The sequence below is a fragment of the Diplotaxodon limnothrissa genome, linkage group LG7 (assembly GCF_057381915.1).
Source record: "Diplotaxodon limnothrissa isolate DT_005_m linkage group LG7, D_limnothrissa_male_GT1.1, whole genome shotgun sequence".
Taxonomy (NCBI): Eukaryota; Metazoa; Chordata; class Actinopteri; order Cichliformes; family Cichlidae; genus Diplotaxodon; species Diplotaxodon limnothrissa.
This window is the reverse complement of record NC_140602.1, coordinates 27,569,472-27,641,560: the sequence shown is the minus strand read 5'-3', so window position 1 is coordinate 27,641,560 and position 72,089 is coordinate 27,569,472. Positions and strand designations below refer to the sequence as shown.

Genomic DNA, 72,089 nt, shown 5'->3' with positions numbered 1-72,089 from the left:
TCACCATCAGTAACACACTACAACGGCAGGGAATCAAATCCCGCAGTGCCAGACGTGTTCCGCTGCTGAAGCCAGTGCATGTCCAGGCCCGTCTGAAGTTTGCCAGAGAGCACATGGATGATACAGCAGAGGATTGGGAGAATGTCATGTGGTCAGATGAAACCAAAGTAGAACTTTTTGGTATAAACTCAACTCGTCGTGTTTGGAGGAAGAAGAATACTGAGTTGCATCCCAAGAACACCATACCTACTGTGAAGCATGGGGGTGGAAACATCATGCTATGGGGCTGTTTTTCTGCCAAGGGGACAGGACGACTGATCCGTGTTAAGGACAGAATGAATGGGGCCATGTATCGTGAGATTTTGAGCCAAAACCTCCTTCCATCAGTGAGAACTTTGAAGATGAAACGAGGCTGGGTCTTCCAACATGACAATGATCCAAAACACACCGCCCGGGCAACAAAGGAGTGGCTCCGTAAGAAGCATTTGAAAGTCCTGGAGTGGCCTAGCCAGTCTCCAGACCTCAACCCCATAGAAAATCTGTGGCGGGAGTTGAAAGTCCGTGTTGCTCGGCGACAGCCCCAAAACATCACTGCTCTCGAGAAGATCTGCATGGAGGAATGGGCCAAAATACCAGCTACTGTGTGTGCAAACCTGGTAAAGACCTATAGTAAACGTTTGACCTCTGTTATTGCCAACAAAGGTTATGTTACAAAGTATTGAGTTGTATTTTTGTTATTGACCAAATACTTATTTTCCACCCTGATTTACGAATAAATTCTTTACAAATCCTACCATGTGAATTCATGGATTTTTTTTCACATTCTGTCTCTCACAGTTGAAGTGTACCTCTGGTGCAAATTACTGACCTCTGTCATCATTTTAGGTGGGGGAACTTGCACAATCGGTGGCTGACTAAATACTTTTTTGCCCCACTGTATGTATGGAGGAAAGCGAATAAAGTGTGTCTTGCGATATATGCCAAATAATGAACCTGACCTAACAATACAAACAAAGAAATACTGATAACATGACATATCAGATGGTATATAGCCTATGTTCCACAGAGGTGAATACAGGTTAACTTGTTCTATGATGTGCCACCACTTTGACAGATAATGATGGATACAATTGGAAAAAATGGCAAAAATCAAAAACATCGGGGAATACTGTTTTCATGAAGTGGTGTATATATATATGGTCTGCAAAAGTGCTTAGGTCAAAGTAACATCTTTGTGGATGGCACGACCCAAAGTTGCCCAACAGAACATTGCCCAAAACATGCCTCTGCCAACTTGCCTGCCTAGGGAACACCTGGCACCAGGATGCAGGTGTTCCCTAGGTAAGAGAAAATGTAGCTTACACCAGTTGAGGTATGTAACATGTGACATTATTGTGATAATAAAATAATACCGTTATTGATCCCAAGGGTAAATTTGTGTCTGACATGGCCCATCTGCTATTTGTATGAAAATTAAAAAGCCTAATCGCTGTGGGAGCAAATGTTTTTCTGTATTGCTCTGTTGTACAACAGACAGAGAGGAGTCTTCTATTACTCATCTTCCATGAAAATGTTGTACAGTGGGTGATCAGAGTTATTCACCTCCCCCAGCATGTACAGTCTGGCTCCAGCGCCAGCTTTCTTCACTAGTTTGTCTAATCTCTTTGCATCCTTGTATCTGATGCTGCACTGCAGCATAGAACGGAACACTTGCCACCATAGACTGATAGAACACCTGCAGCAGCTTACTGCAGATGTCAAGAGATCTTAGTTACCTTAACAAAAATAGGCAATTTTGCCCCTTTTTTATAGTTCATCTTTATTTGGGGACTAGTCTCCTTGACCAATATCTCAATTTCATTTGTAGATGACACCTAAATGGCACAGTAAAGGTTTAGTCTGCTAGGTGGGTGTTATTTTTAAATAAAAGGTCACAAAGTTTCATGTATGATGGTATAAAACAATCTCAAGAGATAAGATAAGATAAGATAACCCATATGGAAAAGAAATAGTAAAAACATATATGATTTACTCATGAAAGTGGCCACTTTCATGAGTAAATCATATATGTTTTTAGTAAGTATACAAAACATACAGGTTTCATTATATAATTTTTCAAGGGATCTTATATGTGTTTTCACTCTTGTATGCTTTTCATACAAGTTTCATACAAGACAGATAAAAACTTTATAAGATTTATATATATCTTTTCCATATGGGAAGATAAGATAAGATAAGATTGTTGGACAACTCATGAAACATCTGCTCACATCTGGTTGAATTCAGTTGTGTAAATCCAAAAAGTGCAGTAAACCTCAAACCAGCAGCACAGGTCAGCTGATCACAGCTTGTACACTAAGAAAATCTACTGGAGTGCTCAGTAGAAATTATTGTGAGTTGTGATTATTTTCCCCACACTGAGTCGCTCCATGTGATTTTTGGGTTCCCCCAAACGCTGAGTCCCACTTTTAAAGTCTTCCCCACTCATTTTCCTCACATCACCCTCTCCATTAATATAACAATAAGGTTTTGTTAGCGCTGCATGAAAGCGTTGCACCTGGGCTTTGCCCTCACCTCAGAAAATCTGGAAAGAGAAATGAGTGATGTGTGTCTTTGTGCCTCTGATAGTGTATTATGATGTGTATTTCAGGTTAGCACACTTTTAGAGAAGCCCATAAAGAGCCTGGGACGGTGCTACAATGCAGAACTCAATGATACGTGACAACTAGAACAACCAAGGCAGAACTTGGCTAATGACCTCAAGCGGATTAACAACACTGCACTCCCAGGGAAACTGAAGCGCTGGTGCTTCCAGTTTGGGTTATTACCCAGACTACAGTGGCCGTTGACCATGTATGAGGTCTCACTCAATCATCCCAATCGACTAGAGAAGCTAGTGAGCTCCTACGTTAAGAAGTGGCTCGGACTTCCCAAATGATTCAGCAGCGTTGGACTCTATAGCGACGGGATACTGTCATTGCCTATCCCATGTCTGGTGGAGGAGTTTAAATGTGCAAAAGTGAGGCTTAAGATGTCACTCACGGACTCCCAAGACCCCATAGTGAGAGGGACTGCTCCCACCCAAGCAACGGGGAGGAAGTGGACCCCAGCCACATCTGTGCTACAGGCCAAATCTGCTCTTCGGCATCGTGATGTGGTGGGTCCCGTCCAACAGGGTAGAGGAGGATTTGGTCTTGGAGCAGTTACACCTCGGTGGCAACAGGCATCTGTAACCGAACGTCGAAAAATGGTGGTGGAGGAGGTGCGTCGACAGTAGTAAACAGCCAGACATGTCCAAAGCCGTAGTGCTGGCAAGGCAGGGTCACTGGATGAATTGGGAGAAGCTCTCATGGAATGAAATCTGGAGGATGGAGTCTAATAGACTGTTTCGTAATCCGAGCGACATACGATGTGCTACCTTCCCAAATAAATCCACAGCTGTGGTTTGGAAAGGACCCATCCCACCCGATGAATTTAAGGTCCACCAGTGACAATGTGTTCCAAATCTTAATATCTAATCAGATCTCTAATCCCCCAAAAATGGCAGATTAGGTTGGGTAAAAGTTTCTGGGCTGCCTTTCCTCATAACAGCCATCCCTCAAGATTCTCTCCATTTAAAGCAATGCAATTTCAGGGACTATAACATCTAGTCCTTTTACTGAATCAGGTTAGCACACTGTGAAATCACACAAAAAACTACCTCTGTAAGCTAAATGCACAAGGCCTTTTATGGACATGGTTACTTGTTTTTGTGTAGTTTGCCACCAGTAAAAAGGCAGGAGTAATGAACATGTAATGAACTGTGTTATGAATTAATTTTTATTAATTTTTAAAGCTTTGTATTGTACCAATAATATGATTGTGGATATTTATTTTGAATGCTGGACCCCTGAATCCTTGGACCACGTGTTGTAAGTTGATATTTTTGTTGATACTGTGCTAAAACCAATGTTAAAAAGGTTAATCATAGAAAAGGAATGATTAAGGGTTTAAAATGCGGTTCATTTGATTAGTTTTATAGTTTATTTAGTGTCCTAAACTTATAAACCTTTGCTTGATTGACATATTGAATATTCACCGGTCTGAAAACCTCTAGTGAAAGACTGATTTTTGCTGTTAAGTGAGCTAACTGGGATTTCTAATTGATTGAATTATACTGTGTGATTGAGACCATAAGAGTAAGAGGTTCAATATTGCTTCAATGTTTATTTGGTTTATACCATTTGAAACTGAGTATGTTTAATATCTAATGCCAGTGTTCCGTCGTCGCAGCCCACAAATCAGTTGCATACATTGCGTTGAGTCGCATGTGCGCGCATGCGCGTTTTAGAATAATTCCACTATGTCAATAGGAGCCGTCAGTTCACAGACGACAAACGGTAAGTAAATTATCTTTCTTTTTACTTAAGCAAAGTTTTCTATTTAGTGATATACGGTTAGGGTGACTGCTGGTCTCACGGCTAATGGCTGTCTAACAGATATAGCTGTCAGTTTGTGCTAAGCCGATCTGACAATGTATGTTTAACTCCGACATACAACAAAAGGATAGACATTTATACAAAGAGACACAGTTGAACAAGGGAAGATTTGCACATTTATTTTGTGTTTGTTATTTGTAATAACAGAGAAAATCTGGCAAGATAAATGAATAGTTCGTGTCTTCATTTTTCTGACAATTTCAAGTGAACATTTCAGGGATTCGTATATGTGGCATACATATTTGGCAATACTGTTTGTTAAGAATTACACAATTCATATTTTGATTATTTAAAAAAATCAAATTATAGTTTGTTTCATTTAATAAAGATTTATGTTGGTAGATGCTGCCGATGTCATTTTGTTTGCACTTCATTTCCCATGCGGCATTCTTCTCTCACGTGACTTGTCACAGTCACATGTCAACATGGCTGCCACTGTATGCAACGAAGATTTCACCAACTTACAGCTTCTTCTGAAGGTATGTCAAACATTAACATTTTGTAAAACAGTCAGCTTTCAGAGAGTCTGTTAGTCTGCTAGCTCTTTGTATTTCTCATTCTGTAGACATAAAGACACGATTTTTATCTAAATACTGCAATTTTATATACAAACGTCAGTGAAGTGGAACTGACCTTAAAAACCTCCAGTGACAGTAAATTGAACCGCATTAGCAGATTTGAGGACATCTTAGGGCTTCACGTACCGACTCCATGTTCAGATCTGAGAAATTGTTACACACGTTAGTTTTAAGTCACTGAGAGTGGATTGTTTTTTCTCTGGAGGCTCCTTCTAAAGATGCAGTGAGAGAGGTTTGTGTGCAGAGTCAAAGAGGTCTGAGTCAGCGGCTAACTGAGAGCACTGCAGCAACACTCGGCATTTCGGAAGGCCAGGCTGCACAGGTAACACAAAAACATCAGTGTGTGTTGGTCCTTGCAGTGTGTGTGGACATACAGTAGTTTACTGACCCATGCTGCAAGCACTTGACTGTGTTTTGGGGGATATAAAGAAAGTTCTACTAAGTTCAGTCGTTGTAGTTTAACTTGAGGACTTGGTTGAAATCGATTAATATAATTTTTTTTCCTACCAATTCACAACTGTTGACTGTTCTACATGCACTCACTAGTTTTATTATTATGATATGTGTCAACACTAAAAAACAAACAAAACAAAAAAACCTCCATATCAAAACTGAAAAATAATCTACATTTCAGAATTATACAAAAAGGCTTTTTTCAACGAACACAAAATGGGTCAACAATGTAAAGCTGTTCTGCAGCTATGAAGGTTTATCAAGTCTTGAAAGCTGGTGCTACTAATTCCTACAGGTGTTCCAACTTTTCTGGATTACTTACAAAGCCCCCTCTGTCTGCATAAAACCAGTATTGGAACAAACTGTGGTACCATACCCTCGTGAGCATCAGTTGAACAGTAAAGTACTGCAGAAAGTAGTGTGTTGCTACAAAAATGGCAAGAAGAAGGCAATTAACAATGAAAGGGAGACAGACCATCATAACACTTATAAATGCAGGTCTTTCCTACAGAGAAATTGCAAAGAAAGTCAGTGTCGGGAGTCCAGTTTCCTTCACCATCAAAAGTAACTCAGAAACTGGGGCAAACTCTAATAGGAAGAGGGCTGGCAGACCCAAAGCCACAACTGAACCAGGCGAGTTGCAGCAATAAAGGCATTGCTAAGACATCGGAATAAGAAAAAGAGGCTTTCCTGGGCCATGAAACACCATCATTGGACTACTGAAGTCTTGAAGAAGGTATTACGGACTGATGAATCAAAATCTGAAATCTTTGGTTCATCACGCAGGATCTTTGTACGTCGTAGAGTAGACGAAAGGATGGTTCCACAGTGTGTGGCATCAACTGTCCAACATGGAGGAGGAAGTGTGACGGTCTGGAGCTGTTTTGCTGGATTTGACAGGTGGTTCACTTGTAGAGCTGGCTTTGGGTGGCCAGTAGAGGAACTACAGTTTTTGATATTTCCTAACTGGGTTAATTTTCTTGATCCTCAAATTTGAGAACACGGAATCATTAAAATCTTGACATTCTTACTTTGAAAATTACTTAAAGTTCAGTGAGCATCAAAATAGTTAACTATTGCTGGCTTTGATCGAGGACTTTAAATAGCTGTAAAACATGTATTTCCAATGTGAATCTGAGTTATTTTCTGTCCTTTAGCTGGTCCAGTCCCTCCATGCACTCTCCCATTACGTCCTTTTCTACAACCTCAGCTCTCCAGAGCAGATCCTCGCTATCTTCCCCGAGTCCTTCCATTCCAGTCTGAAAAACCTGATCACCAAGATTCTGTTAGAGAACAGGTCAGTCCCAGAAAAACCTTGAATGCTGCACGCTATTCATTTCTTTTAAATTAGCAGTAAACTGTTTTTGTTATTCCCTTCAAAAACCTAAATAAAAATGTTGATTAGAGAAAAAAATGTTATAGATGAAGAAAGTAATGTGGGCTCGAGAGGGAGATAAAGGTATTAAATGTGTTTAACAGGATGAGAAATGTTCTTTCTTTCTGTTTTCCCCATCTTACTCTTTGCTGATGATGTAACCATAAGCTGTAATTATGTCTGATGTCTCTGCTGTTTTGCAGTGCAACATGGAGGACAGAAGCCCTCAGTAATCAGAGTGAGTAGACTCGGCGTTTATAGCTATGCACATATGTGTGTGTTTACGTGTGTTTGTATGCATGTAATGTAGGTCTCTCCTTCTATAAACCATACCATGATGGCAAAAGCTGAATTATATGAGACATATATTGTACCTCCGCCTGTAACAGCCAACCCAACAAAATCAGACATGTTTTTGCCTTGTTCATTGCAATAATGTAATTTATGTTGCTTTGTAAAAGCAATTTAGCTGGACCACCATTATATGTGGAAAACAATGGGGATGATGTCAACATCTGTCCATATATTTTGCAGTTTTTACCATTATACTGCAAGAAGATTTGACTGGGAGTTTATCTTGCCATTTCAACCGCCTGTGTTAAAAGACTGTGTCTGTAGGAGATTATTATATCTCAATGTAATGTCCCCTGAAATCATTGAGGTGTGTGTGTGCGCGTGTGTGTGCGCGTGTGCGTGTGTGTGCGCATGTGTGTGCACGTGTGTGTGTGCGCGTGTGTGTGCGCGCGTATGCATGGATGCACCCAGTCTCTCTCCCTCAGCTGAAGGACTTGGATTGGAGAGTTGACATGGTGACCAGCTCAGACTCAGTCAGTCGGATGTCGGTGCCAACCTGCCTGGTTCAACTCAAGGTCAGTGTGAGACCACCTGCTTCAGAATATTTGTTTTGCATAAATATGAGCTAAAGCATTATCAGCTACAAAAGTTATGAAAGTAGTGTCACGAACGTTCATTTACATTTTCCCCCCATATCCCATCCCTGCCCAGCCACTTAGCTACCTGAGCCATGGTCCGAGTAACCCTCATCACTCACACACGAACTCTAGTCAGACCAAGTCCTTTGCACTACTTCTGAGCACTTTTCATGCACAGTTGGTGCAGAGCACCTATAATTTCGTTGTACATGTACAATGACATTAAAAAGCTATTCTGTTTAATTCTAGTGGACCCAATAATGTTTATTTATTTTTTCCTGGAAAAAGTGACCAAATATTAATTATCTGCGACTATCTGGGATCAACAATCCAAGACAGGTCGCTCTGTTATTTAGCAAAAAAGGTCCACCAAGGCCACTTCTTCTGTAAATTTCTGCTTCTTGGTCTACTCAGGCAGTGTTTGAAAAATCCATTATGTTCCAGTGGTGATGTCATTTACTACTCTCAAGAGATCACTCTGACCTGCAGATCTGACCCTGCATCACCCTGCAGCTGGTCTGAGTGACATATACCATTGACACATCAACCACCATCAGCCCAGATACCAGCCAGTTATTTATCTCTCTTGCATCAGATCCAGGAGCCATCAGTCTCCCACGATGTGCAAAGAAAAAATTTTGGACATAACAATAAAGTGCACATCATGCGCACATATTCATGTATCATATAATCATATATCCGATGTGTTATAACATACAATGCAATACTACTATATTATATGAGGCATTATATAAGGATTGAAATAAAGTATCTTACATCAATCAATCAACGGGATATTCCAGTGTTTTAGCTTTAGTATAACTGAGATTTTAACACAGTTTAACAAACACACTCATTCCTAAATAATTGTTGAGTAAACAGTGATACTATTCACGTTTCATACTGAAGGTATGGTCAGAGTGGGTATATTCATATAATTCTCGACATTCACAAACATCCAAACAACATGGTGCATTGACTCATTTGTGTTTGGAGGCAGAGTAAACAGAGGCGGCAAAAGTACAGACTTTCTGTACTAAAGTAGAAGTACAGATACTAGTGTTAAAAATACTCCAGTAAAAGTTGAAGTACTGATTCAGCTTTTTTACTCAAGTCAAAGTGAAAAAACACAGGCTCTGAAATGTACTTGAAGTTAAAAAGAGTAGCTCCTTGAAGAACAATTCTACTAACCATTTTTGTACAAAGGTAACTGAACCTTGTGCTAAATGAATATAAACAATATCAGTACACGAGAGTGCAAATATTTTTCCAATCTAAATTCTCATAAAAGATTCAATCTGTTATGTAGAAGAGAATGTAAAAAAAACCAAAACTATTTTCTGTTGCCTGCAGGGTGACTTTGTCTCCACACCTAAACAGTAAAATGAGTACAGTCAGGGGTTACAGTCGGATTTAGCAGGTGGGGGAACCCTAAGATCTGTGTAGTGGCTCAGCAAAAGGAAATAATCACAACTCACAATTATTTATAGCATGAGCTTCAGTAGACTTTCTAAGTGTACATAATGTGACCATGTACACAAACACTTGAGTGACATTAGCTCTCTTTCTTTTCTCTCCCTGTGAAATACAGCACCTGGAGCAACACACTGTGCGACAAATTGCACACAAACAGTTTGTGTTTGCTAATGTTTGCAGAGCTGATAGCAACGTTGAATTTTTGAAATAACCCCTCACTTAAAAAAACATCACTCCCTTCATGCGTTCTCCTCTTCTGTAGCGCTAGCTACATGCAGAAGTACTACAACCACAACATACCTGCATTCCTTCCAGCCCACTTTAATCCCCCCAAGTATAAACACTATAAATGAACCTAAAGTAACAAGTCTGTTTTGAAAATGTAAGGAGAAGAAAGTACAGATATTTGTTTTAAAAATGTAGGGAATAAATGTAAAAAGTTGTCAGAAAATTAAATACTCAAGGACAGACACCTGAAAATTCAGTACAGTAACAAAGCATTTGTTACCCATGCTGCAGATTGCTGCGTTGAAAGTGAAATCTTTATCTAATCTTGTGAAAAATGTCATGCACTTCTTATTTTTCAGATGGTGGATCCATGTTCATCAGCAGACAGTGAGTCTGTTTCCTCTGTGACTGTGGAGCTGAGTAGGGAGTCTCTGGACACTATACTGGATGGACTTGGACGCATCAGAGACCAACTGTCAGTAGTTGCTGGGAAGTGATCACTGAAAGCTCAGAGACAGTGCTTTGATTTTTACAGTGTGATGCTGATGTGTTTGGACTATCATCTGTGTCTAACAACTGCCTGTGTCCCCACTTTGCCCCAGTACAAAAGTCAAGATGAAATATGCTGGAACTATTTCCATCCATGTTGAGTTAGTGCTTTAAGAATTTCTCCAGTAATGAAGGTAAATTGAGACATACGGTCTCACGTCCTGTCTCGTCCTGTTGGTAAACTTGTATACCTGGAACTTGATATAACCCATCAGATTTAGTCCTCACAGTTTTCAAGATAAAATTTATTGCCATACGTCTGCTCTTTACTTTGTATAGAGGTCCCAGTAGTGGGTGGAACCATGATAATATGTGTCTACTTCCAGTCAACAGTGAAAAAACTTTGGTTGCAAATGATTTAACCAGCTGAAATTGTCACAGGTTTCATGTCCTATATATCTGTGTATTAATTTGGTGATTTAGAACATATCTGAATGTTGTTTACCTAATGGATTAGAATGAAATATGTCTTTCATTCTAACTGTTCAATCAATAAAAATAAATTTTAATTGGATCTGCCACAAGTTGAAGCAATTTCCACGTCTTTTTTATCAAGCAGTTTTAAATTGAAGACAGTAGCTTTTGCAGAAGCACTCAATTTATTCCCATTTCTTTCACTAGCTCTATAAAACATAAAACATACCAAAATTGTATTTTTGCACCAACAAGGTGATTCCCATAGCACTTTTAGCTGAAATCTTGGCATATCTTGGCACTGTTGGGCAAACCAGATAAGTTCAGGACAAAAGAAATAGCAAGGTCTAAAAAAACAAAACGATGTACAGCAGATAAAATGTCTTTAATAGGGAAAATGCCAATTCTGTTCGCTCCAGTCTGAATGCCAAATGTCTTTGGGCAAGATACTAATCACAAGTTGCTCTCTGGTGCATCCATCGCAGCATGAATGTGAGTTAATGTTAGATGGAAGCAATTATATAGAAAGAGCATAGAAAAAAGCGTTTGTGTGAATGAGGCAAGTTGTGTAAAGTGTTTGAGTGCTCACTTCGAGTCGAAAAGCTATCTAAGAACCACTCAATTTACCAATTAGTCTAATACAGCTAACAGGAACCACGTTGCAAAGGTGCCCCACAGACTATCAAACACATACTAGGAGGATGTAAGATGGGACAGTGTACACTGAGAGACACAACGAAGTTGCTGGAATAGTGTACAAAAACATCTGTGCTGCATATGGACTAGAAGTCTCCAGTTTCCAATGGCAGACGCCACCAAAGGTAGTTGAAAACTACACGGTTAAGGTCCTGTGGGTCTTCAAATTCCAGACAGATAAGCAGCTGGCTAAACATTCAGATATAATGGTGGATCAGAAGGCTCATAAGACTGCAGCTTGTGATTTGATTTGGGTTGAAACTTAAGAATTTGGGGGTATTCCAAATTCTTAAGTTTCAACCCATTCACTGCATACATTGTATCAGTACCACTGTTGCTAGCTAGCTCCAGAGGATTATGTTACTACCACCACCATCCTTAAAATGGTCAGTGTTCTTAGGTTTTAAAGTCTCCTCTTTAAACCTCCGAACATATATCTTGTTAGTGTAGGCAAATAGCTCAGTCTTTGTGCTGATGTGGCCCACAAGTTCTCTACAAGAACTGGTTCTCGAGATGACCAAGGACCCAATGGTCACTAACAGAGTTCCACTTTTCCTCTATGGAGAGAGAAACTTGCAGAAGGATGATAATTTCTACAGCACTCCACCCAAAGGTCTGTATTGTAGAGTGGCCAAATGGAAGCCACTTCTCAGTAAAAGGCACATGACAGCCCACCTGGAGTTTACCAAAAGGCACCTGAAGGCAAAAAGCTTTTTCTTCCAACAGGACAATGACCCTAAGCACATGGCCAGTATAAAAAAAAAAAAAAAAGAGTGGTTTTAGGACAATTCCTTTGTCCTTAAATGTTCTTGAGTGGCCCAGCCGGAGCCCAGACTTGAACCCAATTGAGCATCCTTCAAGACTGCTCAAAGAAGTTCTACCATTAATTGATATTTTCACCTAGCGTTATTAATTGGCTGTGAACTACAGGCCTTTAAGGTTGAAGTAAAAAGCATTTCTTAAAAAGCCATCACTTGACCCAGATTTGTTAGCTAATCATTGGCAAATCTTCAACCTTTCTTTTATCTTTAAAAACAATGTTGACAGAGTAGTTATGAAACAGCTCATTATCTGCAGAGTAATGGTTTATTTTCAAGAGTTTCAGTTAAATTTCAGATCACATCACAGTACAGAAACAGTGTTAGTGAAGGTTAAAATAATGTCCTTATGGCCTCTGACAGTGATCTCATCTCGGTACTTGTCCTGTGAGACCTCAGTTCAGTGTTCGGTAATGTTGACCACAATATTTTGTTACAGAGATTACAGCATGGCATAGAAATAAAAGGCATTACACTGCAGTGTTTTAATCATATCCATCTAACAGACTCAAATTTGTTCTTGTAAATGGAGTTAATTACGGAGTTCTGCAGGGTTCCGTATTAGGAACAATTCTGTTTACATTATACACGCTTCCCCTAGGCAGTACCTTTCGAAGGCATAACATAAATTTTTTCCGATTATTATCAAGCTGTCCTAAAAACTAATTAAAAAACCCTCAGTTGATCCAAACAGCAAGGATACTGAGAGGGATTAGAAAGGGCATTTTTCTCCCATACAGGCTAATCCCCACTGGCTCTCTGTTAAATCCAGATTTGAAATTAAAACCCTTCTCATTACATACCATTTTCAATAATCAGCCCCCATATTATGTTTAAAAGCCTTGTAGTACCGTATTCCCCAAAAGAGCACTTTGCTTTTCAGACTGCTGGTCTGCGGTTCCTAGGGTATTTGAAAGTAGAAGGGGAGTCCGAGCCTTCAGCTTTCAGGCCCCTCTTCTGTGGAACCAGCTCCCAGTTTGGATTTGGGGGACAAGTTTAAGATTAGGCGTAAAGCTGTCCTTGCTGATAAAGCATATAGTTAGGGCTGGATCTGGTGACAATGAATCCACCTTTAGTTATGCTGCAAATGTCTTTGCTGCTGGGGGCTTCCCATGATGCACTGATTATTTCTTCACTTAACTTTTTTACTCACTCGGCATTTAATCGTTAGCTAATAATAAATGATTAAACAAATGTGTCTTTTATCCTGTCTTCCTCCCATTAGTCCCAGTAGATGGCTGCCTCTCAGCGAGTCCGGTTCTGACAGAGGATTCATCCTGTTAAAAGGAAGCTTACCCTTCCCACTGTTGCCAAGTGGTCACTGAAAGGGGGTCGTTGGATTGTTGGCGCTTCTCTCCATTATTATAGGGTCTTTACTTAACAACATAAAGCATTTTGAGGTGACTATTGTTTAATGGCTCAATAGAAATAAAATTAAAACTGAATTGAAAATCACTGGAAATAACTGAAAATGGCTGGCACTGACGCGTCCCATCAACCCTGAACTTGAGAGGTTCTGAGAGTAATAATGGGAGAAACTACACTTTAATTTAGTTTCTTTTTGAATGAGGCTGAAACATGTTAAAATGTGGAACAAATTAAGCACTTTGAATACTTTCCAGATTCATTGTATTCTAGTTGACGGGCTCTTTATTTAGTTTTGTGTTTCTTAGCAGAGTTGCTGAATGGTACCAAATTTGTATGTAATTTTAATAGTTAACAATGACAAGGCTGGCTGGCTAACTAAACACCTCTCCAACCAAGTGACAAACTGATGAAGATAAAAATGGTGACGTCAGACTAAATTTTTGTATTAACTATAAACATATCAATGTGTCATTTATTATTTTTATTTTTGAAAAGTAAAGAATAATACAGATAAAAACAAATCTACTCTTTCAAAATGTTTGAGAAGTGTCCAATGTCTGGACTGGTATTGTACTGTAAAGCACATGAATTTGTTTTATTAATCAATTTTGCTATTTAATAACAGTCTTAAAAGAGAACCTCCTGATATTAGGAGACATACAAAGAACCTCATAAGTAGTGAGGAACTTGACAGCAGCTCTTAGCTGATGCTAAAACATTCATTGCAGTTAAGACCCTGAGCAGACCTTTCCATCCTAGATGAACAAGCTTGGTACGGACGTTTCCTCGTGATTCCTACAGTTTCTTGCTTTTTCTTCAATCTTAATAATGTCCTGCGAGTTTCTTTCTGCAGTTAGTTTCATTCGTCACCCTGAAGTTTTTCATCTTGTTCTGTCTCACATATCCAATGTCTTCTGAGCAATTTGGAGAATCTCCCATGACCAATTGGCGGCAGAAATTCATGGGACTCATAGGCTTGGCCCCCACCAAAAACCCAACAACTCCCTGTTCCTCTTCCCCTCTGCTGTTCTCCATCCCAGCATGCATCTTGTTTGAAACTGACAGCAGATGGACATCAGAGTGTGCATTAGCCACTGTGTGGCGCCGCACACTGCCAACTTTCTCCAGATATGCCTCTCCTTCTTGTTCTACCAGTGGAGAAAGAGATGAGGAGTCTAAGGAGCTATGATGCTGTGTGATCATAATCTCAGGCTGGGACTGGTCACCTAGCAGTGCTTCAGATGAACGTAGATGACAGGGCTCTGGTTGAGGAGAAATAAAAACAGAAAACTGATTTCAATCGACAAGTCATTTTTGTTTCATGTCGTTACTTCCAGAGTCTTTTTTCTGTAAGTGGATTGCACATTCAGATTAGATCAGACTTCTTCTTCTTACATGAACCTTAAGTTACAAAACATAATGCTGATTTCCATCAAAACCTTTTTTTCAACTATCAGCTATGTTACATATTAAAAACCGTTACAACATTGTCAAAATACAGCTTTTACTGTGACTCGGATTAAAAGCGTGTTGGAAAAATGTTTTACTCCAACAGCATATCATTCAGGTGTCACCAAACAGCAGTTAATTCAGATTCTTTCATTTAACTTTAATAACTGCAGCTTCAAACTGTTTAGCAAAATATAAATAACACTAACACATGGATGCAGGGTTAAGTCACCCCATAATACCAGGCCATGCCCAGAAAAGTACAGTGTACTTAAGTAAATACTGTTTTTCTGAAAAATCACCAGGTAACGACTCAAAATTAGTTGTGCCGTACGCAAAAAGGTCTCAGTCTAAGTCTAAACTGTGATTACACCACTAAAAACCTTCATTTTGTTTGTGGACTTAATGGTGTTTTTCAGCTCACTGCCGTGCTGTATAACCCAAGTGTGCTTTTGTTTCAGACTCAAATTCATGGCTCCTTCGATTACAGCAAGTCCTCAATGTCCTGAAACAGGAAAGCTGCCCCAGACCGACACACTACCACCATGTTTAACTGTTGCTATGATGTTATTTTTTTGAATTGCTACGTTAGTTTTGTCAGCCCTTTATATCTAACCCTATATTTGTCTCCTCAGTCCAAAGAATATTTTCCCCAAAGTCTTGGTCCTGCAATGAGCCCTGAAATTCTTTAGATGTCATTCTAGGTTCTCTTGTGACTCCAGTTGTCAATGTGCTCTTAGAGTAATTTTGGCAAGCTTGCTGCTCTTGGGAAGGTTCACCACTGATCCAAGTTTTCTTCATTTATAGATAATTGTTCTCACCATGGTTTGCTGAAGCTCCAATGCCTACAACAATACAGAGAAACCCCCAGTGGTGACAATCATGATGTAAACTTCCTGTTCACTTGCTACTGCTATGTTTCCAAACATGTCTGCACATGTGTACAATGACATTCAGACTTTACTGATTTCAGATCAGTGAACAGCCGGGGGCAGCTGGTCTAGCATACTTGCTTCTTGTTAGTGTTCCACATAGTGAAAACATACTGCAAACAACCAGAAGAGGATGCTGGCCTTTTAGCTTGACAAATTCCAGCCTTTAGCTGCGTCCCAATTTATCCTGCAATGGATGCAGCCCCTAAATGGGAAGTGGGACAGAGCTGTTGTTAACAGGACACAAATCGTCAATGAAATGACAGAAATGATCAACACCGATCACAGCCAGTGCAAAACATGGCTATAACCTCTGGGTCAGACTCTAGTGGTGCAGCCCAGAACCCTAGTGGTTATAGTCAACTTAAACTGCCCTCAAGAAACAATAGCCAACTGTGACCACAAGATGGCAGACATGTACAGGGTGCAAGTAGAAAGGCACCATGAGATCCTTTCCTGAATAGAAAGCTGTTCAGAGGTGTAAGGTTGTTTTGATAGGTTTTAATATTTGTCCATTTTTCCATACATATCTGACAGAAATGAAGGAAAAGCAGAATATGTTCACTTTAATGACTGTTTTTAATAATTCTGTGAAGAATTATGACTCATAGAAAATATCTTTGGTTATTTATTTACAGTTCGTCACTTTATTGTAACTAACGTGTTCCTGTCAGAATGCTGTAGGAAAGACGAGCACTGATCTAACTGTTCAGTAGCAGACAGCAAGATTTGTGATCTGATCCATCCTGAAATTAAACCCAGCTATTTGATCCAATAATCTTTATTCAGTCGTGCAGAGATTGTGTATGTGTGTAAAACTTTTTCAGAGTCTCCTCCAACAGGAGCACATTATGTTTTGAAACGTGAAGTAACTGGTTATTGCTGGAATGAAACTACAATGCAGCAGGAGCAGATTAAGCGGCCAACCTCTGAGAGGATTTAAACAGCACATTGCCTTTGACCTCTGAAACAAGCTGACTAAGTTCAGCAGGCACTTTTGTTGCAAACTTACTAATTATTTCTTAAAAACATAAACATTACTTTCTTAATGTAATCCATCTGTCATAGTAAAGACATCTATACCATTAGATTTGTATTGAAAATCAACTGCAGATGGATGCAGAGGTCAATGTAAAACAATGCACCTTTTTTATGTTTGAGCAACCTGAAATCAGAAATCATTGGTTAGCTATTGAAAAGTTAAAAGGACGATAAAAGATTTAAAAAAGTCATGCAATCACTATCAGTACTGGTATGGACTGGTTAATGTGTTAGGAACACAGATAAGCTACATTTTTTGATGGAAATGAAAATGATCAAGTGACAGAAGGGTAAATTCAAAGACAACCCAAAAACTCAAAGTGAAAGATTGATGCAGCAGACTAGTCCATTATGCTGAAATGTCTTTACAACAACTCAGAATGGTACTCAGAAGTTTGCATGGCCCCCGTGTGCTTGTCTAACAATAGACAGATGCCATCCTGGGGAGTTTCATCTCAGATCTGGACCAGGGCATCACTGAGCACCTGGACAGTCTGAGGTGCAACCTAGCAGCACTAGATGAACTGAAACATTATGTCCCAGAGGTGTTCTGTTGGCTTTAAGCCAGGCGAGCAAGTGGACTAGTCATGTTATCAATTTTCTTCATCTTCCAGGAACTGCCTACATACTCTAACCACATGAGGCCTGGCAATGTTGTGCACCAAGAGGAACCCCGGGACCATCACACCAGTGTAGCATCTGACAATGGATCTATGGATTTCATTCTGATACCTAATGGCAGTCAGGGTGTTATAACCTGTAGAGCCTGTAGAAGTATATGCATCCTTCGCCAGACCATCACTAACCCACCACCAAATTGGTTGTGCTGAACAATGTTACATGCAGCATAACACTTTCCATGGTTCTCTGGAACCCTTGACATCTGTGAAAAGCACAAGATTTCTGCCATCAACCTGCCAATTCTGGTATTTTATGATAAATGAAAACCAGGATCCATTGTTCCAGGCAGTGAGCACAGGGCCCATTAGAGGCCACGCTGTCATGAAACCTGAAGCCAGGTTATTTTGTTCGGTTCTGGCAGTGCTCAGCCTGTTCCTCCTTGCACAAAGGAGCAGATACCAGTCCTGTTGATGGGTTAAGGACCTTCTACGGCCCTATCCAGAGTTACTACCCGTCTCCTGAAATTTCCTGCATGCTCTCGAGACTGTGCTGGGAGTACAACTAACCTTCTGGTATTTTATCTTTAATACAATGTCATATCCAGATAATGTGGAAAAAAGTAGAACCACAATGAGTGAAAAATATAGCTCAAAAGCACTTTACGTTAGTCCTCAATTCAGAAGGTTAAACCAATAACCTCTGTGCTTAGGTGACCCAAGGTGATGTAAGCCTTAAAATCTGTAACTTGTAACTTTAACTGTAACAAATCAATGTAATGTAAAAGCAGTATCAGTGATCAGTGGACTGACCTAATTGGTGGCTGTTTCTATTGTGCAGGACATTGCAGATATATGGAGACACAACAATTTCCACGAGACTCTCCAAACGGTGATACTCCGAACTTGGAACACCCGACTCATGGATACCCTGGCAGAAAAAGACAAAGACGTTCATACAATTTTTGATGTTAAGTGAGTACCTTTGGGCCTCTGTATGATATTTTAAAAACTGAAGACATCACTTCAAAATACTAAGTAAGGATGGATACCAGGACCAGAGTGGTCAGTAGTAATGAGAAGCATCTAGGCAAACTGTACTGCTACTGGAATTCATGCAGTATTAATGCAATCTAATATATCTGATACTTTCTAATTTCTAACTAACCCCCAATAAAATGTGCCAATTTAAAGGGATTACATTTGACATCGCTGTGCGTTAATATTTTGTTTTTTTGCGGTCAAAGCCGACAGGTCAGAATGTTCAAAAGACTGGGCTCATTTTACAACTAATGAAAAATTCAACTAAATTCAACTATAATATTCTTCACAGCACAATATGTTTACTTTAGCAAGCAGTCAATGCTTTATATCAGCATCTTCAGGGCAACCTCCTGGTCCCACACTAAATGAACCTTTAGTAAGTATTTCTTTAAATGTAGACAAGCAGCAGGCATAGTTCTGTCAGATCAAACGTACAACCACATTCTTAAATTGCTTAATTATTGTGAAAAAATTCCCCACCATTTATTACAGTGGAGTCAAGTTGATTTGGGTTGATTTAGGTCCTGAATGCTTGGTAACAAATCATCACAACAGCAACAACTACCATGTAGCTAGCCTAAGTTTACACTAAGTCTGAATTTAGTGTAAAATGTCATGACAATGAAAAACAATTTAGTATTGTAGTAATATCGATGGCAGAAGTACGATTATTTTGGCCCCGTAATGTGTCAGAATTATAACGTCTGTTATATCTTTATTTTATATAAAATATAGAGAATGGTATCAACTAGTGTATTGATAAGTAATATCTGTATCCAAAAATCAAAAACCTATTGAAGGTCTTCGTGTTAAAACTGTTTAGATCTAGGGGTATTAGTGATGATTAGTACTTTTAAATAGCCTGTTCTTTTATTTTTGCATTTTTATCTTTAATTTCACCAACAACAACACCAGTACGTAGCTCACATAAGAGTCAAATATGTTAGCAATAAACCCAAAATGAAAACTTTTATGGACTCACAGGTACTTTCTGTTTAATAATGGCCACACCTCTGACCTAACTGCATTCTTATGTTATGCTCATAGCTTTTCTTTATCTTTTGGGACATTAACATTTGATGCAAGCTCAGTTTTAGCTGCATTTCCAAATAATATGATTAAGCTAACATGGACAAACTGTTTCATATGTATCTGATTGTATTTTCTGGGTTTCTGGGTTACAGTGATGTTGGCCATGAAGAAATATCGTGCTAATTAAGAAATAAAGGCTGTAACTGACTTGTAATTAACTTAAATAGAGCGAGTGATTGTGTGTGACTGTGTGTTTACCTGTAACACCAGTAGCATCTGTGTGACTGATGGAGGAATAGAGGTTGCATTTCCCAGAGTGTCCTCCAGGTGAAGTTTTAACAGCACCAGGTCTCTGAAGGCCAAGAGAGCCATCTGTCTCACAGTCAGCTCCTGACCCTGGAATGCACAAAGTCATATTTAAAAATACATAAACACAGACTATTATTAAAGACAATATTTCAGTATTGGTTAATTTGCTGGACACTTGCCTTAACCATAATCACTGCTACCTGCGCCCTACTTTCACTTTCAGCCGAGTCTTCCCATTAAAATTTCATAATTTACATTACGGTGACCTCATGTGGGCTTTTCATCCCAATATGATTTCAAATCTAGATAATGTGAAAAAATACAACCAAAAAGAATGAAAAATATCGCTCAGAAGCACTTTACTTCAGTCCTCAGATCAGAGGGTTAATCTAATAACCTCTGCACTCAAATGACCCCAGGTGATGTAAGGCTTTAAATCTGTAACTTTAGATCTTCTAAAACCACGCACAGACACAGACTAAGCCCATGACACAGCTGTTTTGGACACAATATTGTGTGTCCAAAACATTCTTTGGACAAACAATTTTTTTTTTTCCAAAACATTTTTTGGACAATTGAGCTGTGAAAATAACAGAAAAAACTTCTGACTGTTCTGATACCATTGTGGTAATCTCACAAATTCAAAAATGTAGCAAGAAAAGAAAAAGATTTACTTTTATGAACATCACAGTTTTCATTTGTTCACCCCTGCGCCCTGAGCCTGGTTCTGCTGTTAAATGGGAGTTCCTTTTCTTCTTCCATATCTCAGTGATTACTCATCTGATCATCAGGCTTCTCTCTCTCTCTCTCTAACATTTTTTGAGTCTATATCGTACATTATATGGCATCTTGTTGTTAACTGGTACTATACGAATGTCTTCTTTCAGCCTCTCCTTTTAGGGGCCTACATCTCCAGTCACACCAACCCTCTGCATGTCCTCAGTCCCTACATTAATGAATTTCCCCTTTGGTCTTCATTTTTTCTTCCTGTCTCAATACCCTTAGCTGCTCCTTCTTCAATATCCTTTGCTTAATTTATCCACAAGCCCTTATCTCTACATGTTCACACAATCTCATCCTTGCCTCTCTTATTTTGTCTACAAACACTGAGCATGATCTGCCACTCCTGACTCATCTAGCTCCTCCCCATGTTTTTTGTAAGACTAACCATCTTTAAACTCTATAATAGTTGGTCTCACTACCATCCTTCCTCGCCGCTTCCCTTTTGTCACAAATTGCCCACTTCACCTGCCTGCAACCTCTTCTTGACTTCTCTCTTTTACACTGTTCCTTCAAATGGTTATCCCCATCTGCCTTCACTACCTGTACTTCATGCATCTTAAACATTACACCTCCCTAACTCCAATTCACACAGATTGTACCCGTCTTTCTTCTACTAGATTTTATTCCTCTTCTTTAAAGTGCATACCTCATCTCTCTCTTTCACCTGCTTTCTACTGTCACCACAGATCACAACATTATACAGTGAGTTTTGCAGACAATCATTTTTCTGGATTGGCAGATTTAAAGTAACATAACATAAGTAACATAATATAAAAAGGCTCCAGAAGTCTTGGTTTAATTGAATGCCGTATTATTAAAGTTCGGGAAGAACTGAACTATACATTTTTGTAATGTGGACGATGAACACTTTACCTGGACAGGGTAGAAGATGGCCTGCAGTGTAGGGAGGGTCTCTGTGAAGAACTGGTCCCACATACAGGCAAGGACATTAAGCTGGTTGTCATCTGTGGGGACACGAGTTAGAAATACAACCAATATTACAGTGATATGCTGAGCTTTTCCCACCATCTGAGGACTTACTCGTACTGTTTTTCTGTCTGTATAAACAAACAGGTTAACAGAAGATAGACACAAGCATGATGTTCTGCTGAAACCTGTTACTTTATAACAGATCAATATCCTTTATTTGGCTGCAACATAGTGGCAACAATCATATATGCAGTGATTCCATGGCCCATCAGAAAATATCAGACACGGCCACTACAGCAACCTTTGGAAAATGTGGGGTGCCATCAGTGTCACAGTCTAACACATTTTTATTTTTTCACATTTTAAATCAGTCAAAATTATTAGAGAAACAATTATTAGTTCAATCCTTTCAACCAGTTTTTACACACAATAGTCACAATTTACTAAACCAGCTAAAAAAACCAACATAATAGAATTCAATAACTTCTACAGTGGGAGTGCAAAAATATCAATACAGTTCCCTTTAATCCAAATTCCACTAACTTACTCTGTTCAGTCTTAATGGAATGACAATTAAGAGCAGATTCAGATATTTTCCCCAGCTGATTGAAAACATAATATAATGTTAGAGTGCTATAAACTTCAACATTTCTTGGTGGGATTAACTGGATAGAGACGCATACATAGCAACATAAGAAATTCTAGTCTTTCGGAGGAATTGGCCCACTCTTCTTTCCTGAATTGTTTAAATTCAGCCAGACTTTAAACAGGCTGCTCATTTTTGAGAGAACGGCCTGTGTAAGCTCATGTAAAGGCATCTTAGCTTTAGTCTAAAATGTAATTAGGCCAAGTCAAAACCTTTATTTATTTTTTTGAGTCATTCAGAGGTTGCTGGTGTGCTTTAGATCATTGTTCTGCTGCACAACCCAAGTGTACCAGAGCTTTGTGTACTTGAGCTCCGTACCCCCATCCTTGCTTTTTAAAGAGTTAGAACTTTACTAATCCCTTGGCGAGGTGGCCTGGAGGACTGAGAACCTTCACAGACATATTGTATCCCTATTTCTGTAAAACAGTTTTTGAATTTTGTTCTTGAAAAGCACTATGTAAATAAACCTTACTTATTTGCAAATGACTTCATGCAGAATTCTCAGTGGCTTAAATACCACACCACCTAATCAAATTTCCCTTCTGTCATTTTAAATCCTACAGTTACAAGAATGTATTCATTTTCTATTTTATGGGCAATATGAGACAGTGCTGATCCAGGCCTGTTCTCTTCTACATTGTTCTGAGCTGATAGTAAACATAGGGCGAACTAAACATAAGAGATTCCAGCTTCTTTATATTAACACCCTACTAACCAGTGTCACTGTTTTGAAGAAGGATCTGTTCCAGGACTCCAGATAGACCTCGACTCAGCAGCTGATTCTAAAACATCAACACAGACAGACAAAGATTTGAACTGTGTATCCAGGACAATCAAGCCAATAAGTAGGTCATCATCTACAAGCTGATGTCTTTAAATTTCACGCCACATTTCATGCAACTGCCATTTCAAATTGGGACAACATAAAAAAGAAAATAATCACACATTTAATCTTACCACATGTCAGATTAGAACAGAAGACAGGATTATAAAGAGATTCCCAAAGATTCAGACTGAAAGTTAACCAGTCCAGATACTGTGTGATCCTGTGTTCAGCGCTGTCTGAAAATCACTGTCAGTGTCCTAACCTGCTAAATTAACGCACTAATACCCAAACAAAAATCCATTCATACATTACAAAAGAACTAATCATATTATAAATATTGTGGTTGGTACTTTTCTACTCAATTTGAGCACGCAAAGCATTTTAATACTATGAGGTTCATTTATAAGAGTACTTTTTTCTAACCTAAGCACTTTCAACCTGATATCACTATAATAACACTCACATGGATGCATCACAGGCAACTCAGGGTTCAATATCTTATCACTGACCTTCCAGCTAGTCGATGACCTGCTCTACCTCTTGGGCCACAGCCACTCTAGCTTGTATTTATGTAAAAATATCACTACTGAAGCAGTGACCAACAAGGTATTATTGTTATTATAGCATGCATACAGGTGTTTTAACACATGGGTCAAATATTTTAAAGGCAGAGTATAAAAAGCATTGCTGTTCTTCCTTATTTATTGTGTTAGTAAGTAGCACAGGAAACTATCATCACTGTAACAGTGAACACATTTACACAGCACACATTTCCTTTCAGATAATGAGATACAGCAGAGATTGCTCTTTAGTTTCGCTGCTCTTTAGTTTCGCAGCTCTTTTCGCTCGTCACAGGAACCAGGAGCCCTGTGGTTTCTCAGTTGCGCGGGGCAACCAGACTTGGAGCACTCACAGCGCTTTTTTGTTTGGTTTGCTTGGCTCTTTTGGCAACGGCTGACACTGATCAGGGACTGCAGTTCTAGTACCATGGATTGTTCCTAGTGACACAATTTTTAAATTGAGGTTTTCTAAGAATTTCAGTGTTATGAATTGAATTCTGGTGTTAGTGAAAGTAATTCATAAAGTATCTGAGCCATTGAGAGAGATCTAAAGGTGAAAATTGTTTCTTGATCTTGAGTTCAGAGCAAATTGATTAAAGCTAAATGACTGAAGCAGTCATATCAATTAATATCAAGAGATTCAATCATTGGTTCTCTTGTGCAGTGACTAACATTAGGTAACTCAATGTACTACAAAGACATTAAAAAACAAACAAATAATGAGATTCATTTACAAATATTTGTATGGAAATGTTCTTATTCTGAGCAAAAACAAGAAAAAAAGAAAAGGAAATTCCGGCTGGATTCATTAACCAAATTTGGATTCATTTGTTTTTAGGATCTAACAGTGTGCAAATCTGATCGGGGTTTTCTAACAGTCTCCACTGCCTCTGTTGTAGGTATGCAAGTGAAGAGAGAGACTATATCAAATGACACCATAGTTTCATCTGGCTCAAGTGAAAGTTCCTGCGCCTTGTCGGTAGAGTCACCTCCGACTTCTAACAATGCTTCTTGGTAGTGAAGTGTATATAGCTGCAAAGCCGGTTTCTTTCCCCCTAAATGGAGCCACATTTGATTCAAACAAACAGGCTTCAAAAGCATGTGGAAGAAGCATCCACAGCCACTGCAGTCCTTCACCTCTGCTCTCTGCTCCTCATGTGGATCACATACTACTGGGGGATGGCATTTCATTCTTCAACCAGCATTTGTCACAAGTTAGTGAATCTGTACAAGAGCACACCGAAGTCCCACAGGTGCTTGACGGGGTTGAAGTCAAGACTACAAGCAGGCTAATTATTCCATGCTTTACTCCCAAGTTCTGAAGGTAATCTCTGATAAATCCCACTCTTTTGAGGCGAGCATTCTTGTTTGGGAGAATAGAGTTCAGTTCCAGACTGTGGAAATATTGTATTGCCACTGGTTGCCGAGTCTAATCTCGATATCTCCAGCCCTAACTAAAAGCCTCCTTATAAAAATGAAAGTTTTAAGTCCAATCTTAAAAGCAGAGAGTGTGTCTGTCTCTCCAAATCCAAACTGGAAGCTGGTTCCGTAACGAAGGGCCTGTCTCCCATTCTACTTGAACAACTTGAACAATGAACTAGGAACCACGAATAAGCCTGCAGTCTGAGAGCAAAGTGCTTTTTAAATAAAGCACGATGAGGTGAATAAATACCTAAATCAGTGCCCAGAGGCTTTTCAAGCAGCTCTGTAAACATATTGGCTTTTAGAAGGACTTAGTACATGTCCAATATTATCCACATGAATGCTTGATTGCAAGGTTTTCCTAACAGAACATTATAGTGATTTGTAATGTTCAGTATTTTTCACTTTATTTGTATAATATGTATTATAATATGATTATAATGCTGTGGCTGTTTGGTGCATATATAAAGCAGAACTGTACTGTTGATAATAACACTGGATATTTAAATATTACTTTTTTTTTTACTGAAGTCCTTCAGAATAACCACAAAAAATTTAATCTGAATGTCATGACAGAATGAAAGCTAAGCTGCTTCAGGATGTGAAGAGGAAAGACATTTCAGCACAAAGAAGACCAGAAACTCAGTGCTGACATAACATGCAGATCATTTAAAAAAAAACAAAAACAAAAACAAAAAAACAGAAAGAAAAGAAAGAAAAATTAAAAAGGACACAAACACATCCGAACACAAAGGGGATGTGTTGTTAAAAACAGCCTGCAATTTCATAATAAATGCCTTTCCAATTTTAAGATCAGTAATACAAGCGAGACAGAACTAAAATACTACAAGTCTCACAAAAACTACAATGGCAGTGATACAGTAGTTCCTGTGGCTCACAATCCATAACAATTTAAAGGTTATTTCCCATAAAATAACAAATTTGACTAACTTTAAAAATAATTTCGGTGATCAACATATCAGCAAAAATCTATAAAATTGTAGCAACTTTACATGATGCATTGAGAACTTCTACGCTGCTCCTCTCTTTTCACCACTCCACCTACATGCCACTATTGTACGTTATTAAATTCCTTATAATAATAATAATAATAATAATAATGGATTGCATTTATACAGCGCTTTTCGGGACCCCTCGAAGCGCTTTACAATTCCACTATTCATTCACTCTCACATTCATACACTGGTGAAGGCAAGCTACAGTTGTAGCTGGGGGCAGCTGGGGCAGACTGACAGAGGCGAGGCTGCCATATCACGCCATCGGCCCCTCTGGCCATCACCAGTAGGCGGTAGGTGAAGTGTCTTGCCCAAGTACACAACGACCAAGACTGTCCGAGCTGGGGCTCGAACCGGCAACCTTCCAATTACAAGACGAACACTCAACTCTTGAGCCACGATCGCCCCAACAATACTATACTGCTTACTGTACTTTGTATCTTGTCCAGTTTATTGTTCCTGATATCTCTATGCAATACGTTTTTTTCTATTCTCTTCCCCCTCATCCCGTCACTATCTCTTACTGAGCCTGGTTCTGCTGGAGGTCTTCCTACTGGCAGTCACCATGTAGGATTCACTTTTGATAGTGTTATCTCTCCAAATTTGTAGTCCTCTTTACCTTAATATATTAAGTTCTTTAAAATGGGTGTTGTTGTGGTGGCAGTGAATTGAATTGAGTATTGGTAAAATGCTCAAAAATCCAGTACCAGTACTACAAGACTAATGATAAGACAAAGTAAGGACAGCGCCCAACATCGGCAACAGTAAATGTTTCCCCTGCCCACGGAAAACAAACAGACCTTCAGATGCTTCTGACTTAGAGACTCCTGCTGACATGAACTCTGTTACTTTACTCAGGAGTAATAAAAGGTAAAAGAGGAAGAGAAAATACCTGGAAGTACTCTGTGATGAAGGAACCCATCTCAGTTTTAAGGAGCCACCTACAAAGACACAGAAGACTTGAGCAGTGAGGAAGACTGGCAGCTACCATGTTCCTTTTTATCTCACTCACACAGTCCAAACCAGTTTCTTCTTTAAGTTCATTTAAAGTTAAATTAGTTCTTCACTTATTGTTTCTGCCGACTCTTTCCACTTCTTCTGTCTCTGCATTTTGTTCTGTTCTGATTCAACAAGGCTAATTTGAAAAGAAAAAGTAAAGTGTCACCTGATGCTCTCGTTAAGTGTGTAGAGCTCATTAGTCTGCAGAGCTCCCCCCTTGAACACCTTGATCACAGCTGATTGGACCCTGAGAGAGAAATAAAACAGGTCAAACAAATAAATTCTAGCTTGTAACAGAAATCTTTGTTTTATCATACCGAGTTTCTGAAGAACTAAAAAACAGCAAACTGCATTATGTCTCCAGTAAGCTAGATCTTAGGCATTTTAAAAACTCAGAATGTAATACTTCGATTACTTATTTCCTTATCTTTTCAGTTGAAGCTGAAGGCATCATAACATTTATACCACCAGGGTCAAATATTTCAGGTAGAATGCCACAAGCTCCAAACAATAAATTACTGTGAGTTCTTCCCTCATTTGCATTGGTCAGGTCTAACCACAAATTTTGAACTGGACTTGGGTTCATTGATTTGTCACAGCAACACCAGGACACTTTGTAGTTATTAAACCTTTCTGCCACAACTTCTGAAGTATAGCTGGGGTCACTGACCCATTTGCAATCACTTTCTAAGGGTTGAACAATTAAGTTTTCACAAAGGCCACATGAAAACCTTAGACTGCTGTGAAGGGCTGCACTTCAGCCCTGAATAGAGATTATCACGATCTGAGATTCTGAGATTCAGATTACTGAATTCAATAATCTGAAAAGATTTTCAGAAAACTTGACCTCTGACCCTGACTTTGAGGTAAGTTTCACAGATATTAAAACTTGTCCAAGATTTTTAGTAGATGCACCTATAGTATCAATTTGAAAATCCTACGTCACCCCACTGGTCAGGCACACATGGTAATACCTGATCAGCCTTTCACCACAGAGCAGTAAAGATCAAAGACTTTCACAAAAATATCAAAAAATATAACGTTTTAACCCTCTACTGCATGACTTTTTTTGGGGGGGGGGGAAAAAATTCCACCCTATTTTGGGGAAGCTTTAGGATCCGTAATAATATATCAATCATAAAATCTGACCCCCCCCCCCCCAAACAGATATTGGTTTGTTGCTTCAACGCAACACTGTGCAACAAGTGTAGTCAAACACCAAGTTATTCTATAATAAGTTTTATTAGTACGACAAGAATGAACAAATAAACAAACAACAAATAAACAATTTCACAGAACAATAAAACACCAAAATACATCCAACACTTGATCAGGGATCTCTCAGGGTGTCTTGTGCATTCAGTGTTGAACCTCAGGAAGCAGTTGGGGTCGGGGTGAAGCTGAGGTGCACATTGCTTTTGCGGCACATTGCTTTTGGTGTACCACTGCACCCTGGCACCATGCATCGAAAAGAAAAAAGTATTAGAAAGAAAGAAATGCAACAGGAAGATGTGCATGCACGGGTGCACACGCACACACACACACACACACACACACACACACACACAATTACTTTATCAGCTGACCTCTGACCTCTTGAGGGATCCACTCCTCTACTTCACTGTCACTCCCTGAAAGCTCACTTTCTACACTTTCTGCACATTCCCTTGGTTTCCTTCCATAAAAGGCTTTAACGTCCATGTCCTGTAATTATCAGTAGATTGTAAAGTAAAAAACATTGTGTGCATTTGTATGATCATAGTCAAACACATCTCTACACACATATGCTAATGTATTATATTGCCTGAAAAAAAACTGGGCTAACTGCACAGTGTTGCCTTGAGGTAACGAATGAAAATTAACAGTTTTACTCTAGAAATAAATTTTAAAAAGTAAAACGAACAATCAAATATACTTCTTAACATATTCATGCACATACAAGTATTTTTATATACACTTATTTCACTTTAAACATGTAAAATAGTGATCTGTATCTTACCTCCTAATGGAGATGTCTCTCATGTAGTGCAGCTTGCAGAGAGCCCCCCCCCCCTCCCCCAAATGAAAGTCACACCACCTTCAACTCATCATTTTATTGGCCGGGTGGCATTATTTGACAAAAAATATAAATATAAATAAATAAATATAATGCAAAATGTGAGAGTTTTCAAAAAAAGTGACAATGTGTAGAACAAATTTGAACTTTTGAAATTTTCACTTGTAACATTTTTTAAAATTTTATTTATTTTCACACACACACACACACACACACACACACACACTACAATTACAGAAAATAAATTTATACACAAATGTGTCCATATTGAGAGCTGCAAAGTTGTAACTCAAATTTCTTATATTTATCTTTTTTACTACTTACAGTCACAACTCTGTGATTACAACCTCTCCAATCAGTGACTATAATAGCATAAATGAACTGTAATATATGTCATCTTTGGAAAGCAGAGTTCAATTTCTGTGGCCACTACAATACTAATACAATACTCTGTAGACTGACGAGACAAAAGTTAAACTTTTTGGAAGGTGTGTGTCCCATTACATCTGGTGTAAAAGTAACATCATACCAACTGTTGGGTCTGCGCTTCCACAGGCCCCGCTGGTTCAGAAACGTATTCCCGTTAACAAAGCAAGACGAACAGCTCAACCGGTTTTTCACATACTAGCAAGGGAAGGATCTCAGAGCAGCCCTTCTGCCCTTGGTGACAGACCACTTCAAAGAACCAGCTTCCCCTGCAGCCTCTTATTTCTGTGACACACAGTTTCACAAACACTCATTGTAAACCCCCCCTATGGTGTCAGGCACTAGGCGTGTGTGTGTGTGTGTGTGTGTGTCTGGGGGTGCGTTTGTGTGACCTCCTGCTCACCAAAGGGTAATCTCCCCCACCCTGTATATGGCTTAACCCCTCTAACGTTCTCACCATCTCACCATACACAAGCACAGGTGAGGTCATAAATGGCAAGTAAAACATCCTCACTAAATAAGAAAGCAGAAACAGAAGCTTCACATACGATGTCCCTGTAGTTAAACACTATAGCCTCCCCCACCTTTCAACAGGCTGGGGAGGACGGTCGTTAAGTGATGACGTGACTAACCCTACTTCCGGGCCTAAAGTAGTCTGCGTTTAATATGGCTTTTGTGTTGTTAACATGTTTAATGTTTTGTATTTTCTTCTATTTAATCTCAAAAAGCTCCTAAAACAGTCAGTGATCACTGTTGACCTCCCTCGGCTTTTATTACCGCTAATCATTTATTTAAGCTCAGTTTTTAAAACCTTAGGATGTAACTAAAGCCCAGCCCATGCAGCAGTATATGAATGACTAACCTCGTATTGTGGATGGATTATCTCAGTTGTTCTCCTGGCTGAAGTTTGGTCCTTTTACAGCATCCTGCCATGCGATTACATTTGTTCCTGACCACGAGAACACTCACGTTAACTTTTATCGAGTGGAAAAAAAAGTTATCTTGTTTATATTATGCTAACATAGCTGTGTCGCTAGCGGCCACGTAGCACATCATTATGTACCAGCTAGCCAAACTTCAGTAACCCTACAAACGTCACTGCTGTTTAGTTTTCTGTCTTCATTTATGTTGGAAGTGATAACAGAGCTGTACGTTTTAATTTGTTTCCAAAACCCCGCAGTCAGGACATGCTATATTGTATTTAGATAGAAGCTAGCGAGCTAACTCCCTGCTAACTTCTAACTCCGTTAAATGTCATAAATTCCATTTTCATGGATGCCTGGATGTTAAACTCAATTGTTACACCTGGTAGAGCAGAACGCTGATCATTTTATTAAAGATGAAAGACTTTAGACAGTTTTTCAACTCTCAGTAATGCCATAGTGATCGTTTGATATATGGACCTGCAGCGGAGTTTAGGCCCAGACACGGCTAGTGACGTCAGACTTAACGACCGGATAGAAACAAAGGAAAGTCCTTAATCATATAGTTTGAACCAAGACTTACAAATTTAAGTACAATAATGGCAACATTTAACAATTTGACTCTAACACCAACAGTAAAATGTGGTGGTAGTGTGATGGTCTGGGGCTGTTTTGCTGCCTCGGGACCTGAAGACTTGCTGTGGTAAATGGAACCATGAATTCTGCCATCTAACAAAACATCCTGAAGAAGTATGTCCAGCCATCTGTTCTTGACCTCAAGCTGAAGCGCACTTGCGTTCTGGACAATGATCCAAATCACACCAGCCAGTCCACACACACTGGCTTAAGAAGAACAAAATGAAAACTTTGAAGTGACCCAACCAGTTATTAGGTTTAGTACTAACCAATGAAAAAGACAAACACTCTATACCAAGAGTGTTACTTAAATTGTAAAAATGTCTTCCCTCTAATGTCAGATGTTACATTTGAGATGGAAGGAGAGGAATATCCCAGTGGGAGTTTCCCCCCAAAGAGGGACAAAGGACCCCTAATGATCCTCTACCTAATCACATGAGCCAAGGTGTGAAAACGGGTGTGGGTCACAGTCAGCCAGGGTTTCGGGTGAGCTCATTGTGAAACCTGGCCCCACCCTATCATGCGATTTCCTGAGGTCAGATGGCCCAGGAGGTGAGTGGGCGTTAAGGCGTCTGGGAAGGGATCTCAAAACTGGATTATAGATGGCAGACAGTTGGTGTCGTAAACCACCACCTCTGTTCAAAGATGGTCGCTCACAGTGGACATAAATGGCTTCTTTCACTCCTCTTTCAAACCATCTGTCCTCTCTGTCCAAAATGTGAACATTGGCATCCTCGAAAGAGTGACCTTTATCCTTTAGATGCAGATGGACTGCTGAGTCTTGTCCTGTGGAGGTGGCTCTTCTATGTTGTGCCATGCGCTTGTGAAGTGGCTGTTTGGTCTCTCCAATGTAGAGGTCTGGGCAATCCTCACTGCACTGTACAGCATACACCACGTTGTTAAGTTTGTGTTTAGGAGTTTTGTCTTTCGGGTGAACCAGTTTCTGTCTGAGCGTGTTGCTGGGTCTGAAATGCACCGGAATGTCGTGCTTGGAGAAAACTCTTCTGAGTTTCTCTGATACACCGGCTATATAGGGGATGACAATGTTGTTGCGTCTGTCTTTCTTATCCTCCCTCGCTGGTGTCTGGTCTTCTTTTCTGTGCATCTTTGCTGACTTTACAAACGCCCAATTAGGATAACCGCATGTTTTGAGTGCTTCCTTTACATGTGTGTGTTCCTTTTTCCCTTCAGGCTTAGAGGGAACATTTTCTGCCCAGTGGTGTAGGGCCCTAATTACTCCAAGTTTGTGTTCCAGAGGGTGATGGGACTAAAAGAGGAGGTACTGGTCCGTGTGTGTGGGCTTCCAATAAACGTCAATGTTGAGGTTGCCATTCTCTTCAATGTGCACAGCGCAGTCCAGGAAAGGCAAACAGTCGTCCTTTGTGTCTTACCTGGTGAACTTGATGTTTTTATCCACAGCGTTAATGTGCGCAGTGAAGGATTCCACTTCTTGTGTTTTGATTTTGACCCAGGTGTCGTCTACATATCTGTACCAGTGGCTGGGTACTCTCCCTTTAAAAGAGCCAAGAGCCTTTCTTTCCACTTTGTCCATGTAAAGGTTGGCTACAATTCACAATGAGCTCACCCGAAACCCTGGCTGATTGTGATCCACACCAGTTTTCACACCTTGGCTCATGTGATTAGGTAGAGGATCATTAGGGGGTCCTTTGTCCCTCTTTGGGTGGGAAACTCCCACTGTGTTTAAATCTGGGACTCTCCACCATTTGACCCTTAAAACTGAAGAAGCTTCTCGAATGAGAGGTGAAACGTCTTCAAGCAACTTAAAGAAGTCCAGACGCTTTTCTCTCCAAGCTCCTTAGACTACGATGACCTGGATGACTGAGAACCTTCACAGACACATGAGTTTAAGGGTAAATCTGTGTTGCTGAAAATAATTGCATTACTAAGAATGAGACATATATACATACGGATGAAGACAACCTAAAATATAATGCCTCTAGGTAAGGCTGTTTCTCTTTTCCTTGGGTCAGTTGCATTTAAGTGTGTCCTCTCTATGTCCAATGTCCTTGCATGCAGCTAAGCTGGTTCTCAGGATATGACCTTGCTGTTGCCTCTATTTCCTATTAAACATCCTGCTCTGAGCTGTGGAGTGCAGGAAACAGGCCACAGATTCAGAGGTGTGAGCTCCTCCTGTCAGTGATAAAATAATCTAAACACCCTGACAAACTGAGCTGCAGTAGGATAAAGAATTTTCAACTGTAACTTCTCCATCTTATTTTAGCCGCTTCCTTTAGAGGAAGCCACAGTAGCTCATCTTCATCCTTCTCACCCCATCCCCTGTATCCGCTCCTGTAATGCCAACACTGCCATGTCCTCCTTCATTACATTCATAAATCTGCTCTACCTCTTTTTCTCCTGCCTGGCAGTTCCATATTCAACACCCTTTGTCCAGTTCTATGAAATGACATAAAAAATGCATTGTTAGTCTGAAGCATTTAGGTATGCGAATGCCAAGTGAGAGACTGATAAAATCATTCAAAAAAAAAATTACTTCAAGTTATTGCTGTTAAAAGTGGTATACAGGCCACTGCATCATGTGGTGTACTTCATCTTTCACACACTGCATCTACACCTTGGCTTAGTTTCTTTTAAAAAATAAAAAATAAAATAAAATGCATGATGAGCTATGTCAAGTGTTAATCTCAGGTTATTTCAATAATCTGTGCGAATTGTGAAGGACACAATGATTTTTTTGTTCTGATACATAAAACCTCAGAACTGAAAGATTGTGTACTTTTCCACTGTCGCTCTTCTGCATAATTTCGAAACAATCTTATCTCCAGTTCTTTCTTCAAACTGCACAACCTGAGCCATCCCTCTGAAAGAGTCATTTTGATTCCTATTAGAGCTGCACGATTAATCGTTAGAAAATCGCGATCTCGATTCATACTTATGTGTGATCTCATTTCCAAATGACAATGATTTTTAAAAAAAAGAAAAAAAAAAAGACGACGACGATTGTATCGCATTTTGATCCGGGACGTAATCTGCATGAAAACAAGCGCTCACTCTTCCTGCTCAACAAATGACAAGGGCGGAGCCTTATACCACGTGATACAGAAGCTGTGCCGTGTGATGCTAAAATTAGCAGGGAAAAAACAACGTTGAGCACGTCAGGGATGACGAGAAAGTGACAAGAGAAAATCCGTCCCGGTCAACCACCCAAACATCAATAACGGGAACCTTATACAGCGCTTCCCTATACACGTCGAACTCCCGCAGGCACAAAGAAATTACGGAGGCTATCACTTATCACCTGACCAAAGATATGGCTCCCATCAACACTGTGCAAAACGAGGGATTTAGGAAAATGATCAACACCCTAGACAAACGCTACACAGTGCCGTCCCGCAACTATTTTTCTATTGTTGCACTACCTGCTCTATACACGCAGCGTCGAGCAACGGTGGAGACGGAATTTCAAGCAGTACAACATTTTGCGGCAACAACAAAACGTGAGACATTTGTTGTTTTTATGTTTATTTATTGTTTTTATGTTCAGTCTCAACTGTTACAAAGTTGATGTGCAGTTAATAAGTGCAATAAATATTTATACTGGAAAAGAAAATCGTGAGAGAATCGTGATCTCAATTCTAAGCCAAAAAAATCGTGATTCTCATTTTATGCAAAATCGTGCAGCCCTAATTCCTATCCATCCCGGTCGCTTTTGGCACTGCCACCAAATCAGCAGAATCAGAACAGCCTTTATTTGGATAAGTTTGTACACACAAACGAGGAATTTGACTCACCCTTGTTGGCATCCTGTTGTCACAAATCGCCCCTGATACTTTTCTCCACCCCTTCCACCCTGCCTGTACTCTCTTCATTTCTCTTGTACACCAGTCATTGCTTTGGATTGTTTACCGCTTCCTCCTTCTCTACATCTGTTTCTTGCAAATTAACCTTTCTTCCCTCTCACTCTTCTTTACTCTTGATCAGAGTATGCCTCCACCTCTCCAGGCTCCCTTCCTAGTCAATGAAAACTCCTGCTGGTCCACATCTGTTTGTTAACCCCATTCCTGATGCAGTCCCATTTGTTACACCAGCGACACATCACACCACTGTCTTGCTGTTCTAAGTGCATATCCTGCAGCACCCTCATGCACTTCTTGGTAATTCCTGACTCCTTCAAATCTTCTTCAGCAAATCGTGTGATAAGGTTAGGATATTTAAAAGCAGAATAGGGCAGAACCTTCAGCTTCAAGTCTCTTCTTCTGTGGAACCAGCCACCACTTGGGACACAGGAGACAGACGTGCTCTCTATTTTTAAGATTAGGCTTAAAGCTTTTGACAAAGCATATAGTTAAGCAGATTAGATAGAGCCCCGCCTTAGTTGCTGAAATAGGTCTAGGCTGTTGGGGACTTCCCATGATGCAGTGAGTGTTTCTTCTTCACTCAACAACCCCCTCCCCCTTTATTGTGTGTTTATACACCTCTCTGCATTTAATTATTAGTTATTACTAATCTCTCTCTCTCGCTTCCACAGTGTGCCTTTGTCCTGTCTTCCTTCTCTCCAGTCAACTGGCCGCCCCTCCCTGGTTTTGCTGTAGGTTTCTTCCTGTTAAAAGGGAGTTTTTTCTTTCCACTGTTGCAAAAGTTCTTGCTCATAAGGGGTCATTTTCTCAGTATTTCTCTGTATTATTGTATTATTCGACCTTACAATATAAAATGCCTTGAGACAACTCTTGTCGTGATTTGGCGCTAGTAAAATTTAACTGATCTGAATTCAGATGTCAATGAGAGTTCAGAGGTAAATCCAAGGTGACCGTCTTGAGCTCTTTACTAGTTCTTTGAGGCAATTATGAGCAGTTTCAGTCTTGTGATGTCACACATGATCCTGCTAGAAAACAACTGCTGCCAGTGAGTGCAGTTGCCATCATAGCAAGAAACAGATGGTAATGATGTGAGTCACATGCTATGGCATTTAGCAGTCACCAAACCTAAATACAACTGAATGCCTAGAAGAAATTTACAAGTCCGTCCTAGACTGGCAGTCCTACCTCTGACTTGATTTCAACTAGTACAGCGTGCAGCTCCTTCATGCTCCTAGTTGGGACAAACCAGCCAAGCATTCTCCACCACCCTCAACATTTCCAACCCTCTAGTACAGTTCCACAGGGATGAAGAGTCAATGCAAAGGAGCAATTTAAGCTATGTTGGGACCATGTCTAGGCCCTCCACATTCCTCATATACTTTTCAAAAAGTTGATTCTGTTCATCTGGACGTAGCGTTTTCAGTGGGAGAAACATTTCATCATTCATCCAAGTGACTTCTTCAGTCTCAGCCTATGCAGGTTTCCCCAACCTTATATAGAGTACATTTGCAGATGAGCAGAATAAACCTTTTTGGATTTCCTTACCTGGATAATAGAGCACGCATCAAGATACTTTAGGGGTTTTTCTTTTTTCTTTTAACCTTTAATACCCTATGGGCTTTCTGGGGTTCCTGCTTGAAAACATCATGCCCAAAATGAATTGAATATTTCTCTAAAATTATAAACTCCATTTTCAAAAAAACAAAAAAAACTATCTTGGTATTAAAGCTAACACATGTGAGAAATAATCATGTAAGCATCACATCAGATGCAATTGTGTCAAAATAACTGAGGATGGAACACTGAAAAAAATATGAAAAATTCTTTTTCTGGACTAATGTTGTTGTTGTTTTTTTTAGCTTTTATAGCATATAAACCCTTTGAAAATATGCTGGAGTAGACCAAAAACTGAATGAATCAACATATAAACATTACCTATGGAAAGAACAATGCTGCTGAAGTGACACAGAGCAAAGTTACACAGGTTTAATTAGAGGCTAAGCTAAGCATAGGAACAATTTGGCACCATCTGTGAAAGTTGAAAATTTTGTTGAACAGTATAACTTAGGTCATTTTTGTAAAACAAAAAGCGGACACCCCACTGTACACAATGGTAGACTGGTGCATAATGCATCTGTGGATAAACAAACGAATAAGGTAGAAAAGAGTGATTTATGAAACTACTCTTGAAGCTGGGAGAGGGAGCTATGCAGGAAATGTGTTTTTATCTGAGTTTTTTTTTTTTTTTTGGAAGCCAGACAGAAAAGGTAAGATTAAAAAAATATTAGCATAAATTCTAACGTGAAGCATAATTTTGGTCTTCTTTTGCTGCTTTTTCAGTGAATTTTGGTTGGAGTGTGATAAAACTTGTGGTTTTGAAATATCCGTGAAGACAGCAGAGACATTGTTTGTCTGTGTAGATCCGTGTAAATATCACTGGGTGAATGTGGGAATCCGCACTTTGTGTTGACATCTTTTCGCAGAATCTGTCTACCTGTTGTTGATTGTTTGTTGTTTTAGCTGTGTTTGGTGGTCATAAAAATGGTTTTGTGAGAGTCTGCCATTTCTCTGGATACCAGGTGCTGCTATGTTAAGTCTATAGTTAAATCACAGACCTGGCGGCACAGCCCATGAACCCCCAGGGACAAAGGGGCTCAACAGATTATTTAATCAGCTATCTGTTAATCAAAAGTAAGTAAGTAAGTCAGTTCTTCCTGCTCTGGCTGCAAAAACAGGAATCAAGCATTTGCAACAACCGGCAATGACTCTTTCATGTCGCTGTGGAAGAACTGTGCCCACTTTTCTTTGCAGAATTGTTTTCATTCAACCACAAACATGAGTAACAAAGGTTTCAGGAAAATGGTCAGTCTGGAAATAAAAAAAGACTTGTTATCATGATAATAACTCTAGACATAACCACGCAGCCCTCATTAGGCCATTACCAATATAAATTAAATCACTAAAATTAGAAGCTAATCAGATATGAAACCAAATAGAAAATTTCTAACCTCTGAAACTTTCAATATAACCTCTTCTTCTCTTATTATATTTTTCTGTTTTTTTAAAACCAATGTTTATACACATGACAAAACATAACCCAGTGCTAAAGGTAGAACAAAAGTAAGATAATATCTGTACATTTTGTTTTGGGATTATGGAGTCGTGCAGTCTAGAACTGATAACGTCTGATATTTATACCAATGAACTGAGCCAATGTAGTGCTCCATTCAGGCAAATTCTTGTTATATTCTGTATTCCAGCCTGACTTGTTAGTATATGTGGAAACTTCTAACTGCTGCCTATTTAAAATTTTGAAGTGTAACAGGTCAGTGCAGGCCCTTTGACATAAATTACCGACTTTGAATAAAAGGGGAAGATGAAACTTGCTGATGGAAAAGTGACTTCATAAAAATACTAAATTACAACAGAACAAAAACACTTCAAATTTTAGCTTACAGTCACTTTCGGCTTACTTTGGTTTTAAATGTAAATTAAATATGGATCACAAAGATCAAGCTAAAGTACTGTGGGATTTCTTGTTTGAAGTCAGCTCACCTGTTCCACACAGTGATGTTGGAGATCTGTAGAGCAGGTGTGCTTGCATGAAAACGGGTAAGGTCTGACAGAACTGGAGAGCTCATAAATCGAGGTCTGGGACGCCGAAAAGATCCCATTATGGAAGCTGGCTGCTGTAGAGAGAGGGAAGCGCAGCTGAATAATCAGCATACTAAAACACAGTTTCATCATTTTACAAATATACAAAACTGATCTCCTTGGAGACAGGCGTGAATCTGAGATTAAAACATTCAAAGGTGATGAGCGCATTTAGCTGTGGTTGAGTTGCACAGTAATACTTGTATATAGAACTGGAAGATTGCATTGTGACTTTGCTAGCATGCAAAGGAGGAAGAAGGTGAAAGGTGCTGCAGCTAAACACCACATCTCTTTGAGGTTCTGAAAGTGGGGAACTTGCATGATGGATGCTCAAATAAGATTAGGCTAACCAGGATATTTTGATAATGTATTATTATGTTGATCTTGATTCTTTCAAGTTACATACTGGGAATACTCCCCTGTTCTAGGCTGCTTTAACTTCTGTTGATAGCTGATGCAGCAAAGCGGCTTTAGCTACATCGGATTTATTTAGAACCAGAGAGACAGACTTCTATCAACCCACAGCTTCCTGTGCAAAGATACAAGATCAGCCTGTCTCTATAAAATGCAGATCTCCAGGTACTCTGCTTTCCAGAAACTACACAGACTTTCTTTCATTGGATGTAGCCCTTTTTTGTTGGTGACATGTCTCTCTTTCTGTGCAATTTTCCACACATTGTACAAATCAGTTTCTTGTGCTATGACTCATAGTGCTTCTTTTTTGGCCTTAAATATGACCCCAAAATGAGCCTCTTGTGATTCACAATTAAAAATTAATTAACAATTAATTAACATGATGACCAAGAACCAGTCTGCAACTATTGACCTACACTGCAGGTACATGAGTAAGGAACCAATGCAACAGGAAACACCTGGGCATTTAACCTGTCAGTTCTTTGAAACTGGGCGCAATAAACACAATAATTTATCAGAACAGTAAAAGGCATGACAACAATTCATCTAGTTATATGAATAATTCAATTATTAAATAAAATCCTACACAAATATTTTGGTTTGATGATTCATTTAACGCGCAGCTCTAACACGCTGATGTGCTAAACGATGGCAACACAAGCAATTCACCCAGATTTGCAAGTAAGAACAGACCTGCAACAGAACTGTAAAACTGTATTGAGGAGCAACATGTAAATAAAAAGTCTGACAACAGTTTTTCAACAAAAACACTGACAACTAAACATCTAAAAGATCCTTCACAGTTCTGAAGAAAAACTAAAATCTGAAATCTTGGAAATCAAAATTAATTTATACCAGGTTTATGTGGAGACAAAAGCATGAGATGGAGAGAAAAGAAGCATCATCTGTCAAAAATGGTGGAGACAATGTTGACACTGGCATGTATGGCTGCCAAAAGAATTACTGACCTAAAGCGTAGTGCAAAAGCAACACAAGAGTTTCTCAGAACAGTGACTTCAGTTACTCTTAAAAAAAAAAAAAAAAAAAAAGTACCTGGTACTACCACCTAATGGAAATCCTTAAATAGCTGCAGCTATTTAATATTTTAGTAATCGACAGTTTCATCAGTGCTGCTCTTGTGTTATCATTCTTTTAGTTCAAAGTGGAAAATGCATTTGCATTAAAATGGTGACAACTGAGCACTACGGAGTTGTGCATTAAAACGAAACATCGAAACAAAAACAAAAAAAATTCCAGTGAAAATTAGTTCTGTCAGCGTTAATCTCGTTAAAATGACATTAACGCCATAACATTAACGCGACAAATCTCCGTTAGTGAGTTACCACGGATCGCCCGTGCGTGGGGCTGCACGGCGTCAACGTGCTAACAAGCTAACCGCGTTTAGGTATGCCGCGTTAATGCTGTTATGGCATTAACGTCATTTTAACGAGATTAACGCTGACAGAACTAGTAAAACTGTATTATAATTTCCAGTGTGAAATTATAATAAATCATGATAAATCATTGCTGTAGCTACTGTGTGGGATGGAGCACTATTGCAAATCCTTCATCCTGACAGCAGTCAGACTGCACAACCCCCACACAGGGAATATCAAAACACCGTACACACACACACACACACACACACACGTTTATCTTTTGGTAACCTTTTTGGTTTTTGTTTGTTTTTTAAACATTTTTAAACACAACATTTTGCGGCAACAACAAAACGTGAGACATTTGTTGTTTTTATGTTTATTTATTGTTTTTATGTTCAGTCTCAACTGTTACGAAGTTGATGTGCAGTTAATAAGTGCAATAAATATTTATACTGGAAAAGAAAATCGTGAGAGAATCGTGATCTCAATTCTAAGCCAAAAAATCGTGATTCTCATTTTATGCAAAATCGTGCAGCCCTAATTCCTATCCATCCCGGTCGCTTTTGGCACTGCCACCAAATCAGCAGAATCAGAACAGCCTTTATTTGGATAAGTTTGTACACACAAACGAGGAATTTGACTCACCCTTGTTGGCATCCTGTTGTCACAAATCGCCCCTGATACTTTTCTCCACCCATTCCACCCTGCCTGTACTCTCTTCATTTCTCTTGTACACCAGTCATTGCTTTGGATTGTTTACCGCTTCCTCCTTCTCTACATCTGTTTCTTGCAAATTAACCTTTCTTCCCTCTCACTCTTCTTTACTCTTGATCAGAGTATGCCTCCACCTCTCCAGGCTCCCTTCCTAGTCAATGAAAACTCCTGCTGGTCCACATCTGTTTGTTAACCCCATTCCTGATGCAGTCCCATTTGTTACACCAGCGACACATCACACCACTGTCTTGCTGTTCTAAGTGCATATCCTGCAGCACCCTCATGCACTTCTTGGTAATTCCTGACTCCTTCAAATCTTCTTCAGCAAATCGTGTGATAAGGTTAGGATATTTAAAAGCAGAATAGGGCAGAACCTTCAGCTTCAAGTCTCTTCTTCTGTGGAACCAGCCACCACTTGGGACACAGGAGACAGACGTGCTCTCTATTTTTAAGATTAGGCTTAAAGCTTTTGACAAAGCATATAGTTAAGCATATTAGATAGAGCCCCGCCTTAGTTGCTGAAATAGGTCTAGGCTGTTGGGGACTTCCCATGATGCAGTGAGTGTTTCTTCTTCAGCTCCTCCCCTTTGAGTGTGGACGCTTCATCTCTTTGCTCTTGAATGCTTTGCTTCTTATATTGATTTTTATTGATTTTTATGCTGATTTTTTCCCTTTTTTCCCGTGTGAGCTTACCTGCGATAACTTCTGGACACTTGTAGATCATTAGGACTAGAGTGTTCTTAACAGAAACAGCAACATTTTATGGTTACCTTGTCCTCAGCGCTCCGTGTGTCTGTGGCCTAGACACAGCTGAAGCCTGATTACAGCGTCTGGGCACCGAGCAGCCTCAATAGCCTGGAAAGGTGCTAACCGCTAGGCTAACTAGCAACAAGATGCCTTCCCTCTCCACAGATGACTACCACAGCCTCCTGCAGAAGATTGCAGTACTGGAGACAAAAATTCATCGCTTAGAAGTAAACGTGGAGGTAAATGGACTGTGTGGAAATGAAACAACCTTGCCTTTGATTCAAAACAATGGCGATGAGCAAGCTAGTACACAGCTAAGGAGCACAGATAACATGACCAAGAAAGTAGACTCTGTGCATTATTATAAATCCTCAAGTGATAATCCCCCCTTAGACTGTCTTGGTGCAAAACCAAGACATAAATCATGTCTCCTGGAAGGGGGAGGACGTATCACAGGCAGGGCACAGCGAGCTGAAATCTCTGAAACCGACTGGCCTTCACTTCCTACGAGACAGAGAAGCTCTTCTACCCCTGTATACGGGAGGAAACAGGACTGGACAACCGTGAATAGGAAGGTTAACAACAAACCTCCAAAACAACTGAATGTGAAACTGCAGAACAGATTTGCTCCACTATCAAAGGACCCTGGATCTATATCGGACAACCATCCATCTAAAAGCAGCGAAATAAGGTCTGAAAATCTGTTAAAAAGTGAAAGGCCACAGGGAAAGCTAAAGGCTAGGCCTGAAACTCTGATTGTGGGTGACTCTGCCGTAAAGGATGTACAAAGGATGTGCGGTAAGAACACTAAAGTCCTCTGCTTTCCTAACGATATGGTCAACAACCTGAAGGAGAGAATTCTTCAAATTGCAGATGAATATCCAACTGTGACAAACATTGTTCTGCATACAGGGTCAAACGATGTGTCCAAACAACAGTCGGAGGTTCTGAAACGGGACTTTACTGGATTATTAAATACTGTAAACTCTCTGAATGCAGCTGTATTCATCAGTGGACCTGTACCGCCGGTCAGAGGAGGAGACGAGAGATTCAGCAGGTTGTTTACACTGAATAAATGGCTTATATCAGCATGTGCTGACCACTCAGTGCACTTTATCGACAACTTTAATATTTTTTGGGAACGCAGGCATCTGTTCAAAGCAAATGGATTTAATTTTAACAAGTCAGGGGTGAAACTGTTCACCTCCAACTTGTTTTATTTCATACGTCATCCATCCGTGCTTGGTGCCAAGGCTGAGATAAACGAGGAGTTATCTCATAAAGAGGAACAAACAGAACTCCAAGAACAGACAAAGCCCAGCAGAAACCTTGAAGAGGAGCTCCATTTGCCCCCACCCGGGAAGAGCCTCAGAAAGGAGAGACATCCATGGCATCTGAGGAAGAGCCTCAGAAAGGAGAGACATCTAAGGCAAGAAGAGGGGTCCCTATTTGCCTCCAACTCTCTCAACAACACCAACGACCAGGACAAGGGACCACGACCTTCCCCAGTCCCCCAAACCCCTGACAGGCCATCACCCTCCTCCCCCTCCCTTTCTCCCTCCTCCCCACACCTGAAATTCACTGAGGTGATGATGGAGCGGGTCAATGCTGGGCTCAGATCTACCCCCCGTCCCAATCCCTTTTTGTCCCCCATAAACCCCCCACCAGAGCGGCCAAAGGTTCGCCATCGAGCCCCACCCTCAACAGAGCAATCGAAGTCACATTGCCCAGCCTCGCCCCCCTTAGTTCCTCTTCATGCCCTGTCTCCGCAGTCTGATGCGTGATGTGTGAAGGGTCCGGGCTGTGAGGATTATGGCAGTGATGACTTTTCCCAGGAGAAGCTGGGACCCTGTTTACTAGAAGGTTTTAAAATTTCTGTACTTTTAGGTGACAGGAGACATGTGGCCTGGTCAAAACACAGAGAGCTGCACTCTAAAAGATCTTTAAACATAGTAAACATACCTTGTGTGCCACAGACTGCTCCCAAACACGAGGGGACAAGTAATACCTCTAAAACACTTAAGTTGGCTTTATTAAACATTAGATCTCTAGCTGGGAAAACATTTTTAATTAATGATTTAATCACTGAGCACAGCCTTGATTTTATGTTTTTAACTGAAACTTGGTTGGACCAAAGTAACAGTGGAGCTGTTCTCATCGAGACGACCCCTCCTAACTACAGTTTTATCAGTGAGGTCAGGGCGAGCAGGAGAGGAGGAGGGGTTGCTGTCTTATTTAATGAATCATTTCAATGTAAGCAGCTATCTCCTGGAAGTTTTCAGTCTTTTGAATATGTGGCTTTACAGCTGAAGGCCCCATCCAAAGTTGTGTTTCTTAATGTTTACAGGCCTCCCAAATACTGCACAGACTTTTTTAATGACCTCAGTGAACTGCTGTCTGTGATCTGTGTTGATTTTGACTGTGTAATTATTGTTGGGGATTTTAACATTCATGTGGACAACCCTCAGGACAAAGGGACTAAAGACCTGAGTAACACTCTGGGCAACTTTGGGCTGACTCAGCATGTAACAGAGGCCACACATAATAGAGGACACACTCTTGACCTACTGATCTCCAAAGGCCTGAGCATTTCAAAGGTTACTGTGTCTGATGTGGGCCTGTCTGATCATTACTGTGTTTTCTTTGAAAGTAAAATCTCAGCCCACACAAATATATCAACAACAGTGATCACAAAACGGTGTATAACTGAACACAGTAGTGCAATTTATAACCAGGTCTTCCCATTAACACCTGACCTGCCCAGAGGGTCAGTCAATGAGCTCGTCAATAGCTTCAATGCTAACATGTTAAATGTAATGGACACTATTGCTCCCATTAAGGTGAAGGTTATCTCTGGAAGGAAAAAGTCTCCATGGAGAAACTCCACACTGGTGAAAAATGAAAAAAGAGAGTGTAGGAAAGCTGAGCGCAGATGGAGAAAAACAAAGGCAAGGCAAGGCAAGGCAAGTTTATTTGTATAGCACAATTCAACAACAAGGTGATTCAAAGTGCTTTACAGAGACATTAGAAACAAGAACAAATAAAAAGCATGATTTAAAATTGAATAAAACAAGCAAATAAACTAACTAACTAATTAACAAACAAACAAACAACAGTATATAAAATCAAAACAGATAAAATCAGAACAGTAGATAAAATCAGTAGTTAAATGTAAGTTTTGAAATTTAAGCTTAAAGTGTGGATTTGGTGCTTTATTCAAATGCAGCTGAGAACAGGTGAGTCTTCAACCTGGATTTAAATAAACTGAGTGTTTCAGCTGATCTGAGGCTTTCTGGGAGTTTGTTCCAGATATAAGGAGCATAAAAGCTGAATGCAGCTTCTCCGTGTCTGGTTCTGACTCTGGGAACTGATAAAAGACCGGATCCAGATGACCTGAGGGATCTGGATGGTTCATACTGGGTCAGGAGGTCATTGATGTATTTTGGTCCTAAACCATTCAGAGCTTTATAGGCCAGCATCAGAACTTTAAAGTCTATCCTCTGACGGACAGGCAGCCAGTGTAAGGACCTCAGAGCTGGACTGATGTGGTCCACTTTTTTGGTCTTAGTGAGGACTCGAGCAGCAGAGTTCTGAATGAGCTGTAGTTGTCTGACTGATTTTTTAGGTAGACCTGTAAAGATGCTGTTACAGTAATCAAGCCTACTAAAGATGAATGCATGGACTAGTTTTTCCAGGTCCTGTTGAGACATCAGATCTTTTATCCTTGATATATTCTTGAGGTGATAGTAAGCTGACTTTGTTATGTCTTAATGTGTTTTTCTAAGTTTAGGTCTGCATCCATCACTACACCCAAATTTCTCGCCTGGTTTGTGGTTTTTAGGTGTATAGATTGAAGTTCTCTGGTGACCTGTAATCGTTTTTCTTTGGCGCCAAAGACTATTACCTCAGTTTTGTTTTTGTTTAGCTGGAGAAAATTGTGGCACAACCAGTCATTGATTTCCTCAATGCATTTACCAAGAGCCTGTACAGGGCCTCGGTCTCCTGGTGACATTGTGATATATATTTGTGTGTCATCTGCATAGCTGTGATAGTTTATTTTGTTGTTGTTTATAATCTGTGCCAGTGGGAGCATGTAGATGTTAAACAGAAGGGGTCCCAAGATGGAACCTTGGGGAACTCCACATGTGATACTTGTCTGCTCAGATGTGAAGTTACCTATTGATACAAAGTATTTCCTGTTTTCTACGTATGTTTTGAACCAGTTTAGTACAGTTCCTGAAAGACCTGTCCAGTTCTCCAGTCGTTTGAGTAATATGTTGTGGTCAACTGTATCAAATGCTGCACTGAGATCCAGTAAAACTAGGACTGACATTTTTCCACTGTCTGTATTCAGACATATGTCATTAAACACTTTTGTCAGAGCGGTTTCAGTGCTGTGGTTCTGTCTAAAACCTGACTGGAAGGCATCGTAGCAATTATTCTGTTTTAAGAAGTAACTGAGCTGTTGGGAAACTGCTTTTTCAATGATCTTACTTAAAAACGGGAGATTTGAGATCGGCCTGTAGTTGTTCATTTGTGTCTTGTCAAGATTGTCCTTTTTCAGTATAGGTTTGATTACAGCAGTTTTTAGTGATTCTGGAAACACACCTGATAATAAAGAAAAGTTGACGATCTGTAACAGGTCTGACTCTAAAGTCTTTGAGACCTTTTTGAAAAAACTTGTTGGCAGGACATCTAAACAGCAGGAGGAGGAGTTCAGTTGACCTAAGATGTCCTCCAGGTCTTTGCTGTTAATAGGTTGAAACTGTTTCATGGTGTTTAAACAGTTTTTTGGTGGACACAGTACATATCCTGGATCTGCTGTTGATGTACCAATTGCTTGTCTAATTTTTTGGATTTTTTCAGTGAAGAATTTGGCAAAGTCATTGCAGGCCATGGTCGAATGAAGTTCAGCTGCCACTGACACAGGAGGGTTTGTTAGCCTGTCAACTGTAGAAAATAAGACCCAAGCATTATGGCTGTTTTTAGTGATGATGTCAGAGAAGTAGGACCTCCTTGCATTCCTCAGTTGTAAATTATAATTGTGAAGTTTCTCTTTATAAATGTCATAATGAACCTGGAGGTTTGTTTTTCTCCATCTGCGCTCAGCTTTCCTACACTCTCTTTTTTCATTTTTCACCAGTGTGGAGTTTCTCCATGGAGACTTTTTCCTTCCAGAGATAACCTTCACCTTAATGGGAGCAATAGTGTCCATTACATTTAACATGTTAGCATTGAAGCTATTGATGAGCTCATTGACTGACCCTCTGGGCAGGTCAGGTGTTAATGGGAAGACCTGGTTAAAAATTGCACTACTGTGTTCAGTTATACACCGTTTTGTGATCACTGTTGTTGATATATTTGTGTGGGCTGAGATTTTACTTTCAAAGAAAACACAGTAATGATCAGACAGGCCCACATCAGACACAGTAACCTTTGAAATGCTCAGGCCTTTGGAGATCAGTAGGTCAAGAGTGTGTCCTCTATTATGTGTGGCCTCTGTTACATGCTGAGTCAGCCCAAAGTTGCCCAGAGTGTTACTCAGGTCTTTAGTCCCTTTGTCCTGAGGGTTGTCCACATGAATGTTAAAATCCCCAGCAATAATTACACAGTCAAAATCAACACAGATCACAGACAGCAGTTCACTGAGGTCATTAAAAAAGTCTGTGCAGTATTTGGGAGGCCTGTAAACATTAAGAAACACAACTTTGGATGGGGCCTTCAGCTGTAAAGCCACATATTCAAAAGACTGAAAACTTCCAGGAGATAGCTGCTTACATTGAAATGATTCATTAAATAAGACAGCAACCCCTCCTCCTCTCCTGCTCGCCCTGACCTCACTGATAAAACTGTAGTTAGGAGGGGTCGTCTCGATGAGAACAGCTCCACTGTTACTTTGGTCCAACCAAGTTTCAGTTAAAAACATAAAATCAAGGCTGTGCTCAGTGATTAAATCATTAATTAAAAATGTTTTCCCAGCTAGAGATCTAATGTTTAATAAAGCCAACTTAAGTGTTTTAGAGGTATTACTTGTCCCCTCATGTTTGGGAGCAGTCTGTGGCACACAAGGTATGTTTACTATGTTTAAAGATCTTTTAGAGTGCAGCTCTCTGTGTTTTGACCAGGCCACATGTCTCCTGTCACCTAAAAGTACAGAAATTTTAAAACCTTCTAGTAAACAGGGTCCCAGCTTCTCCTGGGAAAAGTCATCACTGCCATAATCCTCACAGCCCGGACCCTTCACACATCACGCATCAGACTGCGGAGACAGGGCATGAAGAGGAACTAAGGGGGGCGAGGCTGGGCAATGTGACTTCGATTGCTCTGTTGAGGGTGGGGCTCGATGGCGAACCTTTGGCCGCTCTGGTGGGGGGTTTATGGGGGACAAAAAGGGATTGGGACGGGGGGTAGATCTGAGCCCAGCATTGACCCGCTCCATCATCTCCTCAGTGAATTTCAGGTGTGGGGAGGAGGGAGAAAGGGAGGGGGAGGAGGGTGATGGCCTGTCAGGGGTTTGGGGGACTGGGGAAGGTCGTGGTCCCTTGTCCTGGTCGTTGGTGTTGTTGAGAGAGTTGGAGGCAAATAGGGACCCCTCTTCTTGCCTTAGATGTCTCTCCTTTCTGAGGCTCTTCCTCAGATGCCATGGATGTCTCTCCTTTCTGAGGCTCTTCCCGGGTGGGGGCAAATGGAGCTCCTCCTCAAGGTTTCTGCTGGGCTTTGTCTGTTCTTGGAGTACTGTTTGTTCCTCTTTATGAGATAACTCCTCGTTTATCTCAGCCTTGGCACCAAGCACAGATGGATGACGTATGGAATAAAACAAGTTGGAGGTGAACAGTTTCACCCCTGACTTGTTAAAATTAAATCCATTTGCTTTGAACAGATGCCTGCGTTCCCAAAAAATATTAAAGTTGTCGATAAAATGCACTGAGTGGTCAGCACATGCTGATATAAGCCATTTATTCAGCGTAAACAACCTGCTGAATCTCTCGTCTCCTCCTCTGACCGGCGGTACAGGTCCACTGATGAATACAGCTGCATTCAGAGAGTTTACAGTATTTAATAATCCAGTAAAGTCCCGTTTCAGAACCTCCGACTGTTGTTTGGACACATCGTTTGACCCTGTATGCAGAACAATGTTTGTCACAGTTGGATATTCATCTGCAATTTGAAGAATTCTCTCCTTCAGGTTGTTGACCATATCGTTAGGAAAGCAGAGGACTTTAGTGTTCTTACCGCACATCCTTTGTACATCCTTTACGGCAGAGTCACCCACAATCAGAGTTTCAGGCCTAGCCTTTAGCTTTCCCTGTGGCCTTTCACTTTTCAACAGATTTTCAGACCTTATTTCGCTGCTTTTAGATGGATGGTTGTCCGATATAGATCCAGGGTCCTTTGATAGTGGAGCAAATCTGTTCTGCAGTTTCACATTCAGTTGTTTTGGAGGTTTGTTGTTAACCTTCCTATTCACGGTTGTCCAGTCCTGTTTCCTCCCGTATACAGGGGTAGAAGAGCTTCTCTGTCTCGTAGGAAGTGAAGGCCAGTCGGTTTCAGAGATTTCAGCTCGCTGTGCCCTGCCTGTGATACGTCCTCCCCCTTCCAGGAGACATGATTTATGTCTTGGTTTTGCACCAAGACAGTCTAAGGGGGGATTATCACTTGAGGATTTATAATAATGCACAGAGTCTACTTTCTTGGTCATGTTATCTGTGCTCCTTAGCTGTGTACTAGCTTGCTCATCGCCATTGTTTTGAATCAAAGGCAAGGTTGTTTCATTTCCACACAGTCCATTTACCTCCACGTTTACTTCTAAGCGATGAATTTTTGTCTCCAGTACTGCAATCTTCTGCAGGAGGCTGTGGTAGTCATCTGTGGAGAGGGAAGGCATCTTGTTGCTAGTTAGCCTAGCGGTTAGCACCTTTCCAGGCTATTGAGGCTGCTCGGTGCCCAGACGCTGTAATCAGGCTTCAGCTGTGTCTAGGCCACAGACACACGGAGCGCTGAGGATAAGGTAACCATAAAATGTTGCTGTTTCTGTTAAGAACACTCTAGTCCTAATGATCTACAAGTGTCCAGAAGTTATCGCAGGTAAGCTCACACGGGAAAAAAGGGAAAAAATCAGCATAAAAATCAATAAAAATCAATATAAGAAGCAAAGCATTCAAGAGCAAAGAGATGAAGCGTCCACACTCACAAAGGGGAGTCATAATGAACCTCCAGGTTCATTATGACATTTATAAAGAGAAACTTCACAATTATAATTTACAACTGAGGAATGCAAGGAGGTCCTACTTCTCTGACATCATCACTAAAAACAGCCATAATGCTCGGGTCTTATTTTCTACAGTTGACAGGCTAACAAACCCTCCTGTGTCAGTGGCAGCTGAACTTCATTCGACCATGGCCTGCAATGACTTTGCCAAATTCTTCACTGAAAAAATCCAAAAAATTAGACAAGCAATTGGTACATCAACAGCAGATCCAGGATATGTACTGTGTCCACCAAAAAACTGTTTAAACACCATGAAACAGTTTCAACCTATTAACAGCAAAGACCTGGATGACATCTTAGGTCAACTGAACTCCTCCTCCTGCTGTTTAGATGTCCTGCCAACAAGTTTTTTCAAAAAGGTCTCAAAGACTTTAGAGTCAGACCTGTTACAGATCGTCAACTTTTCTTTATTATCAGGTGTGTTTCCAGAATCACTAAAAACTGCTGTAATCAAACCTATACTGAAAAAGGACAATCTTGACAAGACACAAATGAACAACTACAGGCCGATCTCAAATCTCCCGTTTTTAAGTAAGATCATTGAAAAAGCAGTTTCTCAACAGCTCAGTTACTTCTTAAAACAGAATAATTGCTACGATGCCTTCCAGTCAGGTTTTAGACAGAACCACAGCACTGAAACTGCTCTGACCAAAGTGTTTAATGACATATGTCTGAATACAGACAGTGGAAAAATGTCAGTCCTAGTTTTACTGGATCTCAGTGCAGCATTTGATACAGTTGACCACAACATATTACTCAAACGACTGGAGAACTGGACAGGTCTTTCAGGAACTGTACTAAACTGGTTCAAAACATACTTAGAAAACAGGAAATACTTTGTATCAATAGGTAACTTCACATCTGAGCAGACAAGTATCACATGTGGAGTTCCCCAAGGTTCCATCTTGGGACCCCTTCTGTTTAACATCTACATGCTCCCACTGGCACAGATTATAAACAACAACAAAATAAACTATCACAGCTATGCAGATGACACACAAATATATATCACAATGTCACCAGGAGACCGAGGCCCTGTACAGGCTCTTGGTAAATGCATTGAGGAAATCAATGACTGGTTGTGCCACAATTTTCTCCAGCTAAACAAAAACAAAACTGAGGTAATAGTCTTTGGCGCCAAAGAAAAACGATTACAGGTCACCAGAGAACTTCAATCTATACATCTAAAAACCACAAACCAGGCGAGAAATTTGGGTGTAGTGATGGATGCAGACCTGAACTTAGAAAAACACATTAAGACAATAACAAAGTCAGCTTACTATCACCTCAAGAATATATCAAGGATAAAAGATCTGATGTCTCAACAGGACCTGGAAAAACTAGTCCATGCATTCATCTTTAGTAGGCTTGATTACTGTAACAGCATCTTTACAGGTCTACCTAAAAAATCAGTCAGACAACTACAGCTCATTCAGAACTCTGCTGCTCGAGTCCTCACTAAGACCAAAAAAGTGGACCACATCAGTCCAGCTCTGAGGTCCTTACACTGGCTGCCTGTCCGTCAGAGGATAGACTTTAAAGTTCTGATGCTGGCCTATAAAGCTCTGAATGGTTTAGGACCAAAATACATCAATGACCTCCTGACCCAGTATGAACCTTCCAGATCCCTCAGGTCATCTGGATCCGGTCTTTTATCAGTTCCCAGAGTCAGAACCAGACACGGAGAAGCTGCATTCAGCTTTTATGCTCCTTATATCTGGAACAAACTCCCAGAAAGCCTCAGATCAGCTGAAACACTCAGTTTATTTAAATCCAGGTTGAAGACTCACCTGTTCTCAGCTGCATTTGAATAAAACACCAAATCCACACTTTTAAGCTTAAATTTCAAAACTTACATTTAACTACTGATTTTATCTACTGTTCTGATTTTATCTGTTTTGATTTTATATACTGTTTTGTTTGTTTGTTAATTAGTTAGTTTATTTGCTTGTTTTAATCAATTTTAAATCATGCTTTTTATTTGTTCTTGTTTCTAATGTCTCTGTAAAGCACTTTGAATCACCTTGTTGTTGAATTGTGCTATACAAATAAACTTGCCTTGCCTTGCCTTCACTCAACAACCCCCTCCCCCTTTATTGTGTGTTTATACACCTCTCTGCATTTAATTATTAGTTATTACTAATCTCTCTCTCGCTTCCACAGTGTGCCTTTGTCCTGTCTTCCTTCTCTCCAGTCAACTGGCCGCCCCTCCCTGGTTTTGCTGTAGGTTTCTTCCTGTTAAAAGGGAGTTTTTTCTTTCCACTGTTGCAAAAGTTCTTGCTCATAAGGGGTCATTTTCTCAGTATTTCTCTGTATTATTGTATTATTCGACCTTACAATATAAAATGCCTTGAGACAACTCTTGTCGTGATTTGGCGCTAGTAAAATTTAACTGATCTGAATTCAGATGTCAATGAGAGTTCAGAGGTAAATCCAAGGTGACCGTCTTGAGCTCTTTACTAGTTCTTTGAGGCAATTATGAGCAGTTTCAGTCTTGTTATGTCACACATGATCCTGCTAGAAAACAACTGCTGCCAGTGAGTGCAGTTGCCATCATAGCAAGAAACAGATGGTAATGATGTGAGTCACATGCTATGGCATTTAGCAGTCACCAAACCTAAATACAACTGAATGCCTAGAAGAAATTTACAAGTCCGTCCTAGACTGGCAGTCCTACCTCTGACTTGATTTCAACTAGTACAGCGTGCAGCTCCTGAAAGTGGGGAACTTGCATGATGGATGCTCAAATAAGATTAGGCTAACCAGGATATTTTGATAACACAAGCAATTCACCCAGATTTGCAAGTAAGAACAGACCTGCAACAGAACTGTAAAACTGTATTGAGGAGCAACATGTAAATAAAAAGTCTGACAACAGTTTTTCAACAAAAACACTGACAACTAAACATCTAAAAGATCCTTCACAGTTCTGAAGAAAAACTAAAATCTGAAATCTTGGAAATCAAAATTAATTTATACCAGGTTTATGTGGAGACAAAAGCATGAGATGGAGAGAAAAGAAGCATCATCTGTCAAAAATGGTGGAGACAATGTTGACACTGGCATGTATGGCTGCCAAAAGAATTACTGACCTAAAGCGTAGTGCAAAAGCAACACAAGAGTTTCTCAGAACAGTGACTTCAGTTACTCTTAAAAAAAAAAAAAAAAAGTACCTGGTACTACCACCTAATGGAAATCCTTAAATAGCTGCAGCTATTTAATATTTTAGTAATCGACAGTTTCATCAGTGCTGCTCTTGTGTTATCATTCTTTTAGTTCAAAGTGGAAAATGCACTTGCATTAAAATGGTGACAACTGAGCACTACGGAGTTGTGCATTAAAACGAAACATCGAAACAAAAACAAAAAAAATTCCAGTGAAAATTAGTTCTGTCAGCGTTAATCTCGTTAAAATGACATTAACGCCATAACATTAACACGACAAATCTCCGTTAGTGAGTTACCACGGATCGCCCGTGCGTGGGGCTGCACGGCGTCAACGTGCTAACAAGCTAACCGCGTTTAGGTATGCCGCGTTAATGCTGTTATGGCATTAACGTCATTTTAACGAGATTAACGCTGACAGAACTAGTAAAACTGTATTATAATTTCCAGTGTGAAATTATAATAAATCATGATAAATCATTGCTGTAGCTACTGTGTGGGATGGAGCACTATTGCAAATCCTTCATCCTGACAGCAGTCAGACTGCACAACCCCCACACAGGGAATATCAAAACACCGTACGCGCGCACACACACACACACACACACACACACACACACACACACACACACACACACACACACACACACACACACACGTTTATCTTTTGGTAACCTTTTTGGTTTTTGTTTGTTTTTTAAAGTTGATTTAAATTTCCTATTTATTTTTCTAATATATGTCCATTTCACTTTTTTCTTCCTGAACCTTACTGTACTACTAACAAGTGACTTTCCCCAGTGAGGGACAGATAAAGTCAATGTCTAAAACTCCCTTTTCAGTTACTGAAGGCAGAGAGACTCACAAATAAGGAGCAACTGAGCATGGTAGCAGTGAAGGCCTCATTTCAAAGGTCTCAAGGAAAGAAATGCCACATTTGGTGATCGGACAATTACTTTTAAAATCTTGTTTTGTCCTCTGAAAATCGAGGACTACACTTCAACTTTACTTACATAGTGCCAAATCACAAAAACAGTCTACATCTCCTCTGCAGTTGATGCAATACTTTTGGTTTAACTCTTTGAAATGACGCTGAAACTCTGCACTTCAGTCTTCACTGTTTGATCTAAAATCCGCTGTGGTGGTGGTACAGAGGCAACATCACAAAAACTCTATGACTGTCCCAATACTTAATAATACTAAAATTAACAGTCCATCACTTCTTTTCTTTTAACATCAAATTTGAAAAAACAGACAAACAAACAAACATATTATCAGAAAGAAAAAGTGTAAACATTTCCCACGTGTCTGAAACATAACTGTTTTCTTTGAAATGAGGTCAGTTAATAATTATTCTGCTTTTAATTTTGTAAATATGGCTGTCACGTGTAATCACACTTACACACCCAGGAAATGCAAAATATAGCTTTCCCCAAATGCGAGCTAGTTTCATAGTTGTGTTCAGTGAAAGAGTAATCAAAAGAGTGCAGCCAGGGTTATGGTTATAAATACACAGGCACTGAGAGGTTTGTCGTACTTTGGATGCAAAGAAAGCAAAGGACTTATCTCTAACCTTTGGTCAATGAAAATTAAAATTACCCAGAAAAGTTTGGGTTTTGGTATCGGTCTGGTGTCTGTGTATTAATCTCTATCACCATGTGAGAAATGATTTAGAACTGGTTGTGTCACCACTGGCAGCAAGAACTGAAATGAATCATGTGTGATAACTGGCAATGAGTCTTTCACATTATTCATTATTGGCCTACTCTTCCTTTGAGTTTTAATTCAGAAATATTGGACAGTTTTTTTACAACTTGCCTCAGTAACCCATTCACACAACTATGCTTTCTTTTTTCTAAGTGCTTTCTATCTAACGTTCACACACATTCATACTCTGATGGATGCATCAGAGCACAACTTAGGGTTCAGTATCTTGCCCAAGGATAATTTGGTGTAGCCGGGGATTAAAACAACCTTCTGATTAGATGACCTGCTCTACCTCCTGAGCTGTATCCCAAATACTCAACGTTTGACATGTTTGACCAAAAGAAGAACCAAATGGATAACAGCTTATCATCCAGATACATGTGGGAGAGTGAGACGACATTCCAAATGCTTCAAAAAGGTGTGTGCCAGGGACCGCAGGTTGTGTGTGAGAGTGAGACCATCTGTGCACCGTTCACCACATGTGGTGTTAAAAGGATTTGTTGGCATTAACACACACACACACACACACACACACACACACACACACACACACACACACACACGCACGCAGAAGAATTAAAAAGCTGTTCAGTACAACTTGAGCTGTGCTGAATGTCTCTAAACATGTGTTACCCACAGTCAAAATCAACAAGCGTCTATATTTGACAACATGATTCACTCAGGAAGAAATCTGCTGGGTGTCACTGTGTGCATAACTATCACCATGACAATCCATCTGGTACACACCAAAAATCAATCAAAAGGTCAACCCACCTCTACTTCACCAAACCTTCCATCAGATGCTTCCCCACCGTTACATCTTATCAGTCTGTGATGTTGAGTGTAACTTGCATCATCCAACTTCAATGAACAAAACATGCCATAGGCTTGGATGGTATCAAGATATTTTTACACAAACCACCACATGTCAACAGAAGTCAGCTTTGCCTAATGGAACAGGCAACATAGTGAAGAAAAGTGGAAACTCCAAACATTAGTGACAATGCTACTGAAAAAAGAAATATGCCTCCGTCCATGTATTTTGGGTTTAGTGTTCTTTAAAGTAAACCAGCTGACACTGCAAACTCAATTAGGTTGAAGTAAAGATCATTAATAGTTCATTTAAAATAGGCTTTTACAATGACACCAAATCACAAGCTTGTGATTTATGTAAATAAATATCAGAGTCATGGTTCAGAGATATATTTGTACAACCAACAGTTAACAACAAATACATTTCACCAGAAGAGTTACTGAAGATGCAGTTTAGCTGAATTGGAAGCAATTTTAGAACACAGTTTTGCCAGGTGCACGTGGCTTTTGATACATCTGGGTAGACTAACTTGCTGTTTCCAGTCTCAATGCAAAGATAACCAAGTGTTCATTACAAAAACAAACAAAGACATACCAAAATCCTGAAAATATAATGGTACTTATTCTTCTGCTGACCTACAGTGAAAGAATAGCAGTCAGTTTTCTTGTGCTTGTGTATTTGTGTGCAAGTGTTGATTTGTGCTAGCATGACGACTAATCCTATCACAGAAGCCCTGTCATGAGAAAGTACTCAGACTAATGCAATTACAAATCCTGAGAGTCAGAGAGAAAGAAATAGATAGGCATGCTTGAGCCCACAAGACAACATATATTAGTTAATTATCCAGCCAGAAGCTTGTTGATGGCTACTGAAAGCATCTTACTGAAGTGCAATGTTCTAAGGGACAAAAATAAACCAAACATTAGTAAGAAATTCCAAAATACATTCACATTTGTGCACAAAATTATTGATTTTTAAAGTCATTAAAGATGTCAACCTTTAGGGAAGACTGTGCTGTATCATATTGTCATAATATCTGCAATATACAGCTATACATTTTTACATGATATAAAAAAATGTTAGCAATAACTAAAGCAAGATGACAAGCTAAAGTATTAAACTTCAAGGGAAAACAGTACCTAGGCTTTTTTGTGTGTAACTTGCACAGTGTCACTAAATATAAGGTGTATCACTACCTTTCCAGTCAAATGCTGCTGCCAACACCTTCTTTCAGTAAATTCACACTTCACATTAGGAAATGGGCTATTATTGACAGTAGCTTATGAAAACAAAAGGATGGAAAATGCTCCTAATTTACTTACACTTGTCTGCAAGCTGCCTGCATTAATAAACTTTCTTCCCTATTTTCTGTTACCACAAACCATGTTAAAGTTTAAACTAATATCACCCAACCCTACTCTTTGGGCTATGAAGCCAAAACCCAGGGATCCTTTAATAAATCACACTACACCAACCTCTGTCCAAGTCTAATTTAGCTAGATGACCTATATTTTTGAGACACGAAGTTCATCTGTGTAGAGCTAGAAATCTATCATTGTGCAGGTTTTTTTAGTCATTAGCCTACAGAGTTACACTGGGGAATTGAGTATGTTCCACTGAAATAACTTTTTTCTAAATAAAATTCAATAATTTCCTAGTCAATTTCTTACAGTCTGCCCCTCACACGATCATCACCTGTCTTGGCCTAATGTGAATCATCTCAACAGGTATTAGGTGTTCCCACATTTTCTTTAACCATTAGTCTTTCCAGATCGTCTACATGCTGAACATGGAAGCAGATTTAAAAAAAGGTTGAAAGTCATACCGATTATCCACATACAGTTCTGGTCAGAATTTTATGTACACTTTATGTACACATCTTCAGAAGTTTTCTGATGACTCTGCGGTGGTTGGATGCATCAGCAGGGATGATGAGACAGAGTACCGGGCTGTGGTCGACTCCTTTGTCACGTGGTGTGAGCAGAATCATCTGCAGCTCAACGTGGCAAAGACCAAGGAACTGATCGTGGACTTCAGGAAGACCAGGAAACACTTGACCCCTGTTTCAATTCAGGGGGTCAGTGTTGACATTGTGGAGGACTATAAATACCTTGGAGTACACATTGACAATAAACTGGACTGGGCTAAAAACACCACAGCACTTTACAGGAAGGGCCAGAGTCGTCTCTATTTTTTGAGGCGACTGAGGTCCTTCAACATCTGCCAGAAAATGCTGAGGATTTTCTATGAGTCTGTTGTGGCCAGTGCGATCCTCTATGCTGTTGCATGCTGGGGGAGCAGGCTGAGGGTCGCAGATGCCAACAGACTTAATAAACTAATCCGTAAGGCCAGCAATGTTGTGGGGATGGAGCTGGACTCCCTCAAGGTGGTGTCGGGGAGGCGGATGCTGTCCAAGATAAAGACAATGTTGGATAACACCTCCCACCCACTCCATGACATGCTGGTCAGTCACAGGAGCACGTTCAGTGAGAGACTGAGATTACCGAAAAGCACCACTGAACGACACAGGAAATCATTCCTGCCTGTGGCCATCTCCCTGTACAACGCATCCACTTAACACACTGTTTGCTGCTACAACTACACATGTTTCTTTTCCAACTATTTATCTATGAGTGACTTATGTATGTATGTATGTATGTATGTATGTATGTATGTATGTATGTATATATATGTATATATTGTACTATTCTTAGTTAGTGTATTGTCTGTCTTGTCTTAATGTTGGTTTAAAATGGAGCACTGTAACAAAAAATAATTTCCCCCAGGGATCAATAAAGTATTCTGATTCTGATTCTGATACACTCATCATGGGCATGAATGCCATGGTAATTTTGAGTTGGCTCCCTTGGACTTTGCCATTGTTCTAAGAATTGGTCAGTCCAATGAGTGCTATCCAAGAGAAATCACCAGTTGTTCTGGACATGATCACTAACCAGAATTTAATAGGGCTCTGCCTCGTCAACTTAAAAGCCATCTTAGAATCTTCAGCACCACTTGTTAAAAGATTTAAGTAAGTGTATGTAAATATATCTATATTTTTCAGAAAACTTTATTAATCCCGAAGGAAATTATGTAAATTATTGAGTCTGTATCCATACTTTTGACACTGTGTTGACTAGGGCTGGGCGATATGGCCTAAAATTCATATCGCGATATAATTTGAAGCATGTGCGGTAACGATATATATCACGATATATTCTTTTCTTCTGTATAACGTATTTTCCACACTATAAGGCACACTTAAAATCCTTTAATTTTCTCAAAAATCGAGAGTGTGCCTTATGTATGAATTCTGGTTGTGCTTACTGACCTCGAACCGATTTTGGCGTGCAGAAATCTGTTAAAAAATGTTTTAGTACAACTTTGGTAAGTGCACTGCTTGATGGATTGTCAGAGCATTGCGGCTGCCGTAGTGAGGAGCTTTGCGGAGTAATCTGGGTCGAAAACTCCGTCCGCTTCAGGTCCCAAAGTCAAACGAATACTGAGAGTTAAAAACGGTCTAAATTCTTTCATCTTTAATAAAATCATCAGCATTGCTGCTTTACCAGCTGTAACAATTAAGTTTAACATCCATGCATCCATGAAAACAGAATTTATTAAATTTAACGGAGTTACAAGTTAACAGGAAGTTAGCTCGCTAGCTTCCACCTAAACATGTTGTGCTACGTGATTGCTAGCGACACAGCTATGTTAGCATAACATTAGCACAGTGAAGCTGGAGGATGAACGCCAACTTTTTTCCACTCATTAAAAGTTAACGTGAGGGATTCTGGTGGTCAGGGACAAATGCAATCGCATAGCATGATGCTATACATGGGCCAAACTTCAGTCAGGAGAACAACTGAGATTATTCATCCACAATACGAGGTTAGTTATTAATATACTGCAACAACATGGGATTAGAACAGCTGCGAGAGAATTCAACATTAATGAATCAATGTTACGGAAGTGGAGGAAGCAGAGTTTTTGGCTTTCCCCTTATTTCAAAAGTGCTTCATCTCTTTGCTATGACTGTCGCCTGGAATAACTTGCAGATGATAATGGTTTTAGCCGCTGTGATGCTTTCGACCAAAACATGCGCAGCTTGATGACATCATCGACATGCGCTATCGCGATAGAGCGAGATAGTCAAAATCTCTATCGTTGGCCAAATTTATATCGTTTCTATCGTATATCGTTTATATCGCCCACCCCTAGTGTTGACTTCTAAAAACTTCTAAAATCTAAAAGAAATTTAAAATTGTGCACCCAAATTTTGTTTTTTTAAAGTAATTAAGGATGTATAATGTACAAACATTTCACTCTAGAAAAAGTACGGTTGAAGGAAACCATTAACCTGACACTCATACCCAGGATGAATGCATTTAAACTTCTGACCACAACTGTACCACCAATGTCAACACTGTAGAGGGAGCAGCAGTTTCTCCCAGCAGAACTATGCACTCTGTTATGCAACAAAAATTACTCTGAGGGTGACTCCAGGAATGTGACAAATAGCCAAAGTGTAAACCTAGATTTTAAATTCCCCGGATACCAGTCCATCCACGGGATAGAGCCCTCTGCATTGAGGAAGTCCCAGGGTTAACATATGGATGATCTAACAGTTTAGGGTTTACTACTTTGTGGTATAAGGATGCCACCAGAACCAATACTTACAGAACCTTTGATACCTAAATTCTGAAAATGCAATGGTACGTTTTTGGTTTTTTTGCACTAAAGGCAGCATAAGTACTGAGTAGGTACTTAAGATACTAATTTATACTAACAATTAGTGATAATTGTTAATTATTAATTAAATAGATTAGATTATTATGCTTTTGCAACAGTAATGACATCGTCGGTACCAACTTCGCCTCCTCCATCTGACACATAACAAAGGGACTGCTGCAGATTTTCAGGCAGCCCCTCCCATCACCAGCAGCTGAAGACGTGAACACTAACTCACCAAACCTACACTAACACTAAACCACCACCTTGGAGAGTGTAAAAGGAATTTTGAGGTCAGTAAAGTTCTTGTTTCAACAACAATTAATAATTAAACAGTTATCATAAATGTTAATCTGGCTGGCACCCACATTAATGTTACCCATTTTACTATTATTAGCCATCAGTTAAGTTATCATTAACTTAGCAGCTGTGGCTAATAATAATTTAATTCATTCCAACTTTATTTTATTTACATAGTGCCACATCACACACTACAATAATATGGAGAAACCCCAACAATCAAACGCCCCCCCCCCCCCCCCCCCGCCCGAGAGCAAGAACTTAGTGACAGTGTCACCTGCTGTGACCGACAAGGGGTGAGTGTAGGAAGAGAGAAGACACACAGTGGAAGAGAGCCAGATATTAATAGCAACTAATGATTAAGTGAGTGATGTATAAACACAAAGGTGAATGAAAAAATGTGACTGAAGGAGGAACAGCCCCCAGCAGCCTAGGCCTATTGCAGTGTAACTAAGGCCGGGTTCAGGGTCACCTGATCCATCCCCAGCTATATGCTTTATCAACAAGGAAAGTTTAAGCCTAATGTTAAAATAGAGGTAACCTGTCACTGAATCAAAGCTACGAGCTGGTTCCACCGAAGAGGGGCCTGAAAGCTGAAGGCATTACCTTCTATACGGCTTTAAAATATCTTAGGAACAACAAGTAAGCCTGCAGTCTGAGAGCAAAGTGCTCTACTGGGGAGATATGGTACTATGTCTCTGAGATAAGATTGGTCCTGGTTATTCAGACCTTGTATGTAAGGAGTAGGATTTTCAATTTGAATCTGGAGCCAATGAAGAGACGCCAATATATAACGTTAATGTTGGAGCTAGACAGAAAAATATTACCACTCCTTCCTATCTGTAACATAAATACAGTTTTAACTTAGCAGAGTAACACTTATTTGTGTCAAAAATCTGTTACAGGAAGCTGCACAACATCTGCCAGTAAATAGAAATAAGCAGTGGCAGTCTACCACCTCTAATCAGCAATGAAAATATCACACCAAGTTATCAGAAGCACAGAAAATATACCACAGAAAATAAAGCTTTGTGTAGCATATTAAAGGGCAACCAAGTTTGTTTTGTGATGTGCCTTCCTCCCCCCCAAATTTGGGACAACTATCTGATTACCATATTTCCCGGACTACAAAGCGCACCTGAATATTAGCCGCACAAGCTAAAATCAGGGGAAAATCCTGTTTTGTACATACATTAGCCGCACGTGACTAAAAGCCGCAGGTGTTTCAATGTTGACTTATCTTATGTAAGAGAATATGCACAAAGGGAATTGTCAGGAAAGAGATGGCTGTTTGAAGACACACCCCTTTTATTAATATTTTGAAAAACAAGTTATGGGTACATATCACATGCCCTTCCGCCAGGCAACGTAGTGCCGTACAACAGCGGAACAAACAAAACAAATCGTCTTACGATATGACAAAAATCATGGACAATCCATAAAAAAGCCGCACCTGACTAAAAGCCGCAGGGTTCAAAGCTTGTGCAAAAAGTAGCGGCTTATAGCCCAACAATTACGGTAACTATGAGATAATTCTCTTGCTCTAATTCTAAAAGTGTTCTATTATATATACAAATAAATACACCGTATGGAACTTGTTCACTTTTAGAGTGGCCAATTGGCTTTGCTCATAATGTGTAAAAGTTATTGAGCCAGTGCTCCAGTTGTAAATAAAACAGGTAAATTAACTTCATCTAAGTAAGCTACATGTTCCACTTTTTACAGACATAACAAGGCAGCCTTTGTAAATACAGTTTGAGGGAATTCCCCCAACTACATGCAGTGAATGTGGAAGTATATTGCACCAATACTGAGAGAAGAACTATGTACCTGCCTGATATCACAGATGTTCTTAGGCAGGTAAAACAATCCAATTGAGAACCTTTGGAGATGGATGGCGAGGGAAGTTTATAAAAATGGACAACAGTTCTGGACAGTAGATGCCCTTCTTGCAGCTGTCTTCACCACTTGGAGAAATGTTCCCACTCACCTCATAGAAACACTTGCATCAAGCACACCGCAACAAATATTTAAAATGATCAACAATAACGGTGGAGCTACTCATTTCTGAGTTCATTTTTGGAACTTTGATTTCTGTTTTGTGGGGGTTTACGGGGTTGTTGTTTTTTTGGAGGTGTGGTCCTAAGCATTTGATCAGCTGTAAAACAGCCTGTTTCAGTTTAAGCGTTGTTTTCAATAAATTGCATGCCACAAAAATGTTTTGTTAAATGAGTTAAATTGAGTTAAATGCAGAGCAGATTTAACTATTTGGTTTCAGGCTTGATGAATTGCAGGGATGTAGATTGAAGCTTAATTTATGTTACTATGATTGCTGTACTTTACAATACTTCATTAAATTGAGTTTCTTATTCTTTAAAAGTTAAATGTGAGGTCAATTTTAAAATACAGGTGCTGGTCATATAATTAGAATATCATCAAAAAGTTGATGTATTTCACTAATTCTATTTGCAAAGTGAAACTTGTATAATGTATACAATTATTCCACACAGACTGATATATTACAAGTGTTTATTTCTTTTAATTTTGATGATTATAACTGACAACTAATGAAATTCAGTATTTTAGAAAAGTAGAACATTGTGAAAAGGTTCAATATTGAAAACACCTGGTGCCACACTCTAATCAGCTAATTAACTCAAAACACCTGCAAAAGCCTTTAAAGAAAATCTCAGTCCAGTTCTGTAGGCTACACAATCATGGGGAGCACTGCTGACTTGACAGTTGATGACCACTGGGCACAAGGAGGGCAAGACACAAAAGGGTATTGCAAAAGAAGCTGGCTGTTCACATAGCTCTGTGTCCAAGTAAATTAGTAGAGAGGCGAGGGGAAGGAAAAGATGTGGTCGAAGAGAGGAAAGGCACAGAATCCACGTTGCTTGAGGTCCAGTGTAAAGTTTCCACAGTCAGTGATGGTTTGGGGTGTCATCTGCTGGTGTTGCTCCACTGTGTTTTCTGAGGTCCAAGATCAACACAGCCGTATACCAGGAAGTTTTAGAGCACTTCATGCTGCTGACCAGCTTTATGGAGATGCACACAGTGCCAAAGCTACCAGTAGCTGGTTTAAGGACCATGATAGATGGTTGCTCTCATGGTGTCATGAGAACAACCTGGGCTCTCATGACACCTGAGCAGTGCCACAGACTGATCAAATCCATGCCATGCTGCACTGGTGCAGTAATTCAGGCAAAAGGAGCCCGACTAAGTATTGAGTGCTGTACATGTTCATACTTTTCATGTTCATACTTTACAGATGGCCAAGATTTCTAAAAATCCTTTCTTTGTATTGGTCTTAAGTAATATTCTACATTTCTTAGATTATACACCCCTACTAGAGCACTAAGATCATCTTCCCAGTCACTCTTGGTACTCCCGAGATCCCGGCTGAAGACTAGAGGTGACCGCGCGTTTGCCTTGGCTGCACCTAATTTATGGAATAACCTCCCCATCGCTATACGCAAGTCTGATTCCATCCATTCCTTCAAATCGCGGTTAAAAACCCACTTATTTAGCCTCGCCTTTTCTACCAGTTAACGCCTGCTTGTCAGTTAGCTTAATGCTTATTCTTATCTTTGGCTTATTCTTAATTACTTTTAATCATTTTTAATTTTGACTGTTTTATCCTTTACACTTAGTTTCCTTATGCAATTCTTTTGCTTTTGTGTTTTAATGCCATTCAACCTGCTAGCATGTTTTGGTACCTTGCCATAGCCCTCATCCTTCCCTGTTACTTCATCCTACTCGCTTGCATGTTAAGCACTTTGGTACACCACTGTTTTTTAAATGTGCTATATAAATAAAGTTTGTTGTTGTTTTCTGAGATACTGAATTTGGGGTTTTCATTAGTTGTCAGTTTTAATCATCCAAAATTAAAAGCAATAAACACTTAAAATATATCAGTCTGTGTGGAATGAATGTATACATTATACAAGTTTCACTTTTGATATTCTAATTCTATGACCAGCACCTGTATAGGCAAAGACCTGTTCAATGTTTCACAGTGAGTGCTCTTTTTATATAGTAGGGTAACCAATATCCAAAATTAACCTTTCATTGATCATCTTCTCCTAAAATAGTTACATTATTCAGGTGTGTAAACTATTGTTTGTTGAACTCTATTGAGTCTAATAATAATAATTCTAATAAAATAATCATTAAAAAAAAATCAGTATATCAAAATAAAACAATTCGTAAAACAAAAACTAATGAAAAAAAAATCTTACATATTTACTGTGTTAGCTCTTATTAATAATTTTTAAAATTAGATGAAAATTAACAACCTAATTTTCATCTTGTTGTAGGATGGGTTAAAATGACCCCTCTGGTAGTTTTATGGTGTTTGAAATTCTAACAAACAAACAACTGTAATATTTGATGACAAATTTGTAATTAGATTGAACTGTTCACAGACTTCCATGCTATTGTATACTTTGGGAGACACTGGCTGAGGGCTGTTCATCAGTGCCCTTTGAATAAAAAACAAAACAAAAACAAAATAGAAAGAAATCAGCCAAGTGCCAATTAGTGAGCCCCTAATCCTAATGTAATAAACTGAAGTGTAAGAGTGCACAGTACAGAGTCTGCAAAAACCCATGAGGGCATTTGTCAAACTGGAATTTCTCCAAGCAACCAATAGCCAAGTGAGTTCTCCCTGTACCAACGTCCTGTCAGTCAGACAGTAAAAAGTAACAGGATCTACAAAGCTCTGTATGCTACCTACAGACTATCACCACACTGCAAGGCCAAGCATCAGCCTGCCTCTGCTGATCCTTGCCCCATAAATGGCCCTCTTACCTCTGGCCATATTATACACACAATACATTATTTTCTTTTACTTTGAAGTTACGTGGTGTTAAACAATTCTGGTTACAAAGTAACAGGTGACAGTAGTCACTTGCTTGACATCTGCAAACTGTGAGCTATTCATAGGCCTAACTTGGTAAAGTTATCTTGGCATCCTAAAAAAAACTGCAGGTCTCTGTGACAGGTCGATCCCCAGATATTTGAGGAACTCACATAAGTGCAGTTGAAAATTACTCAGTCTATCTAGAGCTGCAACAATAAGATCATTAAATAATGCTCTGAGAAGTCTGATCTGCCCGTGTTCTAAGAATGAAATAACGTATTACTGTTTCCTCCATCCGCTTCATGTCATTGACAAGTACAACTGGTCTCAAGAAAAATCGCCTCACGAACGGTTAAAAACGTATATACCAACACAACAATGACAGTTATAAATACATCTACTGACCCAAAAACAAACACTGGGTTAGTATGCGGTGCAGTTATCGATCTTATGCTTTAAGTTGGCATACAGAATTACTGGTATAAGATCCACGACGCCTCCCCAAAGTCATTACATGTAACTATACGTAAAGAGCTGAACTGTCTGTGACTGCGTACCTATTTACATGAAGTTCTGTGGGTCATTCCACACACGTAACTACCAGCAGGTATCTGCACTCTCCCCTTTTCAGTGGGCTGTATCTATTTGACCTAAAAAGGGGTTTTCACTTCTATTTTAAAGGATCTCTTCTTCGTAAGTTACTTTTTTACTGAATTCCAGCTCGAGGGGATATGAAATGCGTCCGGTCACAAAAACACAGTAAAAGAAAAAGAAACACGCCACAGAGTTTGGCCGCTGTTCTGCGTGAACATCTTGACAGGATATAAGCCTCGTGGTATTCGTGCGTGGACTCACCTCTGCAAACTGGCTTCACCTTTTGCTGCTGCTCTGAGTAATAAACACAGCCGCGGTCTTTAGGCGACTCAATAAAATGTGCCGCTTCTTGTTATCAGCAGCTGTGTGTGCGCATCGCTTGGGTTTCCGTTCTAAAAAAAACAAACACTTCCTCCGCTTAAGAACTCATACTGAGAAACGGAGCTCACACAGGTTCTCTGATAACTGGAAGTGAGAACAACTGCCTCTTCCCGCTGCCTCCATTCAACAGGCTGCAGTACCGGCTGCAACCGACGCTGCCACGCGTGACCTTCAAAATAAAAGTCGAATTTGTTAGAAATCAAGTTTTGTGGTGGAATGGATTCACAGTACAACCTCACAACACTTGCACCTGAAGTTTATTCGCAGAAAACACGTTGCACAAAGCAGAGATATGCAAAGGTATATAGTTAAACCTCTATATAATTCTATATATAATATAGTGTTGGATTATTAATTGCCTTTTTCAGAAGACCTTTACGCCTGATTCTGTGATTTACATGAAATTATTAGGCTAATTAGAAAGCAATATAAGAATAAAAGTGGTCACTATTACTTTTTTTTAAATTCTTAGAACACATAACCATTTCAAAAGCAACCACAGTTCATGATTCAGTAGCTTAAAAAACATGTTTAACAGCAATAACTTGGAGTAATAATTTTCTGTATGACTTTATCAGTCTCTCATGTTATTGTGGAGGACTTTTGGCACACTCTTCTTTACAGTGTTGCTTCAGTTAATTGAGATTTGCAGGCTTTTGTTTATACACAGCCCTACAGTATTTTAATTATGTTGAGGTCAGAAGGCTATAGTACAAAGCAGCATTCTGTCTCATCCAGCTAAGTTCAGGGTTAAACCCTGGGCTTTCTGTAGTATGCCAGTGGTAACTTCTTACCAGGATGTATAGGTATGGTAACTTATGTGGCGACCTTAACTTTGTCTGAAGCAGTTTAGATACGATCCAGATAAGGATCAACAGGTACGAAATCACTGCCTACTGAAACCTACACCGTCCTTGATGACCTCATATCAAACTTGTACACAGACGATGTTTGAATTTTGTTCTCAGAATTAATCTTTACTCTGAACCCCTTTAATAGCACCAAGTCTTCTACTGAGAGAATAAAAACTAGAACATCAAGAGCAGACGAGTTTCCGAGTTTCAGTTTTAAATTGTCTGAAATTTCTTTACAGCATGTTTTAAGTATGATTGTTAATTTTTGACTTTGTATATTCACATTTAAGCATAGCCCCAGTGTGTGCTGGCCCTGGTAGAGGCTGGAGACCTGTCTACGGTTTGTGCTGGTATGCTGTATTTGGCTGCACCACACTGGCAACCTGGCGTCCAGGGTGTTACCTGCCTCTCAACCTATGGTAGCTCTTCATAAAGATAGGACTCGCAACCCAGTCTGCCAAACCAGAGGCACCGTCCCAGATCTTCTACAGAAGGCGTATTAGCAGGATTGAGGGGATCCCTCCATGGTCGATTATATCCTCAGTAGAAGTCTGCAGCACCCCACTTCCACTGTACACAGTATGAGCAGAGCTCTCCTACTGAGTTTCCTGAGGGTTTGCCAGAATTACATCAAGACCAACTGAAAGTCAAGTCCAGTGGCCTCGCAGATTTAATCCCACACCTGAGTTTTTGCTTCAGCTACTTCCACAGCTCAGGAACTCAGTATTCCTGCTGTGGCAAGGATTGCCAAAAAAAGGTTGTATGATGGGTCAGGATAATGTTTTCTAATAATAGCAACAGGAAGGTGTTATTTTCAGTGTTTTGTGCCTGTTTTTGTTTTGTTTTGTTTTGAGCAGTACAGTGTGATTTTTTTTTTGTTGTTGGACATATTACTAAATATAAGCATTAAAGACTGTTTGTTTAGGATCTTGACTGCCTTTCTGCTGATTGCTATGTAGTTAGCAGGACTAAGATGCTATACAGCGGCATCAGCAAAAGTAGTATTGGATAAATATTAATAACCATTCAGAGAAACCGTAGAGTATCTATGGGCAGACTTGAGACTTAATTACTACTATAGTGATGATGTCAGAAATCCTGCTTGGACTGAGACCTTACTGTTCTCACATTCCCATCCTTGGGAGCCAACATGGGACTGAAGGCCACATGACAAAAATACTATGATGACCAGATTTCTCACATCAGAACTGGCTTACTTGTTTTTCAGCTGTTTGTACAGTAACTTACTGTGTCCATGGCTGCAGCACACAGAAGGTACTGGGTCAGGTTTAGGCCACACTGCACATCACTTTAGCCAAAGAGGAGGTCAGAGAAGTTGGTGAAACGCTGGATGTGGGGTATGAATATCTTAAAGAGACAAACATCCCCATCTGCTGGATAACCACAGGAAGTACAAATAAATATCTGTCCTTGACCAACTAGAATCAAAGACTTATTTAAAATATTCTTCACTCATTAAATGCCTAAAAATATATTTTTTACACCTCAAGTGTACTAAATTGTAAATTAACTGCACTGTATATCATTTTTACACTTCCATTAAACACTTAAAGAGCCCTAAATACACCACTATGTGCACACACAACGTGACTATAGGGTTTTTGTGTGTGGTTTTTTTTTCTTCTTTTATTTTTCTGCCAACTGGCAGAATGTTGTACTGTTGCATTTTGGGATTATTTTGCACACGCAAATTGTGTGAGAAAAAATAAATCAATTTGGAAGAAAACATTCCCTGTTCTCTGGACTAAAGAAGAAAAAGACCACCCAGCTTGTTAGTAGTGCTCACTTACTGCATCTCTGAGCTTTACTGTTTGTCAAACCTTTAGACATGGCAGCTTGCTCATTTGAAAAGGTACCATCAATTCTGAAAGGTATATACAAGCTTTAGAGCAACATACATTCTCTTACAGATCAGTGCCCGTATCCCTAAAGAATCTTTGTGCAAAAAGTGGCTCCTAGCGGCCAAATTCTAAGAAAATTCTCAGAGTCATGACGTTTTCTTAGAATTTCCCCTAAAAGTGACACGACAATCCCAGTTAATATAAAAGCTATTCCTCAAGATTCCTAGCGCTTAAAAGGGCTCCTAAGGCAAGATCTGCTAAGAGCAGGGAAGAGGACTTTTAGTGGCTTAGGAGTTCCCCTAAGCAGCTGCACAAAATGGCCAACAGAAGAGGCAGGAGAGATGTCCTGCAAACACTGGATGACAGGGAATTATTGAGATGCTACAGATTGGATCGTGCAGGAATCATGTTTGTGGTGGATCTCCTTAGAGATGCAATTACTTCACCAACTCGACGCCACAACGCTATTACACCGGAGACGAAAGTAATCACAACCCCGAGGTATTTGGCAACCGGGAAAATGCAACAATGCAGCAGTGATGACTTGGGTCTGCAATCACAGACATTGCTAAAAGCTGAGCCATGTTACCCTCGTTAAGACCACACTGGACTTGTAACGTTGTGATTTCTACTTCATTAAGGACAGCCTCTTGAGATAGGCCATCTTGTTTTCAACGGGGTCCATATGGGAGTGAAAGTACAAAATATGCCAGCTAGGATATTAATATGAGCAAATAAGACACAAATCATTATTTGAACAGGGTGTAATGACTTTAAGTTTTCACATATTTTAGATTCTAATGTTAGGCTATAACCCCTACAGCTTACTATTCATTTTCCAGATATTTTCTTGAATGTGAAATATTATTTACAATTACAGTCAGCATAAGATTAGAGTATATAATATGTTTATTGATTTGAGGGTACATCCTTTGCTCATTATCACCAAAAGCTCATTTCCATCAAACTTGTAGGATCAACCAATCACGGCTTTTGAAATGATGACTCATACCTAGCAACGGGGTCAACCACACCTCCTCACTAAGATAGGATTTTCCATCCATTCCTTGCTCAGAGTTCACTGAAAATGTTCTGGAATCACTTCTAAGCTAAAACTCCTGGCAAGGAATTTTTAGGTTAAGTTAGGAGCTCTCTGAGAGGATTCTCAGAATCTTTAGGGATACGGGCCCAGATCTTTTTCACTGAAGACGTTATTTTAGCAAGATAATCCTAAACTGTACACTGCATCTATTATAACAGCATTGCTTCATACTCTTGGTGATGAAGACTTGCCCCAACCTATTTTTAAGATGTGTGGACAATATCTTTATAAATATATTTCTCAGTTTTAACATTTCACATCTTTGGGTTTAATAGATTTATAAATTGTTGCATTCTGTTTTTACTTACATTATACTCAGTCTCTCAGCCTTTTGCAGCAGTTTGACCAGGACGGACATCACATTAGCAGTTCACATCCTAGACGTTTCTTGCTCAGGCAAATGTGAGTTATGGCTAAATTGTCCTTTTTCTTCTGAGCTTTAAACCAAATGAAATCTCCCAGAAGTTTCTGAGTCTCACCCATGATAAAAACTCCAAATATTAAGCAATGGTGCTTTAATTATTATTATTATTATTATTGGTCCTGTGGTTTAGGACACATTGGACCATTCTTTTGAAAAGGAAAGGAAATGATAATAATTTGCTAATAACATCTGAGTCTATTTGTTACAGAAAAGCGTAGATTCAAAAGGTCTGATTATAGTAAAATGGTTCAACCACAAATGTGTCAACCTACTGAAGACATCAAATATATAAAAGCAAAGCGCTTTACATTGTAGCCACAGCTGCCCTGGGGCGCACTGACAGAGGCGAGGCTGCCGGACACTGGCGCCACCGGGCCCTCTGACCACCACCAGTAGGCAAACATGGGGTTAGTATCTGACCTGCTCTGCCACCTGAGCTACAGCCACCCCTTCTTAATGGGGTTGGGACCATCAATTGTGTTGTGTAAAAGTCAGGATGGTGCACAGCTGACAGCCCTATTTGACAACTGTTAGAATTCATATTATGGCAAGAACCAAACAGCTAAGTAAAGAGAAATGACAGTCCATCATTACTTTAACCTCCTAGGACCTGGCGTCCACATATGTGGACATCACATTTTGGGATGTCTAAACCAAAATACTAAATTTTGCTCTACAAGGGCCTGATATCCACTTACGAGGACATTATACTGCCACTGTTCTATCAAAATTTTAAATGAATGCCCTCATTTGTGGATCTCATTTTTCTCAGGAACAAAATTCCGGTAAGAAAAATTGTTAAACTTTGAATGGGTCCCCAAGTGCAGTCGCAAAAACCATCAAGTGCTACGAAGAAACTGGCTCACATGTGTACCGCCCCAGTCACCTCTGCTGCTGAGGATGAAGCAGCAGAGGTGACTGGGGTCAGTCACCTTCAGAAATCATTACAGCACCTCAGATTAGAGCCCAGATAAATGCCACACAGAGTTCCAGTAGCAGACACATCTCTACATCAATTGTTCAGAGGAGACTGTGTTAATCAGGCCTTTATGGTCAAATAGCTGCTAAGAAACTGCTACTAGTAGATAAAATAAAAATTGAAATGCAATATTTTCCTTTGATGGAATGAAAACCAGAAATGTTCTGTGGCATACTGCTGGAAAAACCATCCAATGCCCTGGATAGTTTTTATTATTAGTTTAACTATAATTTGGCACTTAGTTTTTTTCCCCAACCGTATCATCTACTGTAATTGCGTTTGCATGAAATTTCA

The 72,089-nt window shown here is 39.8% G+C and overlaps 2 protein-coding genes across 2 annotated transcripts; one reads left to right on the top strand and one right to left on the bottom strand.

Moving 5' to 3' along the window:
* Positions 1–4,896: 4,896 nt before the first annotated feature.
* On the top strand, positions 4,897–10,583 carry commd9 (COMM domain containing 9). Its single transcript, XM_085357815.1, has 6 exons — positions 4,897–4,957; positions 5,262–5,378; positions 6,667–6,806; positions 7,088–7,122; positions 7,650–7,753; positions 9,880–10,583. The coding sequence occupies exons 1-6, from the start codon at positions 4,904–4,906 to the stop codon at positions 10,015–10,017; spliced, it is 588 nt and encodes a 195-aa protein (XP_085213941.1). The 5' UTR covers positions 4,897–4,903; the 3' UTR covers positions 10,018–10,583.
* A 3,604-nt stretch (positions 10,584–14,187) lies between these two features.
* On the bottom strand, positions 14,188–66,507 carry LOC146628414 (proline-rich protein 5-like). The gene is made up of 9 exons (XM_085357814.1): positions 66,455–66,507; positions 38,404–38,537; positions 27,138–27,218; positions 26,865–26,913; positions 22,864–22,930; positions 21,446–21,537; positions 19,739–19,876; positions 18,218–18,335; positions 14,188–14,627 (listed from the first exon to the last, which is right to left on the bottom strand). The coding sequence occupies exons 2-9, from the start codon at positions 38,520–38,522 to the stop codon at positions 14,188–14,190; spliced, it is 1,104 nt and encodes a 367-aa protein (XP_085213940.1). The 5' UTR covers positions 38,523–38,537; positions 66,455–66,507.
* Between the last annotated feature and the right edge of the window lie 5,582 nt (positions 66,508–72,089).

Bases quoted from the DNA above. Each gene is read 5' to 3' on its own strand.
- commd9 (XM_085357815.1), top strand. From the start codon at position 4,904: ATGGCTGCCACTGTATGCAACGAAGATTTCACCAACTTACAGCTTCTT. The intron at 4,958-5,261 runs GTATGTCAAACA...TTTTCTCTGGAG, and splicing joins ACTTACAGCTTCTTCTGAAG to GCTCCTTCTAAAGATGCAGT. The intron at 6,807-7,087 runs GTCAGTCCCAGA...GCTGTTTTGCAG, and splicing joins AAGATTCTGTTAGAGAACAG to TGCAACATGGAGGACAGAAG.
- LOC146628414 (XM_085357814.1), bottom strand. From the start codon at position 38,522: ATGGGATCTTTTCGGCGTCCCAGACCTCGATTTATGAGCTCTCCAGTT. The intron at 27,219-38,403 runs GTGAGCTGACTT...TTTCTCTCTCAG, and splicing joins AACATCACTGTGTGGAACAG to GGTCCAATCAGCTGTGATCA. The intron at 14,628-18,217 runs GTCAGTCCACTG...CTCCTCAACCAG, and splicing joins TAGAAACAGCCACCAATTAG to AGCCCTGTCATCTACGTTCA.